The 52631-nt window shown below is 39.9% G+C and overlaps 4 protein-coding genes across 4 annotated transcripts in view; all 4 read left to right on the plus strand.

The window, feature by feature from the left end:
* LOC109481899 (putative ammonium transporter 1) overlaps window positions 1-8138 on the plus strand; it is a 20714-nt gene extending 12576 nt beyond the window's left edge. Inside the window, exons 9-12 of the mRNA XM_019784523.1 lie at window positions 5709-5806; window positions 6316-6442; window positions 6810-6941; window positions 7740-8138. Of these exons, the coding sequence (XP_019640082.1) occupies window positions 5709-5806; window positions 6316-6442; window positions 6810-6941; window positions 7740-7888 (506 nt within the window). The 3' untranslated portion in view covers window positions 7889-8138. The remainder of the gene's footprint in view (window positions 1-5708; window positions 5807-6315; window positions 6443-6809; window positions 6942-7739) is intronic.
* A 7973-nt stretch (window positions 8139-16111) lies between these two features.
* On the plus strand, window positions 16112-21246 carry LOC109481905 (protein N-methyltransferase NNT1-like). Its single transcript, XM_019784534.1, has 6 exons — window positions 16112-16294; window positions 17376-17449; window positions 18583-18629; window positions 19291-19492; window positions 20296-20453; window positions 21025-21246. The coding sequence occupies exons 1-6, from the start codon at window positions 16266-16268 to the stop codon at window positions 21229-21231; spliced, it is 717 nt and encodes a 238-aa protein (XP_019640093.1). The 5' UTR covers window positions 16112-16265; the 3' UTR covers window positions 21232-21246.
* An 11089-nt stretch (window positions 21247-32335) lies between these two features.
* On the plus strand, window positions 32336-35976 carry LOC109481810. Its single transcript, XM_019784399.1, has 5 exons — window positions 32336-32426; window positions 33053-33228; window positions 33724-33912; window positions 34551-34733; window positions 35935-35976. The coding sequence occupies exons 1-5, from the start codon at window positions 32336-32338 to the stop codon at window positions 35974-35976; spliced, it is 681 nt and encodes a 226-aa protein (XP_019639958.1).
* Window positions 35977-44925: 8949 nt separating this feature from the next.
* LOC109481812 (zonadhesin-like) lies at window positions 44926-48761 on the plus strand. Its single transcript, XM_019784400.1, has 6 exons — window positions 44926-45007; window positions 45555-45665; window positions 46162-46350; window positions 47015-47197; window positions 47670-47876; window positions 48579-48761. The coding sequence occupies exons 1-6, from the start codon at window positions 44926-44928 to the stop codon at window positions 48581-48583; spliced, it is 777 nt and encodes a 258-aa protein (XP_019639959.1). The 3' UTR covers window positions 48584-48761.
* The last annotated feature ends 3870 nt before the right edge of the window (window positions 48762-52631 follow it).

The following is a 52631-nucleotide window of genomic DNA, read 5'->3' on the forward strand; positions in this document are numbered from 1 at the left end:
CCCTTGTCTGCAGGAAGAATCAATATGTCTTGATTGGTAGCCAAATCTTTGAGAGCGGTACGTTCTTCCCGTGTGATGTTACTAGCAGGGGGTTTGGAGACTTTCAGGGTGGTAGCTACTTTGGTGCGCAAGGCTTCAGCTTGTCTCTGTGGTAAACGTGCCCGACGAATTGCTGACTCGGTTTCTGTCACAATGTCAATGCTGGGAATCTTGTTGGGTGCTACTGCAAAATTTAGACCTTTAGAAAGCAGTGATTTCTCTGGTTCTGTGAGAGTATGGCTACTTAGGTTTTTTACCCACCTCTCGTCGGTTTTGGCCTGTGTAGTGGTTTTGGGTTCGGAACTGTTTGATCTCCAATTTGGGTCACTATCTGCTGCGCTAATAGTCTTCTTTTGCTGTAAACGATCAAATTTGGTCTTCTGTCTGTCTTTTCCCTTCTCGTGCTGATCAAGTTGTCCCCGTGTTATGAACTCTTTAGTTTCGGCAAAAATCTCGTCTGATAGTTTCTCCCTCAGTAGTTTTTCAAGGTTAGATTTCCTCGCGTTTAGACCGTCTAATTTGTAGTTGATCTGTCTTACCCTTTCGTTTAGTAACTTTCTTTCCGCGTTGAAGATGATCTTGTTGGCGTTGAAGCCTCTGATGGAAGTTTTTAGGCGTAGGCTGGTGGGTGTGATACTTACCTTGAGGCAGCGTAGACTGAAGCGTAGATGATTCCGGAAATCTGCAATCTTCCTGCTGGTCTTCTCCAGATCCCTCACAGAGCTCAGGCAAAACTTACCGTAATGATCCAAGATACCCAAGACTTTTGTTCCTTTTTCGACTTCCAAAAATTTGTCTTCACCTTATTTGCATATCAATGAACAGGTTGTGTATAAAAACCTGCTTTCCCCTCTGGTCTCTCAGTCACTGACGAAAGCTAGTGGATACTAGCTGAAACGTCTGACGTTTTCAAAATCATATCCAGTTGCTTGAGTAACTGTTTTTTGGCATATACATGTAAGTAATTTGACCGTACAATCTCTAGATTTAATCTTACTTGCAGCATCAGCTTGTGTGACAAAAGCCTCCCGATGGTCTTCTCTTCGCCGTCCTTTGTTTCCTAATCTATCGTGGTCCGTCCTTTGGGAATCAAACTCATCGCTATTTCGGAGATGTTCAAAGTCTTTCCGCCTTTGTGAACGTGACCCCCTTCCTGGCGGAGGGTCAGAGAAGACCTGCGAGCGGTCAAGCGGATTGTCCGAAGCAGTGGATCTGGACGTGGCCGGTTCCGAGTACCGATGACCAATGGCAGGGAGGGCGCGTGGAGACTGATGAACTAGGCTTCCCTCGATTACGTAGATTTCTGGTACCACAGCCTATGTAACAAAATAAATACTCATTTAGAGTTTAAAACTTTAGATGATTCTCTTATCTAGAACTTTTGACCAGTCACTCTGGTCTTCCTCAGTAGACTGACCCAGTGAAGCTTGTCATGTGGTTTCTTTGAAGTGTGACGTCAACACTGGGTCAAAAGTATCTGGTAGACAATGTCAGCCCCTGTCGCGGTTCAGTGAAGGACCTTGATGTACAAATGTATATAGCCTCCTTAATCCCTTAGAAAATAGTCTTGTTCAGTGTCCAAAATCACTGGGTCAGTCTACTGAGGAAGACCAGAGTGACTGCTCGAAAGCTCTAGGTAACTTTTTGTATTGGATATAAAGTTTAAACTCTAAACATGTAACTACCAACACAGATGAACTTTCATGATAAGATAAATACTCAGTAACCCAGATTGGCAAGATATACAAAATATACAAGATGATCTTAACAGGCAAAGTTCTTCCTACAACAGGTGGTTCATAGGGCTGCACCAAATCACCATTTCAATAGCCCTTGGGCCACACAGTAGCACAATCACTATATACAGTTGGAGACTAGTCCACTGGTAGTGGTGTGTGTTAACTATATCATACTCTTTCACAAATGAATACTTTATTACATATTCAAGACTCGTGTTTTTAAAAGACATTTTGGAGGAGTGCTCAAGAACTATTAAGAGGGTTGGCATTCCTGTTCACTGTCAGCACTCAAAGAAATAGAACCATTGGAAAGACAAAAATAATTATTTTATCAAATGAACGTACCGTACATTGATAATGCATATCGGTAATTATGCTTATACAGAAAGGGACATGTTGTGTGCACTGCATGCCCATAGCCAGGGGGGGTTCGGGGGTTCGGAAGAACCCCCTCCACAAGGCTCAAAGGTCCACTTTTTGGTCCACTTTTTATGTAAAGGTCCACTTATTAGTCCACTTTTTATGTAAAGGTCCAAGATTTTTCTTGAAAAGATGGACTGGAATCGTAGAAAAAATGCTACCTTTGTCATTGGACTGAAATCGTAGAAACACTGCTCCCTTTGTCATTGAAAAAAAATTATCTCTGATTTTTTCTTGGAAATCCTCTCAAAAATGCACGAAATGCCATGTTAGAAGGTTCGTTTTCCAAAATTTTCTGGGGGAGCATGCCCCCGGACCCCACTAGGAACCTCGCGCCTATGGCGCTCGAGGTCCCCTCAAGCAGTGGGAAGAACACCCCCCATTCAAAATCCTCGCTACGGGCATGCACTGTGTCTGCACTAAGCACTTTGTCTCCAAAAAACACTTCAACACATGAAGTACTAAAACTCCAGATTGGTTGTACAGCTGTGTTAAACATGTTTGCTCATTGGTAAGTATACCCACACTAGCCCCAGTCATAGGAACTTTCCCCTCAAATTCAGCCGGGATTTGAAAGCATTAGAAGCATTGCTGTGAATGCCAATTGCTCTGAGTAGGAGGGCTGTATGGTGCTCAATTTGTTTGCTTTCCTTCTTGGTAGAAAAAAAAGGAGGGTTTGTACAGAAAGAATAAGAGTCTGGCAAACACTTCAACATTCTCTTGAGACTAAGTCAAGAATACCTGGTGTCCTTTACTAAATTTACGTTCCATTTTTTTTTTAAATTCTCAGACAATTTTTTAAATGTTTTTTATACTCCATTTCTACCTCGGTAAAATTAGCTCTAGCCTATACTACCATGAATGGCAAAAGGAAAAACTAAATGGAAACTTGAAAATAAAACTTAAGGATTCTTAAAGCTAAATAGGTTCAAAGTAGCTATACCCAGTGTAACAGATCAGAACATACCCCTAGTCAGAATCTACCCCTATAGATACAAATGTATATTCTGGCCAGGGGTAGATTGTGGCCTGCTACACCCAGACAAAATGCACAGGTGACCTACTTCACTTTTGCACCTGTTGTCTGAGAGGAAACTTTAGCGCTGTGTGCACTGGACTGGAAATACATGTTGACTTCTATGCTCAAATTTGCTTCTCAGACAAATGCCTGAGAAGACTAAATGAAAGAGACTGTCAGGAGTTCTGACAGGTTTTCTAAGCACTGTTGGAGGATATTAACAAGCTGTTGCATATAACAAGGATCCAATATACTTTATATAACCTATTAGACATCTGCATTTTAAACCATGACAGTGTTTTTACTTTAAGTATGAAATTTAAAATGCCGTGCCTTCACTAAGTGTTCATGGAAGTTGAATTTAAAGAGAACTTTTTTTCAAGAAGATATACAGAAAAATTAAACACTTACCAAAGGAGGCACGAAGTTCTTGACTTTCAATTGGAATTCTTGTCTGCCTTTGACCTGAAAACAACAAAACATAATTATATTATAATAATTATATTAATTTTTATTGTATAATTTAAATATCAACACATACATGTATACCAACAAATGTTAACTTACATGGTTATAGCACTAATGTTGGACAGATTTTTTTGTACTGTGTATAAGTGTCTGTCTACTAAACAGTAAAAGATTTACTGAAAACATTTACTAAACATTCACACTTTATGCAAATTCCAAGTAAATAATCAGTAATTGAGTCATGAAGAAACAGTAAATGCCCAGTTAATATTAACTGGTGAAACAGTAAATGCAGTGGCTGAACAGTAAATGAGAAAGTTGACAAAACAGTAAATGATGGTCTTGACAGTAGATCCTACAGTAAATAACTACTGTCAAAGATGTCTGTTAGAACTGGTTAGAACTGGTTCTGAGTCAAGCACATGGTTGTTTTTGGAAAACAGCACTCCAGGAATATCTCATCTTTTCATTGCCATACCAACCAACTAAGACTTATTAAGTTATCAATTCTTGCTGCATGGTGTCATGGAATAGTACTGAAAGTAGAAACACCATAGTTTCAAGATATTAACCTGGGAATGTCTATTGTTTGGCATAAACTGGGGAATATGTGGTAACTTCCCCTAGTATCCAACCTTACTCTCATGGATAGAAATGTTGGGTGAATTCTATATGACCTTAGTTACCTTGATCCCCAAGCAAGTACCTCCTATAGTCTGATAATGAATAATAGTTGCCCTCCTTACCTTCAGTATTCTTTCTGACCTGCTCACTGGCTGCCCCCCTCCCCACCCACCTCCTGAGTATTCATTTTGACCTTGCCCCCCTCCCTACAATGTACCTATGAGTTCTTTCTGACCTTGCCACCTCCCCACCTACCTCCAGTATTTTTTCTGACCTTGCCCCCTTCCTTACATACCTGAGAAAAGGCTGAAAAATGCATCCCTCCCCACCTCCTGTCCATGTGGCCACTGAGACACTGTGAGCTAAGAATTGTGGGGCTGCCCCAAATATAATCAGAATTGCAAATCGCAAGACTGTGATTGGTTAAATATCCCAGTAAATGTCCAGTAATAGACAGTAAATGGACAGTAATGGTCTGATTGGCCAAACAAGACATTGGTTAAAACACCAACAGTAAATAAAGGCATCAGTACTTACCAGTAATGCTTCAGTAAAACAGTAAAAGACGATTTACTGGAGATTTACTGAAATTGTACTGTTAGTAGTAGATCAGTACTTAACAGTAAATTTCCAGTACTGATGGTTTGCCAAGGGTCATCCTATTCCTTAGGCTAATGTTTATTGTTAGTGTAATAACTGTATAAAACAAATTCTCCCCCAGGTGGCCATCTGTGCAGGTTGTAACAACGTGTACCCCTGGGCAGCCTGTATCATTGGTGTGGTGGCAGGCGTGGCGTACTGTGGATGGAGTCAGCTGATCCTCAAGGTGCTAAAGGTCGATGACCCCCTTGATGCCGTGGCTGGTGAGATGCCTGAACTTGAACGAATTTGAATGTTCTTGAAAACAATTCATTTAATTTACTGCTTCCCCCTGAAATTTCATTCATTGGTTATGGTTATACTTTACAAGTAGTCTATTTTGTAAAGTCCTTCAATGAAAATAATTAAATCTACAGAAAACCTGTCCATGTTTATACTCAGGCGCAACTGTAGGAAAATGCTTATTTTATTATAATAAACAGTTTAAGAAATAAAGGTGTTAGTACAAAAAAGATACCTTAAGGTAATTGTGAAAATCATAACATATAGGATCACCAAAGAGAACTCACACTGGGCAGTTACTTTTTATGCCAAGGTGATCATTAATTAATTAGTACATGTAGTAACACACTGTCAGGTTTAATTTGATGGGAATACTATTGATGGAATTATGGCATGCCTTTTTCAAGCAGTTGAGCCGGTCTTAGCACCTTCAAAGTAAATGAATACATGCAAATAAGATGTATTTAATGAGTCCATTGGTTATGTCATTATGACACCTCTTCATGTCTCTGTTACAGTTCACTTTGGAGGAGGGTTCTGGGGAGTGATTGCAGTTCCCATCTTTGCCACTGAGGGCGGCATCATCACATCTGGAGGCTCCATCATTGCTTTCAAGGCAGGTTACCATTACCTTATGGCAATAGTACATGTATACAAATGCATATCATAGCTTTTATCCCACTTACCAGTGTGCATGTTTCACAAAACAATACAGTGATTTTCACTTTGAGGAAAAAAATCTTGTGACGTTGCACTACTACTACTCTATTATAAGTTACTCAATGGAAGTTTTATAAAGGACATTTGCAGATACTAGGATACAGAACGAAAATTGCTGTTTGTTTACATTCTTTTTAGGATGACAATGAGAAAGAAAGAAAGATGAGAAAGTTTCAGTTCAGTTCAGGTCATCCTCTTTTGAGGTGCCATTCACAATGTCTCTCCACGTGACTCTGTCGCGCATGGTGGACAGAAGTTCCTCATCCCGTAGGCTGACCTCCTCCTCGATCGAGAAAGTTTCAATTATTTATATTAACACAGTTTTAGCATAACAATATTAGTATACATAATATCACTTTGAAATCTACCCATCATACTTACGTAAAAGATGTTTTTCGCCCCCAGGGTTTGGGATGGAACATCCTGGGTGGTGTAGTGATCGCGGTGTGGACAGCCATCATCACTACCACCATGTTTGGGTTCCTCCGCCTGGCCGGCGTACTCAGGGTCGACCCAGAGATCGAGGAGAAAGGTACGTCAGCAACAAATCTGTGACCTGTGAGATTAAAGACTACAAGTGTCATTTCAACATCAATCTGTACATGTATGAGCTTAATTAGGCCTCAAAATCAACTTTTCTTCCTATTGTCCAAGCACTGTGACAGTCCCAAAAAATAAATTTCAATTGTCCCGAAGTGAGGATGAACTTCAACTTGAAGTCAACTTTATTTTGCTTCTGTTCACTCCCAGGCGCACTATAATTGCAGAGTAGACAGGAAATTTGGGGGGACTTGTCCGGATCCAAAAGCCGCGACGTGTGCCTGCGATATGATCAAAAGAAGGGCTGACATTCAGATGTCCTTTTAAAAAGTCTGAAAATGTCCTTTTATTTCCTGCAGGCCTGGACATCCCCAAGCATGGTGAGCCAGCCTATCCCCAGGAGAGTTACGGACACGGCTGGCTACTGGAGACAGCAGAGGACAAGTTACCCAAGTGTAGGGCTCAGAAGAGCATAATCGAGTCCCCTCCTGGTGAGTGATATACATGTATACTACAGTTAGAGAGACATTAGACCACACTGACCTTATATATATAAAATTATACGTATAGTATGGATGACCCCCAAACTAGTGCATGCAGGCGAAAAAAAAATTCCAGCCCCCCAAAAATGCTGCTGAACTATATTAATACAAAGTATTGTAAATTTGCAGAAGAACATAGTACTATGACACTTTTACGACAGGCATATGTTGGCCTTTTGTGGCATTTATGAGTCGACACCGTACTGAGTTCTTGAGTTCTCGGTAGCCTGGGTGCCGTCCTCTAGTTATCACGCATTGTCACTAGCTACCATGGACTAGGTAGGATGGCAACCTTAGACCTTAAAGAAGGTAATTTTTATTTGTTGAGAACAGGTGAAATCAATGCACATGCAGATGTCATCCATAAATTTAAATCAGTGTGGCCTTAACACCTAGGGTTCAAAGTAATCGCTCTTGCCGCTCAAGTCATGGTTTTTGTATGAGTTTTCATGAAGACCCCAGTTTGCCCTGCATGAAAATTATGGCGAATGGCATCTTGAACCTTGAACGTGGACATCAGCGATGTTGTCACGGGAAACAATGGATTCTTCTTCTCCACTCATCTCTGTCCTCCATCAGTGAGCGGAGTTCTGCAGTGGAGATGTCCCTGAGTCCAGCATCAGGGCATATCACGGCATATTACTTGATATATTTACCCTGAACACTTATACCCGGCCCAGTAGTATATGACAGATGCCATTTTTGTACTATAATGGTGAATATAATAACAATTGTTGCTATCCACAGACTACAATGGAGACACCTCCAACATACTGGCCATGACCCACCCTGCATCCATGGTGATACCACGCCCCTCCGTGGTGACAGGACCTCCTATGGCAGAGCTCGCTTTCGACAACGAGGGATACCAGGAACCGCGGGATACCAGACTGTGAACGGACATCAGCAATTAACGTATCGAATGGTGGGGGTTGGACAAGTTTTCAAAAATCCAATTGCCCTATCAGGCAAGCTCATGTTCATTTCCACTTGCCCAAACCAACTTTTCACTTGCCCAATGCAAAATATAGATGACATAGATCAGATAATATGTATTTTTACCGCAAGGAAATTTTTTTCAGTAAAAAAGCACTTTATATTGTTCCATGGTTTGCCAGTATATCCCAAATTTGTGTAAAGTTTGAAGTTTGAGACTTGATTCTCAAACGCAAATGATTCTCTGACAGAAAGTCATACTTTTGACTGACATCAATAAGATATTATGGGAATACATTATGCATAATGCCACATCAAAAAATTTACTTGCCCAATCAGGCAAGTTCAGGTGAACATGCACTTGCCCAAACAGTGCTTTTACTTGCCCTGGGCAAGTGGGCAATGGGACTTGTCCAACCCTGACTGGTCTATTATTACTATTATTATATATGTATAGCCTGACCATGCAGTGCCATCTGATTTGTTAATGGGCTCCTACTATGCTCATATATATAGGCCAGGGAGTATACCAGTGATTACTGTTTTTGTTAAAAAGTGCATGAATTTTTTTTGTTTTTTGAATCATATCTTCAAATGATCAATAGGCAAATCACCCAACTGTCCACAGCTTTTTGCCTACCACTTGTGATGCCATGGCAATCACATGTTTGTATTTAATAGCCCTAGTAGCACATGAAGTTGGTTGACACCCAGGCTAAGAAACAGTCATCATTTGTAAATTTGGCTTAAGTTTATGGATGCATTTGACTATCTCTTCAACATGCATGGCTTGAAAGGCGTGAAAATTAGAATTTCTGCGGTGATCTGTCTAGTCAGGATTAGTTTCATGTCACATATTATTGTTCTATCAAAATTCATAATACTGTAGTACCAAAACTTTTGCATTATATGATTAAATAGCAAAATTCACAGCCACTTTTTAACAAGAGTGAAATCATGATGCTTCATCAGGACAATTATGACTGGGTCACTGTTTACTGAAGCTAGATGATACTGCTAACAAAATTGCAGTTCCAAAGGTAAAGTGGTTGTAAATAGATTAGAACTTTGCTATAATAATATTCACAGACACATATGATTAACTTTCATTATAAAAAGGTGCTAACTTATCATGTAATGGTCCTCCAGTTTTGAGGATCTTTGGCATTTCTGTACATATACCGTAATACATGATGATGCAACTGCAAATTTCTATGCAATTTAGCTGGAGTGTCTTTGGTGTACGAATATGGACCAAATGTACAGCAATTTAGTCCACGAAGAGACAGTGTTTATGTAACATTACTGATCTATTTGGTGATTATGCAATTAATGCAAAACTAATATTGATGCATGGGTGCTCTATGTAACATTCCCCAAGAGGAATGTACAAACAAAACGAAATAAGAGATTTCAAAGTTTCTGAGAATTTAGTGACACAACCAAAGAGAATTAGTATGGCATACTTCCAGCCAGCCTAGAACAAAAAAAACTTTTTGCTATGCATTTTGCCACTGGCACCTGGTCCCTTAGTGGCTTTAGCTTCTTGCAGACTCCTGGGCAGCTTAGGCTAAGAAACCTAAACTTGTATGTGACCCTTTGTTGTCTGTTTTGTAGGTGATTCCCCCACACACGCGTAATGTCACTCAACTGTATGGACACACAAAAAACGATATGTCCTTTCTGGATGGAAAAAGATGCACAAATGTCGACCAAATGCACAAGAGCCATCCAAGAAGACGTTTCTGCAGTTGTACTTGTTTCTTTCTCCCAAAATTGCTTGCTCACATATCAAAGACAAAGGGACAGCTCTTTTTTTTTTTAAATCATTGTTTCAAACAAGGACATTCAAGTACAGATCATACTCAAACTGTTCAGAAATTTGCTATTATTACTTTAATTATACTAGCCAATGCAGTGAATAAAGATCCATGTACAACTACATGTACATAATAAACCCAGTACATGTACACCAGGGACCAGTGCAGGTTAGGTCAGAAATACCTGCACAACTCCAATTTCACCTACGCTATGTGATGAAAGCTTCTTGGTTTCAAACAAGGACATTGATTTATTCTGAAAGCTTCTTGTTTCAAATGAAATTTTCAACACACAAACTTGACTGTGACATCAAAACACAGTGTGTTATACAGCAGTGTATTTCGTTTTGATTTAAATTAAGGTATTTCAGGATCATTTTGTGTTTCAGAGTCCATGACAGTTACAATGTACATTATATCAAGAGTGTTATGTTATGCACATCTGTCACTATATCATATTACTGCCTAGTAGTCCAGAATACACTTTCCAGAATTCAGAAACCATGTAATCAGTGTACTGATATAGAGATAAAAAGATACCATGTTATGTTTATCTGTTGTCACGGTGTTCATTGCCACAGAACCATGTAACACTGTGACCTTATCCCATGTGTCAATGTCAATCTATCGCCTCTTCGTTACTTAGGACACTTTCTACGTGTGATACCTGAACAGTACAAACTAAAATACATGTCTTGTACGATATCAAATACCCTCTGGGTCATCAGTAGGTGCAAGTTTTACGGACAAGTCAGTAGTGAATTTTATTAAAGTCGGTGTCAATTATAGCTAGCCTCTACCAGGCTTCGGGAGGCGGATGGAAAGAGTAGAAATTGGCCAAACAGAGAGATAACATGTCAGGGGAGTTGGTCCGCTAGAGAGTTTTGCTAACTGGAAGCAAATTTTGTGAACGAACCTACATTGTATAGCTAACAACGTCATTTACTCCTTGGCCCAGGAATTTTCAATGTTTGAGTGGCAGATTGTATGAGAAAAACGTGACGTTTTTTACGTCCGTAATTTTGACACGGAAATTTCAGAACCATACGTACGTAATGTATCCACACGTTATGTCATACGTGAACGTTCACCTAGCATACGTAACGTATTGACCAAAAAACGTTACGTATTGACCCCAAAACGTGACGTTTTTAACGTCTGAATTTCGACACAAAAATGATGCCATAGACAAACTCAAATTTCCTTCATGTATTTACTCGTCTACATTAACCTCTCTATAGCTAGATACATGGGACTCTGTCTGGCCATTTAACTTTACCCATTTGATACCTCAGTATTCCACAAACACATGGGTGATGAAGGGTGTTCAATCTATTTAAACTAACCTGATGTGTACGTGCATCGACGTTATATCAGCGCCGACTTCAAATAAAACACGAAGAAAAAGTTAAAAAGGTATGATATGGTACATAAACACATATGGTACGCAAGCAAATCAACACGTAAGGGTTAGATATAAATCTTATGTCTATGAGTGCACTTACACCTTGCTATTTATGCATGGCAGGAACGAGTTAAGTCTTTTTTTTTTTAAATTTCAACATCGAATCACAAGAGTTTTCAACTTTATTTATGCCGCCAACAACACGGGGCGCGCAATACAATATACATTTTCACTTGAGCGAAGTGAGGAAAGTCGTGTAAAGTGCCTTTCCCAAGGGCACAAGGTCGGTGGCATGTCAGAGACTCGAACCCGGGACCCCTTGATTCCGAGTCGAGCACTGCCGCGGCCACACGTACACGACCCCCATTGAATCTTTTGAATCAAGCAGGTGCGAAACGTCCACTGAATGAAGTAATGAGTTTATTATCTTACAATCAATTCTGAGGGATCAAAAATAGCATGGATTAAGTAGATGTTTTAATTTTCTTTTAAACCTCCGCCAGAAAAGGTATGGCTCGACCAAAAAGGTTAAATATCAAGCTTCTTGGTTCTACAGATGAGTTATTAAGGCAGACAAGTCGAACGTGTCACGTCCTTCGTACAATCGACCGCCAACGTCGTTAAAAAAATCAATGCGCACGTGAGTCACTCGTCTATGATTTATTCAGTAGCTTTATTGATCGAGTCGAATAATTTTCGCCCCAACGGGAACGGTTTTCAAATCGTGTACCCGAAAAAAAAAAGAACATACAGAGAAAATATGACTGCAAATTAGATATATAATCTTAAAAACGAAAAAAAAAATATGAAAGGCTAGGGGGAGAAAGAAAAAGAACGGTATTCTGTGACCTGAGCCGTGTTAGAAAATGTTTTTAATTTTCCCGCCTTATGGTAATCTCTGTCCCCTGAGGCATCCGGTTGAACCGGACCTATCTGGTTCCAGCCAGTTGTTTTAAACACAAAAGCAAACTTTCAGAAATCGTTACGTGGCGGTCAAAGGGTGGACAACTGACGCAGAAGAGCGGTATCTTCTCTTTCTAGGGGTAAACTGTATGAAGTTTACTTGACTTGGGGCCGACCAGTTGTTTGTGAGAATATATATTCTTCACCGGAGCTTGGAAGGTGTCCAAAAATCAGACAGCTGGCTTAGATATTGCGCTCGCCCCTCCACAGGACCAGGCCAGAAGTTACGACAAGGTATGGTGTTTATTTGGCTCTTAGGGCTCATTCCATTTTAGCTCTTGGTGGGTGTTTGAACATAAAGTTTCTTAATGTTTTTCATAAAGGAGTGCAGAACGGAGTAGAAGTTGTAGAACGTCGATATAGGATATGATAATTAATTAAGACATTTAATGTACATATTGGGCTATGACAAAAATATTTAAAAAATAGTCTAGTAGTTTACAGATACATATTATCATATACAATGTCAACATAATCATGAAACTACATGTATAATATACGTAATACATGATCTACATTCTACTACAAAAGGACTCCAAATTCCATATTATTAATATCAAGAAAAATGCAGTATCTACAGTGTACAAATAAATTCGTTGTTCCTGGGGAGTTATAATTCTATATGACCTTTGAGTCTTGTATATTGGCACAGCAAAGGTACAAAGTTCCCATGTGTTTTCTTTATAACAGCAATAACAATAGCACACCTGAAGAGAAGAGCATCGAGTGGGCAGTGACGTCAGATACAGTAATAGGTGATGACGAGTTTAGCATGATAATAACCTACAGAGAGAAAAGTAAGGTCATGTTGATTTGATTGAATGAATGACATCGACGTGCGAATGGATTTTCGTCCGTTCCCCGAAACAAAATTTCGATCATTATATTGTAAATCGTACAAAGCAGCTGCAAAATGAGCTGTACACTGTACATTGCAACAAAAATATTGGAAAACGATACAAATGTTGTAGAATAACAAAATCAATTCCAAATGAAAGGCACAAAATGTGAAGAAATGAAAATGAAGAGTCTATTATTCGCCATACCATTTATAATCTGTGTGTTTAGCCATGTGTTCAACCTTCATGACCACGTAGATTTCATAATGAAGGCAACCTTTTTTTTGCAATTTTTTTATTCGCATTCTCGTTTCAGTTTTGGGGTTCCTAGATGATGCCATCCATATTATCAAGTCAACGAGGCCTAAAGCAGAGTGAATGCAAGGTCCGCGTCTGTTTCTAGTTAACCCATTTAACCGGCGAATATTGAACGGCTACCAGACGACCAACAATTTTTGTAGTTTGCTAGTTCGACCCAATTTTACTTATAGAAAGCTTAATTTACGTCTTTGGTTGTCTTTTGAATCAACATTTTACACCATGTATCATATTTCACTCTATACAGTCATAGCATACAAGGTCAGTCCCAAAGCTACGGCCTCTATTGGGAATTGGGCCTTTTGAATTTTCAATATAAAGACATGTTGATTTAATCATATCGAGGATTGTTGAAGCTCCTTGATTATATGGATGACATCCTCTGAGAACCCCCAAACTGATGCGAGCCTGATCAAAAAACGTTTGACCAAAAAGAAGTTGCCTTCATTATGAAATGTACGATAAAGGTTGAACAAATGGCTTGACACACAGAGTGATGTGACGGATAATATACTCTACATTTTCATTTCTTCATAATTTCATTTCCCTTGGAATTGATTTGTAGTATTTTGGTATTCTATTGCATTATTATCGTTTCCAATAGTTTTTTGCAATTTATTTGCTCGATAAATTACATCATAAACGAACGGTATGGTCAAAATGTTTTTTCTTAATTAATAAATGTTGTATTAATGTTGTAGAATATAGTATAATGTTAGAAGTAGATATAGTCTCACATACCACTGTATTTTCTTTCTATGTTGTTTGTAACTGCAATTAGCCCTCGGGCAAGTATTTGCAATAAACTTTCTTTATTCTAAATAAAACGGACGAAAATTCCTACGCGCGCGGATGTCATCCATATAATCAAATCAACATCAACACTGCCTAAATATCGGGTACACGTCTTTGAACCACGATTATCTGTCACAGCACGACATGGACGATTTCGGTTGCCATGACGACGATGACGTCATCTTCAGCTGGCTCATTCCGGACGATGAAGACGAGATTGATGGAGGGCGTGACGGAGAAGTCAACGGGAACATCACCGGGCCATCAGGACACACACGACAGGTAAGGTCACTACTACTACTACTACTACTACTACTACTACTACTACTACTACTACTACTACTACTACTACTACTACTACAACACTACTACTACTACTACTACTACTACTACTACTACAGTAACTACTACTACTACTACTACTACTACTACTACTACAGTACTACTACTACTACTACTACTACTAGTACTACATGTACTACTACTACTAAGGTCACTACCAGCTGGAAAGGGTCTGAATACTACAATCTGGGGGATCGATTGAAGTTAAAGGCATGTAATGCAGTTTTTAGGAAACCCGATTTTACAAAGTCAATATTCTAGTCACTTATCTACACACAGAGTTGAAACCACATTGTCCCCGATGTATATTGATCACCAAATGAGCAAAAGTACCAAAACGTCCGAAAGGAAAATGGTTATATACTGGAAGGACGTCGACCCTGGGCTGATTTTTAGGATTCCACCCTTAAAATAAAGGACTCGTCTTGGGACTTGTTTCTGCAGTTTTAACGTTAGATACCCAAACTATGAGATATTGAAATGTGCTAATGTGAAGCAGTATGTTCCAGTATCATAAAGATTGCCTTATGCAGAATATAACCAGTTTTGCAGCTCTCAAATCGCACTGCATGCATTCAAGGAGGTTCAAATTCTTTTTGAACCTCCTTGAAGCATTTAGGAACACTTTTCTATTGTTTCTGGGTTGAGGGGATGAAAAGGAGGTTCTTCTTTGTTCACTTCCCGGCTAGTTAATTATGCAAGGAGATAAAAGGAATCTCATTTGTTTACATTGTATCAGAATACAATAGGAAAGTCAGTCCTTTGTTTGCAGCCTTTTGCATCTCCATAGAAACAATGCACACCAAGGGAAGTCTGATAAGACCATTTGAAATCCCACTAACAATAGGTAAGGCCGATTATTCCCCATAAATGTAGCATTCAGATCTTTAGGATGAATGGAACTTTTTTGCCTAACTTGTTTCTTTTTCTTATTCGCACACTCGCACCAGTTTTTGGGTTCCCAGATGTCATCCATATAATTATATCAATATGGCCTTACCTAGATGTCTAACCTTCATTGACGTATTTTAGATATATCAAGGATCCTAGCTAAGTATGTGTTAAAAAGGGTCAATTCAATTCAAGGATATTATATTGCTGCGTTTATGGCTCATTTGTTCCGATCGATGAATTACGTCACATGTGCGTAACATTGCTGAAACGTTAGTCGATGTTGAGCCCCTGTCACACATTCACGTATTTGGCCTCCTGAACGCTAGCCGAACGCCCGAAAACCATGGTTAGGAGTGGATCGGCAGGCATTCGGCTGGCCAATTGGTTCGGTAAATTTGGTCCCAGTTCGGCTGCGCCAGCCGAATGTTTCTAAATGTTTAAAACATTCGTGGGGCTGCGGGAGGTTCGATCACAGTTGGCTGGTTTTCGACCGCAAGTCAGCAAAATTTCCTGAGTAAGTCAGTGGTGTTCGGATCGTGTTCAGGGATCAAATTTGACTCCAATTTAACCCAAATTCGTTTTGAGTCAAATGCAAAAGGTAGGCGTGGCCTAAATCTACTACTACTACTAGTACTAGTAGTCAGAGTGCTCCCGATTCCGAACACCAGCTGACTCTTCGGCTGGTGTTCGGGAACAAATTCGTGGGGAGTTCGTGAAAAGTGAAGTTAAGTGAATGTATGAAAGGGGCTTTGGCGAGTGATTGACATCGCTTTTCATAGATTTAGATTTCCCCCTTCCTTAGAATTTTGATCCAGCACGCCCAACGATAGTATGTACAACAGAAGATGCACCGGAAAGAAGGAAAGAATACAGCAAAGTCATAGGAGCTACACCTCTGAACGGCGAGAGAAATGGAGACAGAAGTCATCACGGACAAACAGACAATTCCACCAGACCAGCCATGTTTCCAGGTGTCATGGTGGACACGAAGTGAGTCATGCATGTGTTTCTAATGATATGATATGATATGATATGATATGATATGATATGATATGAATCTTTATTGCATGTTCTTGCCCAGATGGGCTAAATGCACAAGAGGATATGCAGTATGCAAAACTTGAGTATTGCATACTGGGACGCTATATTCTAATGCTAATTTCTAGGAGTTTATACATTATAACAATCATGACAATACTATATACTACCTATCATCTGTTAGTTGCCCTTTCTTCTCTCTTTTTGAAACATTTGGAAACATAATTACATAGTTTGTCTGCTAATATTCGTTCTTTGCATGACATCAAGTGTTTAAATATGTCCTGCTTTGACATTTTCTTGCATATCTTGTCTAAATGTAAAATATCGAGTAGTTCTTGGCGTTCATCTTTATATAAATGTAAAATGTTAATTTAATAACATTTACGAACACCGTGATGTAGATATCGTGGTAGATAACCCTCATTGCTGTGCACTCTACTGTTGATCGAAAGACTATATATATAAACTACGCAAATCGGGATGAAGTTTCCTTTACAAAATGACTGTGTAAGTACTGAATAGGTATATAATACATCAAAGACATCCATGTATGTGTAAAAAGAGTCTCTTTACTCAGTGTCTTACCAGCCTGATGAAACTATTCACGGATACATCAAAGAATTTTTAGAACTGTATAATGTAATTGTCATGTTGATTTATCAATATATCTGTATCCTAACGAAATACACTTTTGCTTTTCAAACAAAAATTCATGAGGGTGGAGTATCATATTTGGGATTTTATTTTTTACACAACCAGTTAAGTCTTTTTAGTACCCGCTTAGCCATGTTTGGGATTGAGTTCCCGCCACAAAAGGGCCACCTATATCGCTATACTAGTATATAGCAGCAACAAGCAGTACCCCAGTTAGAAGCCTGATAGTAAGTTGCCCGATAGACATAGAAACGTATTCTAAGCACTTATATATATTAGACGAGAGTCTTTAGTGCTTATGTACAAAGAAACTCCATTGCCTTCCCTGTATATTTGTATGTATTGTCAATAAAGATTCTTATGACTTTCCCCACAGTTATCGCCATACAACAGTGTGCTTTGGAGACAAGGTGAAAGTACTGGGACGAGTCATAGACGGACTGAAGGATGGTACGTATTAGATAATCACTAAGTGTTGCCAACGTTGCATTCAATATATACCTACTGTTAGTTGCACGACTTGTTGTACTTCTATCTTATTTTATTACATTTAAAAACCATCTTAATATAACCAAGCAAGAAATGTTTTGCAAGTTATGCAAGTCATGTATTGCTCGGTATCCAGAGCACTTCAGCAGAACGTACTGCGCTTGGCGAAACCCGTAATGTACTAATTGTGCATAGCACAACTGGTCTTACTTCTCGTATTTGTGTATTTGTAACATCCAGTCTGTAGTTTGTTTTTTTTTTTAAATTAAAAGACAACAGGCGAAATTCTGATGCCACTATGACCAAGCATTGAGAAATCCGAGTTTCACTCAGGTACAATACGTCCTGCGAAAATGCTGGTAAGGCCATGTTGATTTGATTATATGGATGACATCCTCCGGGAGCCCCAAAACTGATGCACGCGTGCGAATAAAAAAAAAAGTTTTGCAAAAAAAAAGTTATTTTCATTATGAAATCTATGTGGTCATGAGGGTTGAGCAAATGGCACAGAATATGGTTTGGCGAATAATCTAGTCTTCAAGTTCATTTCTTTACAATTTCGTCTTTTTTCGTTTGATTTTGGCATTCTACGACATCGGTATAGTTTTTATCATTTTTTTTGTAACTTATGGTATATTTTTGCTCATTTTGCAACTGATTTGTACGATTTACAGTAGGTTGAAAACTTTTTTTTTTTGGAAACGGCCGAAAATTCATGCGCGCGCGGATGTCATCCATATAATCAAATCAACATGGCCTAATCACGTGCACTCGTATTCTAGATAGCTCCGATTTGCACTACCAACTTTTCCCTTGCCAAAACTGTCAACAGAAAAACGTTCAGTGGGGCAAATCTGAGCTAGAATAGAATGATTACAAAGCCAAGCCTTAAAAGTTTAGCATTTACGATTAATCTAACTACTATAAAACTAAATAAAAGGATCATCAATCAGAAAAAAAAATGTAATAAAATATTGCATGGACTGGTGAAGGGAATGGGCTGCTATTGCATGGATCATGTTTGTCTGTGACAACCTATAACATCTGCCTTTTCTTGACTTGTATTGGTTTATATTTCTTGACAAAAATCGTAGATTTGAATGTACAACAAACCGGATTCGTGGTGTGGCCGGCTGCTATGGTAGGTGTCATGACTCGGGCATCCATATAATGTCAAACTTACAATGGGGTTCATAATGGGGAAATGTTGCACACTTGGGAAGACAGGGGTCTCCCCAGAAATTATTTGAGGATAGGTGTTCTCTAATCGATTGATGAAAAATCAGCGGCTTTTCATGAAAATACTAACAGTTATTTAAAAAATCCCTAAACCTTGCTTCATTGAATAAGGAGAGCCCTGGAAGACTACGTAGACTGTATGGTCTATCTGGATAGCGCAGAATAGCGCTAATAATTTTCGCGCGGCAGAAAAAGGCACTGTGTATGTAAACGTTCACCATCATCTCTTGGAAAAGTCAAACGTCAGTCAGATCACCTAGCTCAATGCTTATGCCGAGGTCACATTTCCAAACCAGGGCCCGGTCGGTGAGTCGTATAGAACGAAAAATATTGTATAAAAATCACAAAAAGGTTGAAAAACATTAATAATTGAACTTTATTTGCGTATATATTCTTGATAAAATTTGTTGATTTTCCGTTAATCGGAACAGCCCGGCTGGACCCCGGCTTGGAAATGTGACCTCAGCATTAGATGTGGTCATAAACGGCATTGAGCAGCACTTAAAAAAAAGGAATTGACCAAGTACCAAGTGATGAACTGAGAGGTCCTGTACGTTCTGCAGATTCTGTCTCAGCACCTGGTGTCGCACCGTGAGCTGGTCCGTACCGGGCGGGTGTTGGAGGTGGGTGCCGGGGCGGGCCTCCCGGGCCTGGTGGCCGCCGCCCTGTCCCAGGATCCGAGCGGGGTCGTCATGACAGACTACGTGGAGGAAGCCGTGGATCTGATGGACATGAACATCGCGGAAACCTTCGCAAATGATAACAGTGAGTAATGTATAGTGTCTACCAGACTCCCCATGTTGCTTGCCTAGGGTAGGCTCCAAGCGCAACCTAGGGTTAGTTTGGAGGGTAAAGATCATCCGAGCCTCCTGTGCAAGCCTCCGGGCGGGTGAGAGTTTTCATACTGCGTTTTGTAGAACTTTTAACGTGTTCTTTTGACGACCATCTTACAACCAGCTGCCCAGAGAAGGTTTGTACCAGCTCCGGCTCTAGTCGGCTGGTTGTAGGATGATCGGCAAAAGAACGCGTTAAATATTCTACAAAACGCAATATCAAAACCTCCACATGCCCAGAAGCCTTCACAGGAGGCTACTACAGTCCAGGGTAGGTTGAAAACCGACCCGTCTAGCCAGCTCCTGGACAGTTGCATAATATTTAGCTCTTTGGCCAATGAGCCTAGTGGAGGCTAAGCTTTGTACAGAGAATCATAACGGATCGATAACTTATGGTGGCTTTCCCTTAGTTTAGAAGGCCTAACTATAAATCTCATATATAGATGGAACATATTGTGACTGTTTCTTGTTGCTTTGATATGTTAAGAATACACAGGTTGCACCACAACCGAAAAATCTGTGTGTCATATTGACTCCTATGTTATTTATTTTAAAGTTCTCGTGTTTGGTATGATTTTACGATGACAATACTGGCGATGGTACCTTTAGCTTCTTTTGTTATCTGTCATATACATTCGCAGAACCCTTGTCAACGTCTATTTTGTTGATCCGTCGTTTAAGACATATTTAGTAGTTAAAAACTGTATCACTTTCTTGTGGGATTGACCTTGACAGATCGCCCGAAGGCCGCCATTATGGACTGGGACGATGACCCATCAGTTCTCCAAGAGCATCATGGGACGTTTGACGTCATCATCGGTTCTGACGTCGTCTATTGGCCAGAGTTGATCGAACCGTTGATTCGCACAGTGAAGGCTCTCTTATCAAATAAAGTAAGACCTTAATTAAAGTTTGTTGAACTTACTCTCCAGAAAAATTTTGTAAAGTTATTAAATCAAAATTGATAAGGTCCCTATATATGTGGTGTTTAATACGGCGCCTATCTCTGTTTCCTTAGCCCTTGGGCCACATAGATAACTAGCACTGCGCTAGCACAGGTATTATAACGGCGGGATAACCCTCTGCTGTAGTGTTGTGTCTTCAGCTCTCTTGCTCTTTCCCTTTTGTACAAATTGCTAAGTAGAAAAGCAACATGTACCGGTTTTTAAGTCTTTGGTATGAATACAATCGGCCTAAAATACAAGCTCTCTTCAATTATTACCTAACATTGCTACGGTTTGATTTGATTTGATCTATTAAACTGTATTCACTTACAATTTCCTCCTTTATTTCTCCAGTTTTCAATTTGCTCCATAAATCAGTATAGTATTTTTTCTCTTTTTGTCATTTGGTACGAGTTTTTGTAGCATTTAATCTTTATTTTGTTCCACACTTAGCCTCAAAACAATGTTTCTTCTTAACCACTACTTGAACTAATTACTCGTGTTTTTGTTTTTTCTGTAGCGGACATCCAGGTTCTTGATGCTGTACAGCAGGAGGAACCCAAAGGCGGACGTGCTGCTTCCTCGGACAGCACAGAAGTACCGTTTGGACAGCACGGAGCTGTCTTTAGAACAGAACACAGTGTACCAAGCCGTGCTGAAGCACCCAGTATACATAGAAGACGTAGACATGTTTCATCTATACGAGTTTAGACACAGCCATGAATAATTTTGTGCATTTAAAAATTACAAAAAAAAGAAGAAAAGATTGTGTTTCCCTTACAACTACGTTAATTTAATTACATTTTAAGCATTGGGCATTTAATGAAACTAAACTCAAGATGATACCAAAGGTACATGAATGGCTTTCAGACTTTGTATTGTTTGGAAGTTGCTCGAGAGCTGAAACTTTGTACAGGTTTAGGCATTGGTCCGTTTGTATTTTTTGATTCATTAAAGACTTTGACATGTCAGTTATAGTGCCTTTTGCTGTTATTTCTGTTGTTGACAAGAACATCTAAATGGCTACAAAATATTTACTGGGTTTAACTTAGCAAACAATGGGTATTGAGCGCAAAGAAATCTATTTGAAGGGGTTGTTGGCCAAGCACCAATGTTATCATTTTGCAAATGAAAGCCAAGTAGAGTGTTTGACCGTGGGTACTATTTAAGGGTTAATGACCCGCCCCGAGGTGAATATGGTGTAATAAAGCCTTGTCAGCTACTATAACCACAGAATAAAGCCACCAAGTGAGCGCAACGAACGAGGGCGGGACATTAACGCTATTATCATATAGCTTACACGATAGCCTATCCAAACTGATGCAGTAAGTGACACAATGCACATGCTGAATAGAACATAGAACATAGTTCCATCTGGAGTCACCTGAGGTCACTGGGTAGAGTTCACGTTAACTGGGTCACAGGCAGGGAACAGGTGTTCTTATGGGAGTCGCCCGAGGTCATTGGAACACAACTTAACCCTTGTCCTGCTGGCATTCCTGGCACAATATTTTTCAATAATTTCATGTCTTAATTAGATCATAGACCCCCAAATTTTTTTGCCCTGCAGTGGCATAGTTACTTCCGCATTCGTTGCGTTTCGCTGAGGTGTGATGCGTTGCACGAGAAACACCCCCAAATCGTACCTATACAGGGTGTTGTATACTTTACTTTATGTCCTACCTGGGCCGCGATTACGTTCGATACGGGTGTTCCGGCCCGTGTGATAACTAGCGGTACGGCCCGGGGGTTCTTTACGCGTACGGCCCGGGCCTTCCAAATGTTCCATAGAACGATTCGAACGCGTTTCGCCCTAACCGCGTGCACCGATTTCGAAATTCGAATACAAAATTCGGACGTTGGAATTAATGTTGTCGCATTTTTTGGGTTTAGGGACACCAAATTTCGCTCATTTCGCAATGAAAGGCGTGTTTTCGTGGGTGGGTATGACATAAATAAAATACAACACGGTGTATTCCGCATCGCCCTCGGTCCCAGCCCTCCCGCGGATCGGATCTCCCTCCGGCCTTCGGGCGATCCGACGCGCGGTCGGGCTGGTACCTCGGGCGATACGGAATACCCCGTGTTGTATTCTATATTTATGTGCCGCGCGACATATGTTGCGCACAGCAGGACAAGGGTTTTTAGAACTAGAGCCCTGTTCTATTGGGTCACCTGAGGTCATATGCGGGTGATTATTTGGGTTGTTTAATGTATGGATTGGGATGAATAAATACCCGGTTTTGACTCTATTTGTGACATTACGGCGTCATAAGGAATGTGGAATGGAGCCTTCACATTGGTCAACGTCACCTGGCTATATGATAATGTTGGGTATTTGCACTTCACAGACATTCGCTCTCAATGTACAACAACAACTGAACCCCTCAAACAGGTATTCTGGTTCTTCCTGTCAGCACGCACGGGTCACTGCACGCTTGCATATTAATTTCAAGTGCAAGGCATACCTTGATGTAAATAGAGTCAATGAGCCATATTCTTTCTCAACGATTTATTCACCATTTATCAAAGATACACACACAGTCTTCCAATACGTCATTATGAGATCGTTGTAAACCCAAAATCCCTTTCAATGTAAGATCGGATCATCAGATACTAGATTAAGACCGCTTTTGAAATGTTCTCCATTGGATTTAAAGCAAAATGAAAAAAAAAAGGATGTTGTGTTGCAGTACCTTAGGAAGCCTTGTATATCATTGTATATTGTACCAAGGCCCCGAGTTGTAATTTTCAGAGCGAGTCCTTTATTTGACAAAATCTACATCTATCAATTCTGAATTGGTCTCGAGGAATATTTATTTACATGTACAAAAAAAAAAATAAATCATAGAAATGCATCAGCACGTCTTTGTGCGTTTGAGTAATATCAAAGATAAAGCTGCCCAGAGAAGGTTTGTACCCGCCGTGCAGTATCAAAACTCCCACCCGCCCGGAAGCCTGCAAAGCAGGCTAGATAGATCTTTATACAGTATGCTAACGTGGTCCGAAGGCTAGAATACCATAAAGGTAACTTTGATGTTCCAAGTATCAAGATGTAAACATGTAATTTGTCGCTTTGTAAAAACTAAAAACCTACTAGCTGTAAACCTCCTGGCATAAGTTTGTGTCGACCACTTTCACACAAAGAGAATTATAACTAGTGTAATGTTTGTTGCTAATTATTGCTTTGGGAGGGGTTCCTTCGTAGGAGCGACAGCACCCCGCATTGAGAGATTGCTTGGGCCTTTTGCTTGAAAACCTCTGAATAGAGCTGAATTAAGAGCTGAATGGAGGTTCCTAGAAGGATGGGCCGTTCTATCCTGTCTGTGACATTAAGGATAACAAAAGAAGCAAAGGAAAGGTACAAATCTAGGTGTGTGCAGATAAAATTATAAGTGTGTGCAGAGGTACCAACTACTTGACTAAATGTAAGAGGCGTGGGCGCATATAGATACGTGTATGCGACGTAAGCCGTGGGGACAATTTTCAGATAGACTAAGTATTTTTTCAAGTCGTGATGACAAGTTAAAGAAAGAGCTAAAAATACGGTACGATTCTATTACTTGCAATTATATGTTACAATATTTTAATATTTTTCAGAGTGTACGATCAAATACATAAATAATTCACAATTTTGTGCAGGTCTAACAAATACATATTAAGTTATACATTTCCTGGTCAGCAAAGTCGATTCCCACCAACGTTTCCTCCATAGTATCGATATAACAGTCATAGGTACCGGTAGGTTTTGTCCAGGATGATTCCAGAACATTCCTGAACACCCGCACAGGTGTGTCTGTATGACATGATGATGCAAGTCTCCCATGCCAGCTAGCGACGTACGTAATATACGGACCATTGCAATTGAATATGTCTGGCAGTGACCTTGTCGGACGCAGCGACGGCACACCTAGAAAAATTTACATCAGAAAGAGAATTTTGCCAAACCCAACCAGATAGATTTGTCTTCAGGGCATATTCTCCGCCTGTTTTGATCGCATTTTTTCTCGTCTGTGGTGAAAAGGTGACGCTCCCGACCAAGTACAACCAGTTCAGTTGGAGAGGCACCCCTGTTAGGACGTCGAGTTTATCCGACAGTCCAGGTGCCCAGAGGACTCAAAACAACCGTAAGAGACAAGAAGCCTTTATTGTATATCAAGGTGAGACTATTAGTATTGTTTGTTAAAACTTTGCAGTGCCGTAGCTCACTTTATTATCGGGTGGTTAACTGCATGCAGCGCAGGTACCGGCAATAGGCCGTGACGGGTCCGTCGTCGTCTTCCACTAGCCGCACATCCCGCCGATATTTTCAAGGCACGTACCATAGCTTAGCAACAGGCTGGGTCTAGTCAGTGGCCACCCTTATGCCACACATACAACCATTGATTTGCTTAGCCTCCTTCGCAGTCTTGTTGGGCGTCGGCGTTATTTTTTCTCTGAACGACCGAGCGCAAAACCTTCTCTCCGTGGCAAATACCCCCTCGGCAGCAAATCGTCCCTCGCAGCCGCATATTACTCGCGTCGCTCAGAGAAAAAGACTGCGAAGGAGGCTATGATTTGCTCACCACACCGTCAACAAGCTGGGTCATGTCAGTCGTTATGGTCTTTCCGAAGAATCCATCGTTGATTTTTAACCGCTGGGTCGAGTCGATAGTCATTATTTTCTCTAAAATGTACTTATGACGTCTTAACCATGTCGACAACAGGTCACTTTGAGTCCTGACCGTTTTCTCCTAAAAGCTGATTTCTTAACGTAGCAGGTAAAACTATTGAACTGTTTGATTGCGAGTGATGAAGCATGAACTTATTAATTCATCTATAGTGCTGAATAGAGGTTTCTAGAAGTAATTAAGGTTCCTGGAAGAGCCGCGCCATCCTTGACATTAATGTGAACAAAAGTAGCAGAGTTACAATAGGTGTTTACCTGTGTACGTGACTAAAGCCGGGTGGCTTTCGGGGAATTCGCCTTCGGCTACGGTTCGGCGAATTCAGGTACGGCTTAGCTGGGCCAGCCGAATGTTGGAGAATGTTAAGAAGAGTCGTAAGTATCGGGGGGTGGGGGTCTGGTTGGCTGGTGTTCCGCCGGTGTTTGGGAGTGCGTCAGCCGTGTTCGTCGCCTTTTTTGGGGGTGGGGGGTTACGACAGATGTATGGAAACCTATAGAGGAATCACTCCTAGCCCTCTGTCGAAAGCTTGTGGTGATCACAGAGATTAACCGACCACCAACCGAACATCAGTTGAACACCAGCTGACCCCCAGCCTACCCCACGACTATTTAGGGAACATCTCCCAACCTCAGTAGACCAGGTTCTGGAAAATACTTATAAATATAGACTGATAAATCTTCCTAGCATGAATAAAGTGTCGAAAAGATATGTGGCACTATGCCAAAGGTAAAAAGAAGCCAAAGGTAAAACGGTTAAAATTTAAACGTAAGTAGGGGACCCCAGATTTTGCAAATTTCCATCCGGGACAGAGTTGGAAATGGTTAGGATGTTGTCGTCAGACTTCGGCTAGTCGTTGGATGGTTTTAGTAAGGTTGGCAACCATTCTAGGCTGGTTCGGAAAACGGTTTTAAAATGATTAGGACATGGTCAGTGCGAAAGATAAGCGTGGCCTAAATCTGGTCAGACCGGTCCCAAGCACCAACAGACCTGTTCGGCTTGGGTTCGGCTGGTGTTCGGGAACGAATTCGAGAGAGAACCGTGAATGTGTCACATGGGCGCCCGGGCACAACTTAGAAGAGAGGTGAGCTCAAGTACGTTAATGTGATGTACGATCTGAGGGGACAATCTTCAGGTTGCATTTTTGTCAAATAATGACATGAAAAAAAAGAGCTTAGAATTCAAAACGATTTATAATTTGTACGTGTATATAAGTATATGAGGATTTTTTTCAATTTAAGACCAAATCTATTAGAAAGTAATACTTTTGTGCATACGCATGTCTAAAAATGTATTTGCTGAATTTATAGATGGTCGGCAAAGTCTCTTACCATCACGATCCTTTTTACTGTATTGAAACAATAGTTAAAGGTACCCGTAGGCTTTGTACATGTCGATTCCAGAACATTCTGCAGGTCCGCACAGGCGTGTCTGACCGCATCTGACATGATGATGCAAGTCTCCCAGCTAGCGCCGCACGTTATATTCGGGTCATTGCCATTGAATGTATCTGTCTTACCAGCAATGACCTTATCGGAAGGATCGACGGCACACCTAGATAAATTTACGTCAGAAAGAAAATTTTGCCAAACCCAACCAGAGAGATATTTTTTCGGGGAACACATTCTCCGCCTTTTGTAATTTTTCTCGTCTGTGGTGAAAAGGTGACGCTCCCGACCAAGTACAACCAGTTTTGGTGAAGACGGTCGCCTGTTAGAACGTCGAGTTCATCTTATCGTCAGGTACCCAGAAGATTCAAAACAACCGTGAGAGAAAAGACGTCTTTGCTGTAAATTAAGGTAAGTTGACTTACCTACTATCCTTACGCCGTACAGTTTGCCTTTGGTTTTTGAATATTAACCGAGGGCAGGGCACGTACCAGCAATAGGCCATGATGGGTCCGTCGTACCAACCGAACATCACGCCGATGTTTTCAAGGCACGTGCAATTTAATAACCTAGCAGCAGGCTGGGTCTAGTCAGTGGCCATCAGTACCAAATAGCCACGCATTCAAGTACCAGAGTTATCAACCAAGGATTGAGGTGTTCAAGAATTCATTCTTTCCTAGAACTATCGCAGAGTGGAACTCACTGTCACCAAGTACAGTAGGGGCACTGTCAATAGATAGCTTTAAACAATGTCTAGAGCTAGAAGTTCAAGGGTTAGGTGGAACAAGTCGATCGGTGTAATATAGCCAGCTGCCGCCGCGCCGCGTGCCTGCGAAGCTGGTGTGTTACGCCGAAAGGCGGTTATACCGGCTATACAGATACAGATACAGATCAATTTGCCTACACTGTCAAGCTGGGTCAAGTCAGTAGGTATTGTCTTTCCGTAAAATCCACTGTTGATTTTTAACCGCGCCAGACTCGGTCGAGTCTCTCTGGACTCTTTTGCCGTTCATTTGTCGATCACATCAGCAACAGGCTGGGTCGAGTCGACAATCACCATTTTATCTTACAATTTAACAATAGTTTCTTAACTATATGACGACAACAGGTCACTTTGAGTCAGTCCTGGACTTTTTGTCCTAAAAGTTGATTACTTAAGGTAGCAGATCGCAGGTAAAACTGTTAAACTGTGTGATTGTCTGCGAGTAAATATAAATAATGAAGCATGAACTTATCTATATTGTGCTGAATAGAGATTCCTGGAAGTAATTAAGGTCCCTGGAAGTAATTAAGGTCCCTGGAAGTAATTATGGTCCCTGGAAGTAATTGAGGTCCCTGGAAGTAATTAAGGTTCCTGGAAGAGGCGCGCCATCCGCCATCCTTGCCATTAATGTGAACAAAAGTAGCAGAGTTATAATTAAGTGTTCACATATATAGCTAGTCCCCAGTAAAATCTACGTACGTCACTACAGACCCTCATTTTTCAATCGCACTAGCATCAGGCTGGGTCGAGTTGACAATCTCTATTCTGCCCGTGTTTTAACGATAATATATGCCGACAACAGGTCCTTTTAAGTCAGTTCTGACATTTTTGTCCTGAAAGTTGATTTCTTAAGGTAGCAGATCACAGGTAAAGCTGTTGAACTGTTTAATTATCTGCGAGTAATGAAGCATGAACTTATCTATAGTGCTGAATAGAGATTCCTGGAAGTAATTAGGGTTCCTGGAAAAGCCGCGCCGTCCGAAATCCTTGACATTAATGTGGCCAAAAGGAGCAGAGTTACAATAGGTGTTCACCTAGTCCCCAGTAAAACCTACGTACGTGACTAAAGTGGGATGTCGGTCGGCGACGTCGGCTACGGCTAGGCTGTGCCATCATAATGCTCCAATATGTTTAAAACAGTCTTGAGTGTCCGCCGGTGGGGGGGGGGGTCTTTCGCCGGTGTTCCGGAATATGTCAACAGTGTTCGTCGATTTTTGGAGAAAAAAATTTGGACACAAATGTTATGCGAACCCTACATGCCTCCTAGCCCTCTGCCCACCGTGCCGAAAACTTCCAGAAACATTATCCGAATACCAACCGAACATCAGCCGAACACCAGCTGACCACCAGTCGACGACCCGACTCATTTTAGGGAACATCCCCCAACCTCAGCTGACCATGTTCCTAAATCCTCATAAACTTGGACTGTTAAAAATTCCTAGCATGACAATAGTGGCGAAAAAGAGATGAGACTGTGCCCAAGAGGAAGGCAAAACGGTAAAAAATGAAACCAAGTTCAACTTTTACTTTCTGGCATGGGATGTAGGGGATCCGAGATTTTGCAAATTTCCATTTGGGACAGAGTTGGAAAATTGTTCGGACTTCGGCTAGTGGTTGGATGGTTTGAAGTAGGTTGGCAACCATTCTAGACTGGTTCGGAGAACGGTACCGTTCTAAAATGATTAGGACATGGTCGGCGCGGATGATCGGCGTGGCTTAAATCTGAACAGACTGGTCTCGAGCACTATCCTAGCCTGGTATCCAGTCTTACGTGGTTGGGGGTGTTGGGGTGTTCAGGCAGGCTGTGTCTTCGGGGCCTCTAATAGGTCCCCCCGCCCAGTGCAACAGGCCATCCCGGTCTGGTCCCGGTAGGAGTGTTACGCTAATAAGGGCGCACAGGTTTGTCTCACCGAATCTGACATGATGATGCAAGTCTCCCAGCGAGCGCCGCACGTTATATTCGGGTCATTGCCATTGAATGTGATCTGCTTTACCGGCAATGACCTTATCGGGAGGATCAACGGCACACTTAGATAAATTTACATCTGAAAGAAAATTTTGCCAAACCCAACCAGGTAGATATCTCTTCGGGGCGTGCGCACACATTCTCCGCCTTTTTTGATCGCGATTTTTTCTCGTCTGTGGTGAAAAGGTCAGACGCGCTCCCGATCAAGTACAACCAGTTCAGTTGGAGAGGCACCCCTGTTAGGACGTCGAGCTTATCTAACCGGCAGGTGCCCAGAGGATTAAACAACCGTGAGAGACAAGAAGTCTTTACTGTAAATTACTACGGGTGAGAGTATGATTTTTTTCTGAAAACCTTACCGCAGCTAATCGGGTGATTATCGGGCGTAATTAAATGATAGCTACGTACCTTCGAACTAGCTATTTCTCGAACTGTTGATGTACAGAACAAAATATACAGACAAGTAGTTTTATATTTTGTCAATGTCAACCAGGCATTCAGAATTGTCCCAGACGTACCCGTCGTCCCCGTGATCGCAAAAAGATTGTAACCTGTCGGTATTCCAGGGTTTGTTTTAGCCTCAAGTTTGTTGACAGTTGTATTAGAGGTCGTGTCGACCACAACGCACATTAAACAACAACTTTTTTTATGGACTAAACTTTAACTGTCTGCAATGCACCAGTCAGTTGGCAGCTAAACTTATAACACAACGTACCTGCAATTCCCTGATAACAAAAGGCAAATGCTAGGTTAACGTTTACAGTCTACGATTTATTTTTTTACAGTCAGCTTTCGTTAACAGTCACCATTTTGACATACAATTCAGCCCTAATTTGTAAACCAAATCTGGTCGAGTTACCCGCTATACTTGTGCCGTACGATCTGCCTTTGGTTCTCGAATATTCTAATCACTGTCAGCGCGCGCACACAATAGGCCATGACGGGTCCGTCGTCGATCTTCCACTAGCCGTGAAACAGTCCTTACATTTTGTCCTGAAAGATTTCTTAAATATGGTAGCAGATCACAGGTTCAACTGTTATACTGTTTGATCGTCTGCGAGTAATAAAGCATGAAATTCACCAGACTGGTAGATAAAGATTCCTGGAAGTGATTAAGGTTCCTGGAAAGAGCGCTCTATCGATGCATCCGCCATCCTTGACATTCAGGTGAACAAAAGGACCAAGGGTACAATCGGTGTTCAGGTCGTCACCAGTCAAAACTACACGGCTAATTATAAGGGGCGTGAGCTCAAGTACGTGCTTACAATGTAAGATGTGAAAAGAGAATATTTATGTAGCATTTCTAAAGTCAGATGCTGACATGTTAAAGATACGAAACGGTGTTAGTGTATATAACATTCACTTTTTAAAATTTAGTGTATGATCCAAGCTACTAGCATACGGAAGTCCTACGTTTGTGTATAGGGCTAACCAACGCGTACCCTGAATTCATAGATGGAAGGCAAAGTCTTTCACGACCACGTCTTCTCTACATTATAGAAACAAAAGTCACAGGTACCAGTAGATTTCTCCTGAAGTATTCAAGAATATTCTGCAGGCCAGCATAGGTGCGTCTGACCCCTTAAACATGCAAGTCTCCCAGCTAGGGCCACACCTTATACAATTCTAGACTTGTCATTCATACGGTATACGTCTGTCGTACTAAACAATATTATAATGATCTTGGGGGATGCGTCGTCGACACACCTCGATGAGGTAACTCAGAAAGAAAATTTGGTCAGAACCAACCTGTGAAAAAATGTATCTAGGGCTGCATTTTTTCCGCCTTTTTTATTGCCATTGTTTATATGTGTGCTAAACCGGGGACGCTACCGATCAATTACAACTAGTTTGAGTGGAGAAGGCCGCATGTTACAATATCGAGTTTATCCAAAACAATCGTAAGAGACAAGAAGTATTTTCCTTGAGTTTGTTTTCTATGTGACCGCATGCGTGTGACCGCATGGTTGAGTCGAGTTAACTGTCACCAGTTTGGTGTAAAGTTTCCGGCCGCACCAGGGTTAGACAAGCATTTTGTTGAGTTGACCTCTATCCTTATGCCGGCGTCACAGTGATCTCGCCCCCTCCCCCCGTCATCTTGCCCTCCCCGGGTCGAGATCTTTAATGATCTCGCCCTACCCGCAGCTACCCGCTATTGATTTGGTCCTCGCCGCAGTTTTAGATCTGTTTTATTTTGGGTCTTTTTACCATATTCTGACAAAATCTGTACATTTCGATTTTTTGTCATGGAGACATTTGCTATTACACCCAAATGGTCTATAGGTCGGCATGGATATACCTTGTATATCTGCAAACAACAAGTCATTATATCATTTTAGCATACACCTCTTTAACACTGTGTGATTTGAGACTTTTTGACTGTTTTCAGGTCAAACTTTACTGTATGGTGAGGGAGATTCATAAGAACGGAATGCAGAGCAAGAGCCAATAGACATGCAGCTTTTCTCTAGTCTTCTTACTGATTGTTTGATGGGATTTAATAGGGTTAACTGAATTAACACCTGCACCAAGCCATAACACATTGACAGTATTTTCACTTTTGTTTCTCCTTTTTCTGTGTCCTTTCCTATGAAATATATTCAATTTTTGGGGCCAAATGACCTGGCTTTAGCAGCAATTGTAACTAAAAAGTACTATTAAGTAGTTGATGGCGCGGTATGGAAACAATTGGTATTGCGGAACACGACATGGAATTTAATATTGGAACAGCCTCCTTTTTAATGAGAGTATGGACTGAAATATGCTATATTTGCTCCCTTTATCTGTATGCATTTTCATGAATAATTTTCCACCAGGGTATATCATACAAGGAGTGGAAGCTAAGGCTATATTAATGATGATAATTGTAATGAAACACAGCTTTTTTGATTATGTAGCATTGTCTGTAACGTTTTGGTTGTGTAATTTTCGAAACTATCAGGAGTTGTTGTGAACATAATGTTATATATACCTCCCGTCAAATAGGTAGTTGAAGTTGGATTTTCATAAATATATATCTTGACAGGCTAACTACAAGCCCCGAGGAAACCATGAGGTGCCTTCTGTCAGTAGTCATCACACTGCTGTGTGTGGGTCTGGTGACTTCGACAAGCCCACCGATATTGCCAAGCCCACCTTCAGGTGAGCGTGATCTATATTTAAGATTGCTTCTTACACTTCCCACTGTATACTGACGAACGTATTGACATGTTATCATCTTTAACTAACATCCTGCCATTTGACATAAACAACGCCACCGACAACACCTTATGTTCAACTATTCTCAGGGGTAACCCCTCATTGTCGTTTGTCAACAACTAAAAAATTTGATTTGCTTTTGAACTTTATTTTGCAGACAGGACGTTTTGTTTGATATAATTGATTGGTTTTGATTTGTACACCAGCTCATTATGTACCTTTGTCTTTTCCTATTATTACTTTGTTTTACTGTTTTCTTTTATATGTGAGGAGAGGGCTGACATAAGTTTCAAACTTTTTAGCCTAATCCTCAAAAAAATAAATGTGAATAAAATAAATAAATAAGTATATTATGTACCACGTCAAAAGTGAATAATATGCAACGGATTTAAAAGAAGGCCTTATGTTAGGTTCAAATGAAAGAAAAAATTATGCATCTAGATAAGACCTAATTCCTAACTACTCTATGTTTAACCATTTTTTCACATCGTTATTTCGTTGTACGTTAAGAAATGATAAAAGACAAGGTCATTCAGTATACATGTAAAATGTATTAATATTTGAAACAGTGTATCTCTTTACCTGCGATGATCGTCCCGACGGCACCTACCCTGACCCGCACGACTGCACCAAGTTTTACGAGTGCAGAAACGAAAAACATCGCGTCGCTCCTGTCCGGATGGGCTACATTTTGACATCGGAAATCATCCATACGGATGTGAAGAGCCTGAATATGCCACATGTGGTACGTCTTCTATTTACGACATATAGAAATAGCAATAAGAATAGCACCATGTATTTGCCCAACGTGTTTGAATGGTATCATTGTAAAAGCTATCTCTGAAAGCATTTGAATGAGTATTGAAACCGTTGCTAACAGTAATTATGTTATTTTATGTTGCTTGACTCCAGGCAGAATAGTATGGAATTTACCATAATAATGGAGATCTTAATAAACAAACAAACAAATAAACCGTTCTTGTTGTATACGGTCAAGATACCATGGCTAGCCTGCTGCTAGTTCTAACTGTATTATATAGTTAGTATAGAGTTATACACTCTGATATATGCATTTAGCCCCATGGGCATGAACATGCAATTAAAGATTTATTACTATTTTATGCAGCCTAGTCAAATCAAACAGCAAATTGTTGTCTGCAATACTGAGAGCTATTGCGGAGAAAGGTGATAGCTATATAATCATTCTTTGCTAAGACCATTTCCTCTCTTCATTCTACAGCCCGTTGCCCGGAGTCCAGTCACTGGACCAGTTGTAACGGAAATTGTCGCCCTACCTGTGATGATCCGAATCCACCTTGTCCCAAGGTCTGCCGCCCTGGATGTAAATGTAATCAAGGCTACGTGTGGTATGGCGAGAAATGCATCGCGGAACACGCGTGTCGTTACAAACCAAGTGGTGGGCAAGGAGGTAAGCCAAGCTTAGGATGATACAAATGCTCAACCGTTTCTCAGCTAAGTACACTGTGCTCAGTTCATCTGTTGGTATTATGACAGAAAGGGCTACACGCTTAGACCAACACTGAGTAACGTGCACATGGGACTTACCCATATTTTCGGCCGATACGTACCGTCAGCCTTGTTCGCGAAATGGACCGGGTACCCGTCTACTGCAGCTTTCGGGACGTGACGTCGGAAACACGTGATTGCGAGCAGCATAACATGGCTGTACGTGTCAGATGGCAAAGTCGCTGACCCTCTGATGCAATCACGTGTTTCCGACGTCACATCCTGGAAGCTGCAGTAGACGGGTCCATTTCGTGAACAAGGCTGAAGGTTAAGTAATTTACTCAGCATTGGTCTTAACGTTTAGCCCTTTTGATCATCTGATGAAGGTTGACGGGATCATCCGAAAAGTTATAGATTCTTCCTTGTGTTAGAACTCTATAACTATGGATTCTACCGGCACAGAGGAGCTTTTATTCGATTCGGAAGTTAAAAGTCTTTTTTGCCATCTTTTGTACTCTTAAAGGGGTAATTTGTGTCCTAGTACACCTCTAGCAGCGATTTAGCCATATGTTTGATACGTTTCTTCTGTGTTCACTACAGGATGCCCAGAAAACTCCCACTGGGACACGTGTACTGCCCACTGTGTTGGTACCTGTGAAGACCCGAGGCCACCTTGCACCAGGATGTGCACTGCGCCAGCCTGCGCCTGTAACGAAGGCTACGTCTGGCACAACGACAAGTGCATCCCAGAAAGCCAGTGCCCAAAACAACCTGGGCGTAAGAGTGAGTTTCTTTCCCTTTCTTTGTCTTTGTATATAGTTGTGCCAGCATGTGCTGCTCTAGTTTGTCTTTAGTTACAAACTTTGTGGATCCAAAAAGTCATGTCAAGCTATGCTATGGAAATGTTACATTGGTGTTTGAGTGGAAATACCTTTATTGTATTTTAATACAATAAAGGTATTTCCACTCAAACACCAATTAAAATTCATGTCATCGGCGCAGATCTGTTGTTAAACTAAATGAAACATTGTATGATGACACGTATTGAAGTGATTGTTGCGCGCTGTGTGCTAATGGTTGGTGTCCATTTTTAATTCCCCATTGTTAATTGACAGCTTCCAATCGATGAAACTAAATCACTTTTGCAGTCACCTATATAGTAAGCTGTCCAAGCTATTTCTGTTAAAAGATGCTATCAAATGCCTTGCGAAAATCGATAAATACTACAACAGCCTCTTTGTCAAAATTCCTAAGTTCTGCAACAATGTAACGCAGCGCAAGAGTATGTGATGCAGTAGATCAGCTTTAACGAAAGCTATTCTGATTAGGACGAACAATTACACCGATACGTCGATAAAGGTTAGACATACAGGTTATAAGATACGCCAATTAAAATCTAAAAAAGCAGTTACTCAAGCAACTGGATATGATTTTGGAAACGGTCAGACGTTTCAGCTAGTATCAACTAGCTTTCGTCAGTGACTGAGCCCAAGGGAGAAAATTGATGCAGGTTTATAAGCACAAACTATTGATCGATATGCAAATAAGTTGAAGACAATTTTACATCGACAATAAGACGGATTCTGTTAACCAGGCAACCTACAACAGCAATCGTCCGAAGGAGAGGATAGTATTAATATTCGGGATTGTTCTAACTCCAAGGAAAGGAGACCTTAGATCTGTGAACAATTGAAGAGGCATTGCCTTATCACAACCACTTCAAGAACCTTTTGAATTCAAACATAGAACCTGTCGCCAACACTGTCAATATAAAAAGTGGCGGACATCAACGTTAAACTTATAACAGGAGGCTGGTTAGATGCAAATAAATCAACCAATATGCACACGACGGTTCGTGCTACTATATATATTTAATAATGATGGTGCAAATATGTGTTCAATGTATTCAATTACGTTTACTATAAAAACTAAATGTATTTTTCCATCACACTCTAATGGATGGGGTTCATTTGAATTTCCCCAGGTGTTCCCGAGTGCAAGTATGGCGCCTACTACGACCCAGTGACAGGCCAGTGTGTGTGTGACCAGGATTGTGATCGTAAACTCCATCGGGTCTGCGGCTCAGACGGACAAGTCTACAATAACCCATGCCTCCTGGAGGTGGCCGCGTGTGTGAATCAACAGGACATCCGCATCATTGGCGAACCACCTTGCCCCTCTTCAGGACAAGGTGGGGAAACATTCCTTTTTTTAAGCCCTGTTCAGACGAAACCGATGGAATCGGTATTCGGGTAAATCGCGTTCCTCACATCTCGTCCACATGCGTTCCTTCCGTTCGGAATCGTGTCCAAGCACGATGTCACCAAACTTACAATTATTGCTGTTCGATGAAAAGATACAAGGTGGCCTCATATCAATTCTAAAGGTCAACGAGTGAGTGAACGGACTGCTTGCTGGTGCCTATTTCCAGGGTACCTAGGCCGAATGCCAAAGCGTGGTTCTGCCAGACACGGCGGAGCGCGTCCTAGAATGGGCACATTATTCAGTCATTACTGCTAAATAAAGTTGCTGCCGCGCACCTTTTGGTATTCCATATAAATAAAAAAACATCATCCTGCAACCTATGACCGGTTCAATATGTTACACCAGGTCCAGGTGCAAATGACCGGTGCCCTTACCTCTACCCTGAATCTCAATTGATTATTATTATAATGAGATACAACAAAGGGTTCTGTAAAAAAAACTACGTCTTCGAAAAACTGTAAATTTTTGATATGTGTCCCTGCAAATCTGACGAATTGTGATAGATTTCAGCAAAATCATGTGTAACTATTGGAGTAAAACAATCTAGATTTGAAAATGAAAGAGCACATTTGTTAAACAGTCACAAGAATTCTGGCCCTGGATGGTATTTTTTTCTTCATAGCAAAATTGAATACTTTTTTTCGGCGCGGCGTGTAAACCCTGAAAATAACGTGCAAAATTAATTTTTTACTATGTGTGTAGTTTAAGCCGTGCATTGAAATCCGCCAAACTTGAAACAATGATGTTGATATACATGTTTTCTGGTTCATTTGTATTTTTGATAACTTTCTTCCCACCCCTTGCTGTAGATAATACATTAATGATTTATACATAAAGATATATGGTTTAAATCATGCTAACAAATGTTCTTTTTCCTATGATAATTCAAACGAGTTTAAAAAGTGGTATTATTGATCTTTTCCTCCACACTCAGTCTAGGAGCAGACACAGATGCATCGTCCACTACCATCGAACGCGAGTCTCATCAGCTGGGCATCATTTTCATTAGCATCTGTATGTTCCTAGGCTTTGTCATTATCTTAATCAACATCTGTATGTTTATACAACTGAATGGGTATAGATTTCTATGATTATATGGTGGGTTATGGCATGGACAAGTTTGGGGTTGAGTGTTGAGTGTGAAAATGCTAATTATACAAGAAGTCTTAGTGCCATCCTGTTACTTTGTCGGGGGATGGAGTGTAAGGGAGCTCTGATAAAACTACCTAGTAGGGCACGCAGAGTACATGCCTAGTAACTAAAGGGTGAAATAATTTTACGGGCTTAATTGATAGACAGGTGTTTGCTTTAGTAATGCTATTATTTCTACATTCGGCATATGGTTGGCATTAGACTTATTAGCTAAAGTTGCCTTGTTAACAATATCAATCTTTAATCTTTCAATCTTTATTAAACTTGACAACTCTCAAAGTCTGAATGACATTGATCTGACAAAATAATAATATAATTAATACATCATCCACAGAAAACTTACAAATACACTAAAAACTATAAAAGAGTTGAGTCAAATACACATTCATAATCAAATATACAACGTTATTTATACATTCAATATGCTAGTATCGTAACCTAACAGGAGACAAATGTACCGTTTGTACATTTTTTTTCACATCATTTGCCCTTTTAGCGTATGAGCTAAAAGCTCCTGCCTACTAACTGCATCTATTCAGTGAAATCATAAGGTAACAGGAACTTCATAATATGTCAATGGAAAGGCCACTCTTTACACCAAACTATGGGAAATTTTTCTGCAACAAAATTTTCTGTATTTTCGTTGTTATTGGTGGCTCTCTTTTTTAAAAGGAAACGGTTTAGCTGTGCTTTTAGGAAACGATAGGAATACCATCAGGAACAAGCAAAAACCTGGTGTTACTGTTTTAACGTCCTACTTTGGTTAGCATTGATAGTCGGCAAGCGTCAAGTAAACCTCCAATGCTTTCCAGAATTAATCACAAAGATTAAGTTTCAAGAAACGATACACATACTATTGACATAAACAACTAAAAACCTTGTGATGAGAAACATCATGCATTGTTAAGCACAAGTAGGTCACCAACATCAAGAAAACCTCCGGTGCTTTGTACCATCACACAGATTAATTTTTTTTAAAGCTGTGCTGTTATGAAACGATAAGCATATAGTCAAGAAGAAGTAAGGACCTTGTGATGAAAGAACAATCGTTTAACATCTACATTGTTCAGTGTTGGTGGTTTATCTCCAACGTCTTTTATGAAAATTGTACCATCACAATGATTAAGTTTTTAAGTTTTGCTATTAGGAAACGATAAGTATATACTTTTATTACGTACAAGTAAGAGCATTGTGATGAAAGAATAATTGTTTAACATCTACATATTCTTCAGTGTTGGTGGTTTACCTCCAAGGCCTTTTATGGAAATTGTACCATCACAATGATAAATCTTCGATAAGTATATAGTTATGAACAAGTAAGGACCTTGTGATGAAATAACAATTGTTTAACATCTACATATTGTTCAGTGTTGGTGGTTTACCTCCAATGCTTTTATGAAAACTGTACCATCACAATGATTAAGTTTTCAAGCTTTGCTATTAGGAAACGATAAGTATATAGTTATGAACAAGTAAGGACCTTGTGATGAAAGAACAATTGTTTAACATCTACATATTGTTCAGTGTTGGTGGTTTACCTCCAATGCTTTTATAAAAAAACTGTACTATCACAATGATTAAGTATTCAAGCTTTGGTAATAGGAAACGATAAGTACGTGTATAGTTATGAACAAGTAAGGACCTTGTGATGGAAGAACAATTGTTTAACATCTACATATTGTTCAGTGTTGGTGGTTTACCTCCAATGCCTTTTATAAAAACTGTACCATCACAATGATAAATCTTCTAAGCTTTGCTATTAGGAAACGATAAGTATATAGTTATGAACAAGTAAGGACCTTGTGATGAAAGAACAATTGTTTAACATCTACATATTGTTCAGTGTTGGTGGTTTACCTCCAATGCTTTTATAAAAAAAAACTGTACCATCACAACGATTAAGTTTTTAAGCTTTGCTATTAGGAAACGATAAGTATATAGTTATGAACAAGTAAGGACCTTGTGATGAAAGAACAATTGTTTAACATCTACATATTGTTCAGTGTTGGTGGTTTACCTCCAATGCTTTTATAAAAACTGTACCATCACAATGATTAAGTTTTTAAGCTTTGCTTTTTGGAAACGATAAGTATATACTATTGATTTTGAACAAGTAATGGCCTTGTGATGAAAGAACAATTATTTAACATCTACATATTGTTCAGTGTTGGTGGTTTACCAAATGAATGCAGGTCGCTATGATTAAGTTACAATTATATGTTTATAAGTGCTCTTTTGGCAAATTAGTGTGTAGACAAAATAAAGCTACTACACGTACATACACATAGAACCCTCCAGTAACATCCGAAGGAAAACGACAATGTATATTAATGTTCGTTACAGAGTCTGCAGAATGGTTTTACTACCCCATCTGCCTGTAAGATTTACTTGGCATCATAAGTCATCTGTCAATTATTGAAATATGTTGTCAATAAAAGAACAAAATGTTTGTAAGTGTTAACATGTGTATGTGAGATGCCTGGAATCCAGGGCCTGGATCAGAAATGCCATCAATACCAAGCTGTCAGCGTATCATCTTTGAACATCCCAGAATAAAATACAATGTGTGGCTTTATCCCCATCTTGTGAGATATCTTTCCTTTATTTGGTTTATCATAGTGAAGAGGATCTGCATCGGTCGAAATCATAACATTTGTAACGCGGCACAGCTGCATTTTAAATGTAAAAGCATCAACGACGTCGACAAAACAGGGCAGTGTTAGATGAGGTCAATATCATTGTGCAATACAAATAATTGCACAAACCAAATAAGCACCAAGTAGGAAGTTATAATAACTTCGTATTGACAGTTAGGACATATGTTATGCTAGTCATAGCAAAGAGACTGCCTGAGGCTAGATGGCGCCCTCCCCTGCTCTGTACATGATATATCCATGATAATTTGAGTTCTTGTCATGACAAGGTCATGAAACAACACATTCCGCACCGAAAAATAACATAGAATATTCTGCAATTTGTAATATCTTTCAATATAAGACGAGGATCCTGAAAGAAACTAAAAATGCTTGCCTGATACACAAAAGGACCTAAGCAGCTCCAACAAATCAGCTTTTCCTTGAATGCATACCAGATACTAACAGCTATGTCCCACTCAAAAATCAAAACCGTAGCATGTCCTGAGATCAAAACCCTGTACCCCGCCGCGGTACCTTACAAAAGGACTTAAGTACTAAAAAATTACACTGACCTTCCTATTCTTAACCTCAATCTACCTACCTAAAATCATTAAGACACATGCACCACACCTCAATGTATAACCAAATACAAAATTAGCAATCCATATATATGGTGTACCTAAACACATAACCTCCTGACGAAGGTAATTGAAAGACAGATCTTTCTTTACTATGCTAATGATGGCCCCAAGGCTAAAATACCAAAGTAAAAAAAAAATGATTTTCTGTGCATCAAGATGTTAACGTTTATTTTTGCTAACGACCAAGTAGTTGTAAAAGTCCTGACATAGTTTTGTGTTGACCACTTTCATAGAAAACGAACCTTCATGAGTGTAATATATGTTGATATATAGTACTACTACATTGTACGAGGTGGATCAAATTATTGTTTGCTTCATTTGCTTCACAAATCCCTTGGGCTCCAAATATAGACCTCGTTAAATGCTGAATAGAGATTCCTGGAAATAATTAAGTATGGGGTTCACCGCCCTTTCTGTTACACCAAGGACAACAAAAGAAGTAAGGTACAAGAGGCGTGTATGAGGTTAGCAGCTAAAGGTACATGACTAATTATAAAGGGGACCAGGCTTGAGCATTTTTTAAAGACTGATGATGGCAAGTTAAAAAAACAACTTAGAAAAGATTTATGATTTTAAGAATTATCCCCAATTTCTAGATTGTTTGATCAAGGAAAATCAGGAATCCATACATACTCTTCTGCAGGTCTATAGCTAACGAATGCAAACCCTGAATTTATAGATGGTCGTTTCCTCTACTTTATTGAAGCAGTAGTCAAATGTAAGAGTAAGATTTGTCCACAAAGATTCAAGAACATTATACAGACCCACACGTGTGTCTAACCATATTTGTTATGATGATGCAACTCAGTCTCTCAGCTAGCGCGGCACGTTATATATGGGTCATTGCAATCAGATGTGTCTGTCTTACCCGCAGTGACCTGATCGGAAGCACAGACGGCACACGTAGGTTGAATTTACATGAGAAAGAAAATTTCACAAGAGCCAACCAGTGAAAGATACGTCACCAGGGCTGCACATTCTCCGCCTTTTTTGATCGCAATCATTCTGATCTGTGTTAAAAGGGGAGGCTACCGACCAAGTACAACCAGTTCGGGTGGAGAGGGACGCTTCGTATGACATCGAGTTCATCTAATCCTCAAGGACACAGAAGAATCAGAACAACAGCGAGAGACAAGAAGTCTCCTACATAAGCCAAGGTAAGGCTATTTCATTTGTGTAAAAGATTATATCCACACAGTACCGAGGTTCACTTTTATCGGGCGTAAATAAATCAGTCGAGTTCGACCTTTGAACTAGCTATTAGTATCTCCCGGTTTGTAATAGGGCAGACATACAGAAGAAAATATCCCGACAAGTATGGTCTACCATGATTTTGTCTTTGTCAAGAGTTTGCCACATGCAATCGTTACAGAAGTGTCTGTCGTCTTAGTGTAGTAGCCGGTCGAATTGTATTGAGTTTTTGTGTCGCCCACAATATTCTAGGTTACTGCAATTGTAGTCGAGCGAGGTCGTGTTGACAACAGCTTTTTATGAACTACAGGCCACTTTACTAATAGAGAGCTTAATATGCAGTAAAGCAGTCAGTTGACAACTACTTCCATAACACAAGGAACATGCTTGGTGTACAGTCTACCACTTTTTTCATCGTATCAGCTTCATGTTGGCTCAAATTTACAGTCAACATTTTGGCGCACCAATTCACCACTAATTTCTACCCCCACTTGGTTGACTTAGCCGGTATCTTTATATGCCTGACAGTATCTGCAGTTTATTTTCGTAACAGTGACGGGGTTGCTTGTCGTTTTGACGTATCATTTACCGATAACTTTTTAACCACAGCGACAACCATGGTCCGGGAGGGTTCACCTTTTTAGTATACAGTTCATTGCCAATTTCTTTGTTTATTGGTTAACTAGCAGATGAGTTGATTTTTCACTACTCACTCCGCCCTCCATTTTTTAACTCGCACAGGTAACAGCCAAAATCGAATAAACCGTCACCATTTTGCCTTAAAATTTACAGATAATTTCTTATCTATGCCGACAACAGGTCATTTTAGGTCAGTTCAGACCCTTTTGTCCTAAAAGTTGATTTCTGTTTAATAAGTTATTTTAGGTAGCAGATCACAGGTAAAACTGTTGAACTGTTTGTCTGCGAGTAATGAAGCATGAACTTAATATCTATAGTGCTGAATAGAGATTCCTGGAAGTAATTATGGTTCCTGGAAGGGGCGCGCCGTCCGCCATCCTTGACATTAATGTGAACAAAAGGACCAAGGGTACGATCGGTGTTCAGGTCGTCACCAGTGAGGACTACAAGACTAATTATTTTTGGGCGTGAGCTCAAGTACGTGCACACAATGTAAGATGTGAAAAGAGAATATTTTTATAGGTAGAATTTTTAAAGTCAGATGCTGACATGTTAAGATACGAAACGGTGTTAGTGTATATAACATACAATTTTTAAAAATTTAGTGTATGATCCAAGCGACTAGTATAAGGAAGTCCTACTTTTGTGTTGGCCTAATAAATGCGTACCCTGAATTCATAGATGGAAGGCAAAGTCTTTCACGACCACGTCTTCTATACAGTATATAAACAAAAGTCACAGGTACCAGTAGATTTCTCCTGAAGTATTCAAGAATATTCTGCAGGCCCGCATAGGTGCGTCTGACCCCTTAAACATGCAAGTCTCCCAGCTAGGGCCACACCTTATACAATTCTAGACTTGTCATTCATACGGTATGCGTCTGTCGTACTAAACAATGATCTTGGGGGATGTGTCGTCGACACACCTCGATGAGGTAACTCAGAAAGAACATTTGGTCAGAACCAACCTGTGAAAAAAATGTATCTAGGGCTGCATTTTTCCGCCTTTTTTATTGCCATTGTTTATATGTGTGTTAAACCGGGGACGCTACCGATCAATTACAACTAGTTTGAGTGGAGAAGGCCGCATGTTACAATATCGAGTTTATCCAAAACAATCGTAAGAGACAAGAAGTATTTTCCTTGAGTTTGTTTTCTATGTGACCGCATGCGTGTGACCGCATGGTTGAGTCGAGTTAACTGTCACCAGTTTGGTGTAAAGTTTCCGGCCGCACCAGGGTTAGACAAGCATTTTGTTGAGTTGACCTCTATCCTTATGCCGGCGTCACAGTGATCTCGCCCCCTCCCCCCGTCATCTTGCTCTCCCCGGGTCGAGATCTTTAATGATCTCGCCCTACCCGCAGCTACCCGCTATTGATTTGGTCCTCGCCGCAGTTTTAGATCTGTTTTATTTTGGGTCTTTTTACCATATTCTGACAAAATCTGTACATTTCGATTTTTTGTCATGGAGACATTTGCTATTACACCCAAATGGTCTATAAGTCGGCATGGATATACCTTGTATATCTGCAAACAACAAGTCATTATATCATTTTTAGCATACACCTCTTTAACACTGTGTGATTTGAGACTTTTTGACTGTTTTCAGGTCAAACTTTACTGTATGGTGAGGGAGATTCATAAGAACGGAATGCAGAGCAAGAGCCAATAGACATGCAGCTTTTCTCTAGTCTTCTTACTGATTGTTTGATGGGATTTAATAGGGTTAACTGAATTAACACCTGCACCAAGCCATAACACATTGACAGTATTTTCACTTTTGTTTCTCCTTTTTTGTGTCCTTTCCTATAAAATATATTCAATTTTTGGGGCCAAATGACCTGGCTTTAGCAGCAATTGTAACTAAAAAGTACTGTATGGGCATTAAGTAGTTGATGGCGCGGTATGGAAACACTTGGTATTGCGGAACACGACATGGAATTTAATATTGGAACAGCCTCCTTTTTTAATGACAGTATGGACTGAAATATGCTATATTTGCTCCCTTTATCTGTATGCATTTTCATGAATAATTTTCCACCAGGGTATATCATACAAGGAGTGGAAGCTAAGGCTATATTAATGATTATAATTGTAATGTCACTCAGCTTTTTGATTATGTAGCATTGTCTGTAACGTTTTGGTTGTGTAATTTTCGAAACTATCAGGAGTTGTTGTGAACATAATGTTATATATACCTCCCGTCAAATAGGTAGTTGAAGTTGGATTTTCATAAATATATATCTTGACAGGCTAACTACAAGCCCCGAGGAAACCATGAGGTGCCTTCTGTCAGTAGTCATCACACTGCTGTGTGTGGGTCTGGTGACTTCGACAAGCCCACCGATATTGCCAAGCCCACCGATATATGAGGAATTACCTTCAGGTGAGCGTGATCTATATTTAAGATTGCTTCTTACACTTCCCACTGTATACTGACGAACGTATTGACATGTTATCATCTTTAACTAACATCCTGCCATTTGACATAAACAACGCCACCGACAACACCTTATGTTCAACTATTCTCAGGGGTAACCCCTCATTGTCGTTTGTCAACAACTAAAGAATTTGATTTGCTTTTGAACTTTATTTTGCAGACAGGACGTTTTGTTTGATATAATTGATTGATTTTGATTTGTACACCAGCTCATTATGTACCTTTGTCTTTTCATATTATTACTACTACTTTGTTTTACTGTTTTCTTTTATATGTGAGGAGAGGGCTGACATAAGTTTCAAACGTTTTGCCTAATCCTCAAAAAATAAATGTGAATAAAATAAATAAATAAGTATATCATGTACTACGTTAAAAGTAAATAATATGCAACGGATTTAAAAGAAGGCCTTATGTTAGGTTCAAATGAAAGAAAAAATTATGCATCTAGATAAGACCTAATTCCTAACTACTCTATGTTTAACCATTTTTTCACATCGTTATTTCGTTGTACGTTAAGAAATGATAAAAGACAAGGTCATTCAGTATACATGTAAAATGTATTAATATTTGAAACAGTTTATCTCTTTACCTGCGATGATCGTCCCGACGGCACCTACCCTGACCCGCACGACTGCACCAAGTTTTACGAGTGCAGAAACGAAAAACATCGCGTCGCTCCTGTCCGGATGGGCTACATTTTGACATCGGAAATCATCCATACGGATGTGAAGAGCCTGAATATGCCACATGTGGTACGTCTTCTATTTACGACATATAGAAATAGCAATAAGAATAGCACCATGTATTTGCCCAACGTGTTTGAATGGTATCATTGTAAAAACTATCTCCGAAAGCATTTGAATGAGTATTGAAACCGTTGCTAACAGTAATTATGTTATTTTATGTTGCTTGACTCCAGGCAGAATAGTATGGGATTTACCATAATAATGGAGATCTTAATAAACAAACAAACAAATAAACCGTTCTTGTTGTATACGGTCAAGATACCATGGCTAGCCTGCTGCTAGTTCTAACTGTATTATATAGTTATTATAGAGTTATACACTTCTGATATATGCATTTAGCCCCATGGGCATGAACATGCAATTAAAGATTTATTACTATTTTATGCAGCCTAGTCAAATCAAACAGCAAATTGTTGTCTGCAATACTGAGAACTATTGCGGAGAAAGGTGATAGCTATATAATCATTCTTTGCTAAGACCATATCCTCTCTTCATTCTACAGCTCGTTGCCCGGAGTCCAGTCACTGGACCAGTTGTAACGGAAATTGTCGCCCTACCTGTGATGATCCGAATCCAGTTTGTCCCAAGATCTGCCGCCCAGGATGTAAATGTAATCAAGGCTACGTGTGGTATGGCGAGAAATGCATCGCGGAACACGCGTGTCGTTACAAACCAAGTGGTGGGCAAGGAGGTAAGCTAAGCTTAGGATGATACAACTGTCTCAGTTCATCTGTGTTGGTATACTTCATTATGATCAACAGGACTAAACGCTCAGACCAACACTGGGTAAATTGGGACTAAATTTTCGGCCAACTCCGTCAGCCTTGTTGACGGAATGGACCCGTCTACTGCAGCTTCCGGGACGTGACGTCGGAAACATGTGATTGCAACAGAGGGTCGTACGTGTCAGATAACCTGTGTCACCGACCCTCTGCTGCAATGTTGTGTTTCCGACGCAGTAGACGGGTCCATTTCGTGAACAAGGCGGAAGGAGTCGGCCGAAAATTTGGGTAAGTCCCAATTTACTCAGTGTTGGTCTGAACGTTAAGCCCTTCTTGTCATAACTACAAGTTTCGTTGCGTGATAATCTTGGATAAGACCAAAACCATAACAAATTGATGTTTTATCTTTATTTTCACATTTTTGTGAAAGTCATTGCACAGTGCAGTCCACTCAATATTAATACTTACTAATAGTTTTGTATTAAACCTCTCTCCGTGCTGATACCTTGTCGTCTGTTTTTACCATCTTTTCTAAAGGAGTCATTATTGTCTAATGTAAGCCTTAGTATCATAGTACATTACTAGCAGTGACTTAGGCATATGTTTGGTACGTTTTTTCTGTGTTTACTACAGCATGCCCAGAAAACTCTCACTGGAACACGTGTGGTGACCTCTGTGTTGGTACCTGTGATAACCCGAGGCCACCCTGCCCGAGGATCTGCGCTGAGCCAGCCTGCGCCTGTAATGATGGCTACGTCTCGCACAACGGCAAGTGTATCCCAGAAAGCCAGTGCCCAAAGCAACTTGGGCGTGAGAGTGAGTTTTTTCCTTTGTACGTCTTCATTCATAGTTGCGCTATCATGTGCTGCATTTCCTGCTCTAGCATGAATTCAGTTTGTTTAAGCTACAAACATTGTGAATCCAAGAAAAGTCAGGTCAAGGTAAACCTGAAGAAAGCTTGACAACTGGTTAAAGCAATTTCTACAACAAGAAAACACACAATGTTGTTTGCATCGTTGGGAAAGAGAGACTCAAAACTTGGGAAAACCACCTGAAGAACCTTTTAAATTCTAACATAGTACCTGCCGTCAACACTACACTGTGCCAATTGAAAAAAAAAATGGCGGATTAACGTTCAAATTAAATGTATAGGCTGGAGGCCAATAGAATTAACAAATATGCACATTCAGTAATTGTGGTAAAAATCTATATTCAATGCGTTTACTATAAAAACTAACTGTATTTTGTATTGCTGTTTTCTAATGGATGATGTACATTTACTCCCTAGGTGTTCCCGAGTGCAAGTATGGCGCCTACTACAACTCAGCGACAGGGCAGTGTGTGTGTGACCAGGCTTGTGATCGTAAACTCCATCGGGTCTGCGGCTCAGACGGACAAATATACAATAACCCATGCCTCCTGGAGGTGGCCGCGTGTGTGAATCAACAGGACATCCGCATCATTGGCGAACCACCTTGCCCCTCTTCAGGACAAGGTGGGGGAATATTCCTTTTGACATGCAAGGAGGATATTGAAGACGAATTCCATTTCATGATGTCATGCCCAACATATGAAGAAACATACAAAAGTTGATGCAATCTGTAGCTTCCAAAACTAATGTTGAATTACCCCATTGAAAACCAGATATCTTTAAAACAATATTATGCTCCTCTCATGATCTACTACGTCTCGATGTACGTTCACTTGGAAAATACATATCTGAATCACTACAAAAGCGACACCATATTGTAATGAACTGACATATCTTCTGAATTACAGAATGTAATAGTACTCAATAACAATACTGTAATAATGAATGTAATTTTTTCATCATAGCAAAATTGCACGCTTCGAATACATTTTCCGCGGCGTGTAAACCCTGAAAAAAAACGTGAAAATGGCCTTTTGCATGTGCGTGTTTCATGCCTTGATTAAGAAATCTTCTATCCTCCGTCCAGCTTGAAACAATGATGTTGATATACAGGTTTTCTAGTTCATTTGTCTTTTTAATAACTTTCTTCCCACACACTGCAGTAGATTATAGATTGATGCTTTGTACATGATAATGTATGGTGTAAATTATGCTAATATGTATATTATATGATAATTCAATAGAGTTTGATTAAGTGCTATTATTGAGTTTTTAAATATGTTTTCTTGAGTTTTTAAAGATGTTTTTTTTTCACACTTCACTCAGTCTAGAGGGAAAAGTAACAAGAGCAGACACAGATGCATCGTCCACTACCACTGAACGCGACTCTCATCAGCTGGGCATAATTTTCATCAGCATCTGTATGTTCATAGGCTTTGTCATTATCTTAATCAACATCTGTATGTTTATACAACTGAATAGGTATAGGTTTTTATGATTAGATGGTGATAATGGGTAGAGTTTGTGGTTGAGTGTTTGTGCAAATAACTTGAACATGCTATACAAATAGCCTTGCATGGTGCCTGTTATATCCTGCAGCTGGTAGCTGGGGGTGGAGTGTATTGGTTCTCTGACAAAACAACCTAGGAGGGCACGCAGAGTACATGATGACTAGTAACTAGAGGATGGATAAATTTTATGGGCTTAAGTGATAGGGGCAGTGTTCGTTTAGTAATGCATTATTACTATTACTATAATACACTATCATAATTATGAGCTGGACTTCAAAGCCTTTGCTGACTAACTAATCTATGTACTGAAAACATAAGGTAACCGGAACCTGCTAATATATTGAAAATGCCACTTTTATATCTAACTATGGGAACTTGGAATCTTAATGCATTTTTGCTGCAACAAAATCTTCTCTATTTTCGTTGTTATTGGTGGCTCTCTCTTGTTGGAAGGAAGCGTTTTAAGATATGCTTTTAGGGAACGATAGGTATAACGTCAGGAACAAGCAAAAACCTTGTGATAAGAAAACAACTGTTTAACATCCTACTTTGGTAAACATTGGTAGGTCAACCATCAAGCAAACCTCCGATGTTTACCAGAAACAATCACAAAGATTAAGTTCTAAGAAACGATATCATACATAATATTTACATAAACAACTAAGAACCTTGTGATGAGAAAACAACATCATGCATTGCTTAGCATTGGTAGGTCACTGACATCAAGAAAACCTCCAATGCTTTGTACCATCACACATATTACGTTTTTAAGCTTTGCTATTAGAAAATTAATTATAGAAGGGAAGAAGTAAGGACCTTGTGATGAAAGAACAATTGATAAACATCTACACATTATTTAGTGTTGGTGGTTTACCTCCAATGCTTTTATAGAAATTGTACCATCACAATGATTAAGTTTTTAAGCTTTGTTACTAAGAAACGATAAGCGTATGGTTAGGATTAAGTAAGGACCTTGTGATGTAACAATTGTTCAACATCTACATATTGTTCAGTGTTGGTGGTTTACCTCCAATGCTTTTATAGATCACATCACAATGATTAAGTTTTAAGCTTTGTCATAAAGAAACGATAAGCGTACAGTTAGGATTAAGTACGGACCTTGTGATGAAACAATTGTTTAACATCTCCATATTGTTCAGTGTTGGTGGTTTACCTCCAGTGCTTTTATAGATCACATCACAATGATTAAGTTTTAAGCTTTGCCATAAAGAAACGATAAGGGTACAGTTAGGATTAAGTACGGACCTTGTGATGAAAGAACAATACACATGGGTAACATCTATATGTCGTTAAGCATTGGTAGGTTACCCCAAGTGCTTTTGGTAGCTTACTTTCGATGCCTTTCATAGAAATCACAAAGATTAAGTTTTTAAGGTGTGCTCGCTATTACACGTCGTGATTGGTATAGGTATAATCTATTGTTAGGCAACGCTGATATATTACCGACCAGAGAAGTAAGTTGTGATGGAGTTCATGTGTTGAACACCGGTTTGTTAAGAGAATTGAATCCACCAGAATGGTTTTCCCTACACAACAACAACTCTTCGAATGTACACTTTTTTGTCTGATAAAGAATACGGCTTCATTTAGACCAAGTAGGCACCTGGCGATCTGCATTGTTAATCACCTGTCCCGAGCACATCAAGAACAATGTTTTTTTAACATTTAAAAGTGTTTATGTAGCCATTTTCTGTTTGATAGATATTAGCTAAATCTTTGCACTATGTGAGGAAAGTTAAGGAACAAAATCCCAAGTTAAGAAACAAGATTATTCCAGATTATTTGCAGGTAGACATCAGAAATACCTACACTATCCTGCATATGAAGTAAAGCATCGCAGCATGTTAACTTGATCTTTCTTTTTAGATCAGACCTGCGATCTTGGGGCCAAACGTGGTTTTCTTCTACTTAACTCGGCAACAAAGCCCCTAATTAAAATCCCACCAAATTATCATCCGGGTATGCCAATGCAGATCGCTATGAATAAGTTACAATTATATCATTATAAGTGCTCTTATATCAAATTAGTGTGTAGGTAAAAACAAAGCTACCACGTGTACGTACACATATATCCCTTCAGTAACATCCGGAGGAGGACGACTATGCATTTCAATGTTTGTTTCAGAATTTGTTGACTAGTTTTACAACCAAATCTGCATGTCAGTTTTACTTTACAACAACCATCTGTCAATTATTGAAATAAGTTGTCAATGAAAGAAATAAATATTTGTAAGTGTTAACATATGTGCATGTTAGATGCCTGGGTAAGTAATGCCTTGAGTACTAAGGCATAAAGATCTTCAAATATGTACATGTATCATCTTTAAACATCCCAGAATAAAATACAGTGGCTTTATCTCCATCTTGCAAGATATCTTTCTTTTGAATCATCATAGTGGAGTGGATCTGCTCAGCTGCAAAAGCAATTGATTATTAAAATGTCAATTCTGTAGAGAATGTGATATTTTGAATTCAGACAATATGGGCAATTAATAGCAAAACAACGAAGATGTCACACCTCCGTGAAATATTTGATTCTAGTTAGATTTATTTCATTGATTATTGAAATAGGTGATTATTGTCATAATCTGTTTAACTGAATATATTTTATGGGCGAAAAGGTTAATTTATACATCCGTATGCAGGCAAATCAGGGCTCTCGACACCAAACTGTTGTTTCTTTTCTCTTTTTAAATTATTCAATGCATAGAGAAGGTATATTGTCACGTCATGTTCATTCAGGTGTTTCCCGCTAGCTGGCGCTTTTACTAAAGACGTTCTTTACAGTCACCGAGTTTGTGTAAGCTAGGCAAATACGTTGTCCAACCCATATTATCCTTATAGTTATCACGAAACCAAACACTTTGAATGTGTTTCCCTTACGTACATATGTATTCAAATAGTTGCAACACACTTCAAACGCTTACTTTGAAGCAGTACGCTTTAAAAACTGTGAAATATCGTGACCTTGTAGAATCATATGAAAAAAAAGTATTTTTAGACCGAGGATATGTTCTGAGAGTTAAAGTTAAAGTACATGTAATATAACTTTCCAAAATACGTATGTATGAGCTAAATTGTTTTTTTTACCGCACTATTGTTTGATCCTTGCAAATATATACTCCATAACATGGCGGCATACTGCATCAACAGTTGGAACCAGTCCAACGGCTTCCTTCGGCAGCTCTTGGCAGCACGGGTCACTGCACGTTTGGTGCAACTGCAGGTCACCAATCGACTATTCCAGTAACAGTGAGAGAGGGGAATTTAAAACCAGTAAACCACTTTATTTCTCAACACTCTGTTTTCAATTTGTAAGAAATCAATTACACACACACACACACACCAATGGTCCAAGTTATAAGAATGAAATCCTATACCGACACTTATCCATGTTAAGTTGGATGTTCGGAGACTAGATTTCGACCGTCTGTAACATGTCCTGCACCATAATTTATATAAAATGTGAAAACCGGATGTCTTGCTGCAGTACCGAAGAAAACGGCTAGGCGCATGCACTCCTTTGATATGCCATGTTACCAAATAACATTAAGACCCGCCCACTTCTTCAGTGTTGCTAATCGTACAGAACCGTATTTCGATGTTAATTAGACTGACCAGTACCTAACCTGGGTATGTTTGAAGCCTAATTACACCACGGTTGTAAAAGCCCTTCTACTTCTGGCCCTTCGAATCATCCCCTGGCTGTGACACATAAGGGACTGTACGATATTTACCGGGGGGGGAGGGCTGGTGCAAAATGGTCCGGTAAAAATTTTTTCCATGGCCCTCCCCCCGGCTCAAAAAATTTTTCGGTGGCCCTCCCCCCGGCTCAAAATTTTTTTCA

The sequence above is a fragment of the Branchiostoma belcheri genome, unplaced genomic scaffold (assembly GCF_001625305.1).
Source record: "Branchiostoma belcheri isolate BF01 breed outbred unplaced genomic scaffold, Haploidv18h27 scaffold58, whole genome shotgun sequence".
In the NCBI taxonomy this organism is placed as follows: domain Eukaryota; kingdom Metazoa; phylum Chordata; class Leptocardii; order Amphioxiformes; family Branchiostomatidae; genus Branchiostoma; species Branchiostoma belcheri.

Bases quoted from the DNA above. Each gene is read 5' to 3' on its own strand.
- LOC109481905 (XM_019784534.1), top strand. From the start codon at position 16,266: ATGTTTCCAGGTGTCATGGTGGACACGAA. The intron at 18,630-19,290 runs GTAGGTGTCATG...TACGTTCTGCAG, and splicing joins TGGTGTGGCCGGCTGCTATG to ATTCTGTCTCAGCACCTGGT. The intron at 19,493-20,295 runs GTGAGTAATGTA...TGACCTTGACAG, and splicing joins AACCTTCGCAAATGATAACA to ATCGCCCGAAGGCCGCCATT.
- LOC109481810 (XM_019784399.1), top strand. From the start codon at position 32,336: ATGAGGTGCCTTCTGTCAGTAGTCATCACACTGCTGTGTGTGGGTCTG. The intron at 32,427-33,052 runs GTGAGCGTGATC...TATTTGAAACAG, and splicing joins ATTGCCAAGCCCACCTTCAG to TGTATCTCTTTACCTGCGAT. The intron at 33,913-34,550 runs GTAAGCCAAGCT...TGTTCACTACAG, and splicing joins ACCAAGTGGTGGGCAAGGAG to GATGCCCAGAAAACTCCCAC.
- LOC109481812 (XM_019784400.1), top strand. From the start codon at position 44,926: ATGTTATCATCTTTAACTAACATCCTGCCATTTGACATAAACAACGCC. The intron at 45,008-45,554 runs GTAACCCCTCAT...GACTGCACCAAG, and splicing joins ATGTTCAACTATTCTCAGGG to TTTTACGAGTGCAGAAACGA. The intron at 45,666-46,161 runs GTACGTCTTCTA...TTCATTCTACAG, and splicing joins GCCTGAATATGCCACATGTG to CTCGTTGCCCGGAGTCCAGT.